Source organism: Lichenostomus cassidix, chromosome 2 (assembly GCF_008360975.1).
Source record: "Lichenostomus cassidix isolate B80296 chromosome 2, HeHo_3.0, whole genome shotgun sequence".
Taxonomy (NCBI): domain Eukaryota; kingdom Metazoa; phylum Chordata; class Aves; order Passeriformes; family Meliphagidae; genus Lichenostomus; species Lichenostomus cassidix.
In genome coordinates this window covers 43,795,382-43,863,403 of record NC_139482.1, presented here as the reverse complement: position 1 = coordinate 43,863,403, position 68,022 = coordinate 43,795,382, and the positions used below count along the sequence as shown (strand labels likewise).

Below are 68,022 nucleotides of genomic sequence, written 5' to 3'. Positions count from 1 at the left end.
AGTAACCTGGCTGGAATTGCAATCAGAGGCACTGATCTCACTGACTGCAAATATCTTCCTCATAGAGTACAGTGAATTGCACCCACAGCCTCTCCTAAATAGACCATCTGAGGACTTATTGAACCTCTAAAACAGCTGCTTGAAATTAAGTAGCATAATGTCCTCTTTTTACCCAAGGAAAGGAAAATAGGTATGTTAAAAGAGAGATTTACTGCAAACACAGTGCAGTTTTCTCTGTGAATAAAAGGAAGCTTCTTGGTCAGGCCCAGCAGAGGGTATGACCCCAAGTTTTGCTCTGTTTCTGCAAAATCTTTCCAACACCTGGTCAGCACATCAAGATAAGTACTTCTCTGCCATTAATATGTGCAATAAATGAGGAGCTTTAAAAATTACCCCAAATTATGCTTAATATTAAGCACCCTGGAGGGAAGAAATGCTGGTGGTTTTAATTTTCTTGCTTTAAACAAAAACAAACAAACAAACAAACAAAAAACCCGAAACCAAAAACAACCTCAAAAAAGTGTTTCACTAGCAAGTTCTCTTGATGATCATGAAAGCAATATTTTTCTAAGGGAAACAGACATGCTTAGTTTTGTATTGATATGAACTGAGGGGAGATCACAAGTTATCTCATAATGCATGCTGGTGTTGCAAGAACTGACTGCATTGTCTCTGGTTTTCCTTGAAAGGAATTAACTGTGCATGGCATTGAGTGACAATGCAAATAAGGAACCAGTTTGGCAGAAATTTGGTAAGAGGACTAATGTTCACACTGTTCTGCTTCTGTTCCCACTCTCGGGGGCAAAAAAACTGCTGTTGTCAGCAACATTCACTTAACAAATGGCATGTGGCAGAAGAATAATGAACAGGATGAGCAGCTGCCTGTATTCTGGTCCGAAGGTTTATCTACCCTGGAGACTTTTAGTACAGTGAGGCTGGCTGTGCAAAGTGGTGGGTTAAATTATACTTATTACTTTGCTTCCAGGGAGAATTAAACTAAGTCTGATTAAAGTCACATGAATCCTGAATATGAGGGCTCAGATTCATGAAGGAGAGACCAATGGGTGTGGAAATCCTTTGCATCAGAGGCTTTGCCTATGGTCATGGCTTTACCCTGGTGCAGTTAATGCATCTCCTGACGCTGAATCACCTTGCATTATACCACGGGCCAAACTAGCTTGTTTTAAGGATAATTACCATGGATCCACAGTACGAAAGCCATTTGCAAGATGAGAGTAACTGATCCCTGAGCCCAGAGACTACTCCTGTGCTTTCACACCTGTGCTTTCCTCAGCAGGAGCCCTGGGGTTTGGCTGAGAGCTGCTCCACCACTTCTGTTTCCCTGGTGGAGGGCCTAGGAGATGAGAGAGGCCAGGTGCCACACAGTGATATCAGCATACAAACTTATGCCTGTTTCAGGAAGAGTTTCAGGAAGGATGACAACTAGTTATTAAAGCTATGCAGACACCGTAGGGGAGATTTTGCAGTGGAGTGTGGAGCATCCTGGGCTCCTTCCTCTTGGAAGGAGATGTCATGCTGCTAACATGAGCATGGTGCCAAGTAACAGCAGAGCCCAACCCAAAACCTAGCCAGAATCATTGTTTTCTCCATAACTGGAGCTGAGCCTGAACTGCTATTCGGAAATTTCCTTGAAGTATGAGTTGAACAAGCTTCAGTCAGGGCTGAACACCATCATTAAAGAAAAACCCCTTGGTGTTCAGACTTCCTGCAGAGAGGGGAACTTAAATCAGCATAATTTGCATGGCAGCTTACCAGAAAGAAGACATAAAATGTGCAAATTCATCCATTTATTAACCACTTCTCACTGCCTTTCTTTTCGAGGTCTTTCCTGTCACACTCTTCTGGATGGTTGTCACATGAAGATGTGCCACCGGTAAGGACTTCATGTGACTGCCTGCAGTCCTGCCCTGGAAATCCCTCCTTTCTGCAGCAGGAATAGCCTGGCCTTTCCTCTTGAATGCAGCATACTTTTGTTTTGCTCCATTTTGCTGTTGCTGCAAAGCAGCTGGTGTTACAGGGCATGACACAGACCCTGAGATCCTTGCTTCTGCCTGCTGGCAGCCTTGGCAGGCAGCAGTGGGAAGCTGTGCCTGTGGGTCAACCTGGAGCAGGCAGGACTAAACCTGGCTCCTCATTCCTGTCCCAGCCTCCCAGGAAGACACTGGTGGCTGCCCAGAGGCACCCAGTTCTTGTTCAAGGATGTTGTTTTCCCCAGTGGAAATGTTTTGCAGCGGGACACAGCCTAGGAGCATCCTCTGATTCTCCCTGTGCTAGATGATGCACATGAGCAGAAAAATGGTGGTATGAGACATTGCCCCTTTGCTATCAAAAGAGCTTAACCAGGAAAAAAGAAAACCAACCCAAAATAAATTAAAAATAAGGAGAAGATTGTCACCTGTGTTTGAGCCACCTAAAACATGAAAACCACAGAGTAAACAGTCTATGACAGGTCTAATCAAACTGGGGCTCTGGCAGCATACACACACCTTAGTCTATAAAAAGCTCAAAGGTGAATTGCCAGTGTAAAGAGCAAACATCACATGCAGAGTGTGACTGCTGAGTGCCACATCCAGGCTGGCCCCACTGCAGCAACTGTTGTGATGAGTCCCCCCACTCCTTCACTATTCATGTCACTCTCTCCCACAAGCAGCCTCCATGGAAAGGAAATTACAGATCACCTTTTTTTTTTCCCCACCAAACTGTCCCAGTTACAATGATAATGTTGTTTGCAATTTAAAGGTAGGTCTGAGAGCTAGAAGAAAATAACATTAGAAGTGCCCTGGGGATGCACAGCTCTGCACCCTTCAGCAGATGCTGCAATGACATGCTAGAAGTGGGTTCTGGGGAGAAATAAATCAGGAGCTCACTGACTGCCTGCTGCCAGCTACAGACACAGGTGCTTTCCGTCAGCCCACAACGAGCAGCCAGGGGGAAGTCAGAGCATGAACATGAACCATTTCCCCATGGAGGCCATTTGGCTCAGTCCAGCTTCTGCTGTGGTGAGAGGCTTGGCTCTGCAAGGTGACCTCTTGGTTATGTGACCTGCTTTGACGGCGTCTGGAGGGAAGATCTGTGCTACTTGAAGCTTCCCAGTGGCACTGACCCACCTTGTGTTGTCACTGGGCTTCATTCCCAGGCACTGTCACAGACATGCTGGTGCAGAACATGTTGAATACTTAGATGCATTTGTCTTGCATCAAGACAAATCAAGCCTCAGCTACCTGTTGTGATGGTGGACTGACTAGAAAAGCAATCTGCAGCAGAAAAAAACAATATTTTCTTGTTTACCGGGGCATAATGGTCAGCTTTGCACACCAACAGCAGTGAGCACTGTGCCTAAACTCACAGATAAATAGAACTCACAGGCAGAGATTGATCACTTGCTGCAGAGGATGCAAATATTTAAGACTGCAAACTACTACTGAAGCCAGGTACTTTTCCTTCTTAGTTGCTAGATAATTTAAGAGACACATTTCATTTTTTTCTCATTAATCTTTTGGAGGTTACAGTGCTTTTAGATTACTTTTTACATGAGCACGCTGGGGAGTCTACAGTTTGTTAAAAATGAGATTGCACTGACTGTATTATATCAAAGGGCTTAATCAGCCCAGTGCCACAGAGAAGCTGAAGATCTAGTGTAGACTAAATGTAAATTTGTCAAATGGAAATAGCTAAATAATTCAAATCAGCGACATCAATTTCTGTGTGGTTTGTTCCTTCCGGCCAGAGTTTTTCGAAGAGTTGAGGTTTTTATTAAAGGTAGAAGAAGAAGTACAAGGAAAGGAGTCACAGTTCTGCTTCAGAGTTGTTTCAAATCAGTTGTTTTCCCCCATCTTTCTTCTCCAGGCTACAGAGCTTCCTTCAGGACTGAGGAGCGATCTGGCTGAAGATGGCAGCTGCAAGCATAGTGAGTATACAGCTATATCACTGTTCATCTCCTTTTCCTTCCCCCACTCTTTGCCTCTATGAGTTTTTTGCCTCTTTTGAGCCACTGGTAGCATCCCAACATAGCAGTAACACAAAGACTTCTTCTCCACCTCTTTCCAAGTTGGGTATTTTGCCTTTTGTTATGTATTTGAGGCCAAGCAAACCATTTTTTGAGTGATCTGACAGAGATAATGCTTTCACCACCTACCATTTTAATAACTGAAGTTGGCTAGATGTTGTGAACTGCTCTTTTGTAAAGACTTTCTTAATGAATGGGTCATTTTTATAAGTCTCTGCTGTGCTGCACACTTTGAACAACCTGAAACGCAGTGTTTCACTGGCAGTCTTTGCACCTTCTCGTTGAAATGGAATATGTTAAGCATCTTCAACTGCATCTGGTGGAGAGGGGAAAATGTATTCTTTACTGACGCCCTCAACACAAATTTACTAGATGTCCTATTGCAGGTCACACATCCTGGCAACAGTAGCCTGGATTACTACAGGAATGATAGCATGGTGCTGTCCCTGTGTGAAAGCCCAGCAAACAGCACAGACTTCATGTGCGACAAGAGGCAGGCCAGGCAGTTTGCTCAAGCCTTCCTGCCAGTGTTTTTCTGGCTCATCTTTGCTGTGGGCACAGCGGGGAACACGTTGGTCGTGCTTGTCTATTGCAAGTACTTCAGGAGGAGCATGATGGATCTGTACCTGCTGCACCTGGCCATTGCCGACCTCCTGCTCCTATTCACCTTCCCCTTCTGGGCCACAGCTGCTTCTGATGGATGGATCTTCAAGGACTTCATGTGCAAAGTTGTCAACAGCATGTATAAGATCAACTTCTATGGCTGCAGCTTGCTTCTAACCTGCATCAGCTTTGACAGGTACATCACTATCGTGCAAGCGATGAAAGCTAAAACTTGTAAGCGAAGGTGGCTCCTGCGCAGCAGGCTGATGTGCCTGGCTGTGTGGCTGACATCTGTGAGCCTGTGCATCCCAGAAATCATTTACAGCCAGAGCACACAGGTGGGGGACATAACAGTTTGCAAAATTACGTACCCGCCAAACGTGAGCGTGAGCTTCAGAGTTACAGTCCTGGCCTTGAAAGTCATCATAGGATTCTTCCTCCCACTCCTTGTCATGGTTGTTTGTTATGCCCTTATCATCAACACTCTCCTACAAGCCAAAAGATCCCAAAAGCAGAAGTCACTGAAGATCATCACCATGATCATCACAGCTTTCCTTCTGTCTCAGTTCCCGTACAATATTGTTTTGCTGGTTAAAGCCATCAACACCTACACTGGGGTAGTGCACAATTGTCAGGCTGCCAACCAGCTGGACATCGGGCTGCAGGTCACCCAGGGCATTGCCTTCCTCCACAGCTGCCTCAACCCCTTCCTCTACGTCTTTGCTGGCGAGCGGTTCAGGATGGCACTGGGCAGGATGATTCAAAGCTGTGGCTGCTGCCAGAGCAGGGGTCAGGAGCACTCCTCTGCCTGTGACAGCCAGGAGCACAGTTCAAACTGGTCCTTTGCCAAGATGGGGAGGCGGAAGGTGAGGAACTCCCTGATCCTCAACACTCATTTGACCTCCTCTGTCATGTCCCCCCCTTGCAAAGTCCTCTTGTAAGTTAGTCCTTACCATCTCCTCTCCAGAGAATCACTAAATTCTTTGGAACCCACCTGTATACTCCAAAGATTATCCCAGAGGAGCAGGAAGGGTTGGGGGCCTGTCCTTGATGTGTGGGACCCAACTGAAGGTTGCTGGCTTAGAGGACAAAGCAAAGGGCAGGAAAATGTACCCCTTTGGCAAAGGGCAGGAAAATGGAACCATACTTGCTATAAACAGAACTGACAGAAGTAAAAAGCGATCTCTGTGACAGCAGTAAATAGCTGGCCCACCTGCAGCTCAGACCACAACCTGAAATAACAAGTCTCACAGGGAAGTGATAAACCCAGCTACAGCAGCAAGAGGCAGATGGAGCAGGATGAACTCTCATCCTGTCCATAGGAAGCAGCAGGAGGGGGTTCAGCTTTTGTTTGCTGTCAAACCTGATACCAGGTTCCCCCATGGAGTGACCTGACTTGTGAGCCCTGACAGATTCCTACACCATATCCTTGTAAAGGATCTCCTCCTGTAAAGGAGAATGGCCTATAGCTCCAACCTTTGCTTGTTGCAGTGAGAAAATGCTGCTCTCTGTGCCTGGGCAAATGCAACTCTGGCTGCATGGGTGGTTTTTCTTGCAAAGAAAAGCCAGTTGTTCATGTACATGAAGTGGCCATTGCAGAATATGATCTGTCTTTCTCCTATATTTTAGCTTTGTGGTGTCATGTGCAATGGCTCCTATTTTGATACTGGAAACAAATCACCCCTCACAACAAAAATTTAAGGGCTTCAGAGACATTGAGTTGTCTGTCCCAGGGATATTGCCTGTATGGTGCAAAGCTTTCTTAAACCACAACACAAAAAGCAAACCCATGGTTCAACTGGCCACCAGTTATGCACTGATATCTTTGGAAAATATATTTAGCCTAGGGCCAGTAAGACAGAGAGTAATTAAGCATCAAGCCTAATGAAATTTGGAATGAGATGTCAGGTTGGCAGAGACTGCAGTTCCCAAAAGTGGTGTGCTGTAATGCACCCCACAGCCTGAGCCCTCAGGACATCATTTATCTGTTCCCCCTTGCTCATCCCCTCGAAGGGACATGGCATTGCCTGTCCTGCCTGCCTGCAGCCTGCACTTCCTAGCCTTCAATTGCAGGTTGTAGAGCCAGGAGGCTTTGTTTTAAATAATGTCATTTAACCTGGTTTGCCTTCTGCTAATTAGCTCTTTCAGGGAAAAAGGGTTTTCATTGTGCATTTATCATTAAAGCATGTTGATAAACAAGAGCTTTCTGCAAAGTTTGATGCTGCTTTTCTAGCTAATAGGGAACACATGGGCAAATGGGTTCAAGTTTCATATACATTTATTAGGATTTGTCTTTTTTTTTACCTTTTCCTCAGGAAAAAAAATAGTCAAAGATGTACATATTTTTTACTGTATGTGTAAGAAGGTTTTGGGGCGTTTCTGTGAATTGTGCTCAGCAAACAAAAGCTGAAATTCTGTTAAATAAAGGCACTGCCACGTACACCAAGGTGATGAACTGGTTGTTTCTTGCCCAGTTTGGATCCATACCCATAACCTGTTTGCAATCACAGCACTTAGTCCTCTGAAAAGAGGCCAAAAGGAAGCTTTGCTAAGGGTTTATTTCGCATATGTAACCCTTGGGGTGTGGAAGCTGCAGCTGAGAACCCTGCAGGCACCAGAGGGGGTTTAAGCTCCTGAGGCAGGAGGGGGTGCAGTCTGGGTAGGCAGGGCAGGTTTCTGACCACAGGAGAGGAGAGAACACACTGGGGGCAGATGCTTCACCACAGCAACTCAGCTCCACTACCCCTTCCTGAGGCTGGAGGTGACAGTGCTCCTACTCAGAGGGTTCTCCTGGCCCCCAAAGAGCCCTCAAGTTGTGCAAACAAGTAAGTGTGCAAACCTTAGCTGCTGCAAGCTCCTCTTCTCTGCACAGCATCTCACCAGCCCCAGGAACTCAAACTTTGTGGCCATCTCACAGAAAGTAAAGATTCTTCAGTCTCCAAAACACAGTAGGAAATATTCATGCTCAATCAGCGGGTGAAACTGCCGAGAGTGGTGAAACGGCAATGAACTTGCACCAGTTTGGGGTGACAGGGTTGTCCCTGGGTCATGCACATCCTGCTCTGAGTCAGGCTGCTCCCATCCCTTTGCTGGGTGCCCAGCCTCCCTGGGGGCAGCTTTCTCTCTTGGGGTTTGTTCCACCACAGCTGCCTGAGGTCCAGCAGCTGCTGGTGGCTCCCCAGGCCCCTCTCACCACAAACTCGGGGGGAAGATGCCTCCCTGTGCCCCTCTGGCTGCAGCCTCATCATCAACACTTGTTGCTCAGCACACAGCAAGGACTCAGTCATGGAAGTGTTTTCTGCCATTACTCTCTCTTCCATCTCCTGGGGGCTTCCATCTGCTAGCAGCACAGCTTGTTGTGGTCAAACCCTTCTCGGGCTTCTCTGTCCCTCTGTCCTGATGTTTTGTTTGGATTTATCCTACCAAAATCTCTCTTGTACTCTGCCAGGGTGTCTCCAGCCTTCATCTGATGCTCTCTTCTGGGATGGGAGATTTCCTCACAGGCAAAGGGTGTTGCCTCCCCTGCCCCATGGTCCCTCACACATCCCATGGGACTCTGCTTATGCCATGCCCACAGCTCTAGCAGGATGGTCACTGAGCAATTGCTGGAAATCCTGGGCAAGGCCTGAGATCTTCCATAGCTTGGCTCTCCTCCCCTCTCTTGAAGGCCATTATTTCCTAGATGTTCCCAGTTTTGGGCTGTAGTCTCCTATGCTATTGCTCTTCTTTGAAAGGGCAGCTGGACTTGTCTCTGCTCCAAGTGCTGCATTGTCACTGTGGTGCAGGTGGTCACGTAGCACAGCACCAGCCTGCTTGTGGTACAAGGGGAGAAAGCTGGGAGAGCTCATGAGAAACTTTCACTCTCTGTAGGCAAACCTGCCTACCTCATGCCTGATCTGCCTGGAACAGAGACATCTTTATAGAAGCACCTCTTCCAGAGAGCAGGGAAGTGATGGAAGTGTGTGAGAGTCAGGAATTATTATTATATTTGGACTTCAAAGCATCCCTGTGACACTTCAAGGACTAAGACAGAGGATAGCACTGTCTTGTGGCAGCTTCACACGGTCCCCACAGCAAAATGTTATCCTGTGTGTGCCAAGGCCTGTTCTTGGGGCACAGACTGAGAAATATAAAGCAGAAGTAGGGTTGGGAGAGCCTTCTCCCTAGAACCAAGGGAGAAGGTATTACCCAGTATGGACAAAAATGCATGACTGGAGATGGACACAAAGACTTGCAAGGGCTACAGGCTATCCTGCAGAGCTGAGGTACAGCAAGGTGTACCTTGTACTCACACATGTATTGGGTATATGTAAAACTCACTCTTTGCAGGTGCCTTATACTCCAGATTGGGCTTTGCTGGAGACTCTCCTAGAGGAAAGCTTCTGACTGTGCACCCAGGACTCCAGCTGCCTCTGGAAGTGCTCTGAAACTTTTGTTGGTAATTGTAGCTTTGAAATAAGGGGATGGCACAATATGAAGATAACCTTGAATTTCATAAAAACCCCAAGTAGACAATACAAGCATCAGATTTATCTTCCACACAAAGCTATCTCAACACGGCAAAAAAGAGACACACATTTGCAATGATAAAGAATTTTATTTTTAAATTCCTGAGGTTAAAAAAGGAAAAAAAAAGCATCAAGAAACATTCCAACACACAACCGTTTACATCTCTGTAACTATACAGACACTGGTGTACATGATTTTTCCCATATCTGGAGCAGGAAGTTTGATGTGAACAGGGTTTGCAATTCTTCAGCAGTTAGGACCAAAAGATGCTTCTGAACAAGTTACAACCTCAGTGATTGAGCATAATTAAAACTATAGTGCAATTTCAATTTTAGGAAAGGAGAAAAGTCAGGCTTTTGTAGCTTTGCTATTTTGTAACATGGTACACTCTCGTGCAATACATCTTTCGTTTTTCATAAAGAAACATTGAGTAATGTTGAGTAAAGGAACACTGTCATTTTCTTGAAGAAACTATATTCTTTCCTTCACGTAAACCTCTTCATAATAAAAAAATCTTACCCACTATATCTCCTTACCCTTTCCAGCACCCAGGAAAAACATCTAATTGCTTATGCTGACCACAAGGTATAATCTCTTTGTTTTATGAATGTGACATCTCCTTCAGTTAATTTCATGATCAATTTCAAATATTTCTTTTCTCTTAATTGCATTCCTGCAATTAAGATAATAAAAATCCCAATTCAACAAATCACCTGAGCAATTATAAATAAACAAATTTTTCATCATTGCTGGCATATGAACAAGCATTTTATGAATGGAGGAATGAGGTGTTTTGTGGCTAGCACAGGTTTTTCCCATGAGAATTTTTCTTGTGTTTTATAAATAAAGATAAAGTTTGGATGTTATTGGAACAGTGTCCCAGAACTTGGGCAGTGCAGGCCTGGCCAATCAGGCCTGGGGGAAGGCTTCTGACTGACCAATCTGGGTGACTTTTGAGAACTCTGTATATGTGATGAAATCAAAACAATAAAGGTCATTCCTTCTTGCCACTGAGAACTGGTGCCTTCATTACTCTGCTGGCTGCTCAACAGCGACAGTGTTTGAATGCAGTGATCTCTTGCACAATGAAATAATCTCTTACACAAACCCACACTTGTGCAAAGTCCTTTATGGGGTTTCCTTGGCTCCAGTAATAAACTGTCTGGGACATTCAAACAAAAGATCTGTATTAATGTCAGGTTCTTAACTTGCACAGTCTCTTCCAGCTGTTAAGAGGGGATTACTGGTCCTGAGCAGCTTCTTTGAACAGCTGCACTCCTGTCAACTTCTACCTTACCAGCCTAATATTTCATAATTTGAAACTTTTTCTCCTTAAGTACTGTCTGTGGTCAGAAGCAAACATTCTCTTTTCATCTTTACACTACAGGTTCTGACTCCCACTCTTAGTCCTCTTTCAGAGAGGAGAAAAAAAAAAAAAAAGTAATAAAATTACTCTCAGTGGGCAGGAAAAACTGAAGAAAAGGGACCATAAAGACTCAAATGCTAAATTAAAACAATCCAGTGGACTTACTCCCCTTCTACCAAACACAGGCTTTAGCCAGTGTCGGGACTGTCTACATGAGAGACCTCCAGGGAAACATCTGGCTTACTACATGGAGACAATTATTTTAAGAGCTACATGAACAGGGGCTTAAAAATATTTGCCACAGGATGAAAAAAATGTCAAGAACTGGATGTGGAGAGGAAATCAGAAAGCAAGGCTGTCAAATAATTTTGAATAGAGAGACTTCAAATACTGTTGAACAGAGATGTCATATTTTGGCCGATGATACTTGACAGTGTCCCTTTACCATACATTTGGCATTTTAAGAAAGATATCCTGGTAAGATTAGTATTCTAAGTAAACAACAGCAAAATGCTTTAAAAAAACCACACCTAAAAGCTTAAAAGAAAACTGCAGCAGACTTCAGTAACAGCTCAGTGAAATTGCATAGCGTATGGTACACAGTACTCCATTTTTAAGCAATAAATAGTCTCTTCTTGACTAATTAAATATAAAACATAGCTCCATGACTGAAATATGCTGTAGTTCATGAACCAATCCATGTGCCACTTATTGCTGTTTATTGCCCACATCAGTCCCTCATCCATCTCATTTTCGTGCACACAGCAAGGTAAGGGCTTAACTGCACTGCAGCCCTCAGGAGCTGGCACTTCCACTGGCCCCACTGCCTGGCAGAGGGTTGGAAGCACACCTCCACCATGGGGAAGAAGGCAGCTGAAGGAAAGGGAATGCTATCAATGAGACAGAGACCTAAGTTCTACGTGCTCCATAAGTCATTCTTCCACAATCTTTTTCAGCATCACTGTATTTATATCATGTTAACAGCTGGACAAATGAGGAGCATTTATTTTAGCTTTATTTGCAATTACTTTCTTTTCTATGATCAGAAATTTCCCTCTGCCTCAGCTGCTACTATATAAGTGTCCAACATTTGTTTTGTAATCTCCACTTTTAAACAACCAGTCTTTTGGTGTGGGAGATCCTTTATGGGCATTAGATTGGACCAGCAATACATAAACACCAGCTGGCCTCTCCTGACCACCTTCCCTGGTTGATCTCATTCCTCCAATTCCCTGTCCTTGCTTTTACATTCACAAGTTTGCCTTTCTCCTCCCCAAGCCATTTGCTTCAGCTCATGCTTGCCCTTTTTTCTTCCTTCCTCTTATGCTTTATTTTCTGTCTCCCATCATGACCTCTGTATGCCAGCTACAGCTGCCACCAAGTCTCTACAGGGTTCCTCACAGGCTGTGCTGCTCTTCTACCAACTGCTGCACTAAAACTGTCCAGGTCTAAGTTTCCTTGGGATAATAGTAACATGACAATCCAGACACACCTCAATTACGAGGAGGGCTGGCTGGGAGAAAGAAGAAAAGCTCTTTCTCCTGCCAAATGTTTTGCCATTCCATTAGAAGACAGGGTTTTTATACAGAAAAATCTGCTTTCAGGTATTTTGACAAAACACTGTAATTCTATATAGAAAGCAGATGGTTTGCTTAGAAATTTTGTATAAATGAGAACCCAGTCTTCCCTTAAAAAGGTGGTGTTAACAGCCCCCAAGTCTGCGATGGAAAGTTAGAAGTTGGACAGGGCAACTGCAATGGCTAGGAAAAGGAGAGAATACAATAACACCACTGGGTGGAGAGCTCACCAGGCCTGGATATGCATTCCATTTTGGATGGACGTTTCAAGACTGGTTCAAACATTATTGCTGCTTTCCACATGGTCTAGAGAGAGAGACACTGATCTCCTCAGAAACTGTGCTTTCCTGTGAATGCTGATGACTAAGGTGCTAAGGCAGGGAAAAGGAATGCCCCTCTTCCCAAAATCACCCAGTGAGCAGTACTTTATTCCACAGGGGATACTCCTCATTCTGCCACTGGTGCTCACTATAAGAGCTGGGTTCCATGGGCCAACATACAGAGTATGGTGAGCCAAAGTGAAAGGAGTTGCTGCTTCATGTTTATTGTTTTGTAACTGGTATTCAGTGCCAAAGCATTTATAAAAGCCAGTTAAGACTTACCAAATCTTAGCCCAAAATGTATAAAACTCCTGTGGTTTGCTGCTTATAAAACTTGGAAAAGATAAAAAATTCTAGATGGATGACAATATTTGCCTATGAAGACTGAAGTATTGCATAATTGCTGCTCTGACTTTAAGAGCAGTACAGCACAACAGAGATGGTTATGCTTACAGCTCAGTGAAGGGGTCAAAAATAGGCATTTTTCTTTAGATTTCCTTTTGAAGGATATTTTTGGAAGAAAAATAGCTCAATTTTCAGCAGAGAATTTCAGTTTGCATTTAGACACCCCCACACTTATTTTTCTCTCCACTGAAAACCAATTGGTTATTATTGACCTGTTAAACCAAACAACATGGCTTTTCAGCAATCTGTACACAGTACAGAACCATTAGTGTTCCTGAAAAGGCTTCTGTTTTTTAGTGTGCACATCTCCTCTTAAGTGCATTAGAACTATTGCATAGTTTCAAAGTCTTCAAAACACAGTGGTAATCAGAATGCTTACATGTACATAAATAATAGCATATCTTAAAAATTTAATTAAAAATACACAGTATAGTAAAGGCTATGGAAAATCACTTCCATCATAGATGACAGGTCGCTCAACAGCCAAGTGATAAAACACTCTTTTTGAGATAAACCTGTCAAGGAAAAAGGAAAGGAAAAAGATCACGTTAGCTGAAGCCAACAAAAGAGGAAGCCTTAAAAGTGTATTCAGTCCTTCAGTTTATAGTTGGTCAAAAAGATCTCTGTTGACAAAAATAAGTATGCCTGTGCAAGAGCCGTCAGGTTTGGTGTTAATAAGATGACAATCCTGACAAACTGTCTTGGAAGGAGTCACAAATGAATTGCTTACTTCTGTTAACCCTCCCAGAGGTTCAGAAAGAAGAATGGAATTCTGCTGTGGGGGTAGGGAAAAAAAAAAAAAAAATGAACAAGAATCAAAATTCAGTCTGAAGGGTCTCTGGGCAAGTGAGGAAAAATTTCTTATACTTACTTCTCTCTCAATGGCAGAATAATGGTACATCTGATCAGTTCCACAGTCTGTAAAACCAATCTTATTTCACCTTTTACACCTGACTAGGACCTACCTAGAGAATGTATTGTCAAATATCAGCGTGTAGATTCCAGAGTTTCTGACTTTCACCTGTCCTCTGATAGTTTCCTTGTGAGAGTTGCAGCGAGTCATAGGGATAAGAACCTGGAATTCAATACAAATCAAAATGAAGTTTGCTATTTGTCCTACAAATTGACATTTTCTTTCAGAAAACCTTGATTTCAGCCACCTTGAAATTCCCAAAGTACATATATGCCTGCAAAACTAATTACTTTAATGGATTAGCATTAAAAACTCACCTAAACTAAAATCTCACAGTGAGATATCTCTTTTCCTTTGGTTATATCTTTACAGCACTAACATATGGCTATTCATCTCTGCTTTAGAGATAAAATCAAATCCTGAACTTTTAAATGTTAATCTAAGAAACTTTAGTAACATTGGCAAGTGCTACATTAAATCCACATATCCAAGAGCAAGATTTAGCTAAATATAACTTTTAATATATGCTTTTATATTCCCTGTGTTACAAAACAAGCTTTTCCAGCAAATCTTAATTGTTTCTCTGAGCTTCCAGCAAAAGTGTGTGTATATGTGGTTCTGTGTGTAAAGCCCTAGCACAGCTGTCAGAAGAGCAGCTGACATAGATTAAGGATGACCCTATAAAACACAATGTTTTACCAAAGAAACATATCAAGACAAAAGCAGCATTCACACTTCGTTCAGCTATCAGATTAGGAAAAAGAGTTATTTTACATGGCATTAGTAACCATGCAGTGAATTAACACATACTATATAAATGTCTTATTCCTTCAGTAAATCACAGCCAGAGTTCACCCTACTATGGTGGATTAAACCAACAGCTGCCTTGTTTTCAGTAAAACTGTGCAATAGTTCACTTAATCCAAAATCCTCATGAAATATTGACAGTGAATATATAAACAGGCACCTTGGGCACTGGCAAAATTTTGCACCCCATCAAGGTACTTAAGTACATGCTTCATTGTAAGGAATGTAGGCAAACCAAGCAATTTATCTGTTTCCCTGTGGGTTCTGCTCAAGAGCCTGCCAAAATCAGCCTTAAAGAGTTTACAAACTAAGTGAAACTGAGAAAAAAACAATTTTACAGTCTTGGACTTTTATTTTTGCTTAATAATAGTGGGTCAATTTCTGATGCAACCAATAGAAGCTACAGTGCTTTTCAACTCAACTTTTGCAGGCAACATTAAATAATTAAAGATGTAGCTTGGCCTTTAGCAGAACTGCAGCTTAACTGGAGAAACAAATCCTTAATGCAGTAGCAACTGGAATTCTGGTGAAGATCTCCTAGCAATACTTATCAATTCCTGTATGCTGGTTGAGTGTAGAGTACTACAGCCTCTAAGGTAGTGAGGAAGCAAGGGCCTTACTTTGCACTGATCCAGAGGTGTATCTTCGGATTCTTGGTAGACAACGCTGAAGGAAATGCTTTTGGGGTCTGATGAGAAGATCCAGCTAATTGTTAGTCCCATCTCTGTAACAGTGATGGGAATGATACTGTAGGTGCTGGATTTAATGAACAGCTCTCTGTTGCTTTCTCCAAAATTCATGATCTCTTCCACCGTAAGGGGTAATTTGATCCTGTGAGGGAGAAAAATACAATTATTTGAAGATATCCAATTCACTTAGACAAAACCACTAATAATTTTTTTTTAATTTTATTTTCTATCTATTTCAGGTAGTCTCCACAGCATATTTGGGACAGGTCCACAAGATGAATGAAAATTCCGCCTTAGATGAAGGCAAAAACTACAAAAAAGCTGACTGATATTACGAACCTTCACTGTTCTGGCAAACGTGGATTCTGTTCACTTATTTATTTCATTTCAACTAAAGAAAAACAGTGCTGGAATAAAGCTTTTTAGAGTCATTATGATTAAAAAGGCATGCTGCCCTCTACTGTTCTTTTTAAACAAAAAATGAGTTACCTAGTTAATTCACTTTTCTAGATGAATATAAAAATTTGTACAGAAAATAGCAGGGATCAGAAGTACAGAGGGGGCGGGTGAATGGAATGTGAACAGCAGCTGTGTCTAGATCCTCCAAAGCAATTAATGCTAGATCTTGGTCTGTTTTACCCAACCAAGCTGCAAAAAAAGCTGACTCAAAATACTTCCAGCTAAAAAGAAAGTTCTTAGCAACTAAATGATGCTAAGTCCTACAGCATTATATGAGCTGACTTCATTCTGGTATCTATTTCAGACTGCAAATACTGAGTCCCTTAAGCAGGAGAGTGCTGGTTACTTTCTTGAGGAGAATCCTGTAAGTTCTAAGAGCTGTGGATCTCACCTGCATCACCCTCATTAATCAATTCTAATCTAGAACTAATCTAATCTGTCACACTTTAGGCCAAATAAATTGTTTGCAAATCAATGAGATCAGAGTAAACCACGGCCCTGTGGTGTCTCAGGTGATCTTTGATTTTAATAAACTAACCATTATTCTTGGTTTTGCCTTACAGCCCAGCTACGATTTTAGTTACTACTTCATTTACCTGGATCTCTGAAGAGCAACAACAGGGTTGAATCATGAGCTAATTTATCTCCTTGCAGTCAAAAGTTTAAAACCTTTCCCATAACTAAGGCAAAATTTCAAAGCTAGGCTTAAGGGGACAGTGAGCAAAGGTGTGTTTTTGTAAGTCATCTGCATTTTCATATATTGGATTTCGTTCTTGGCTATGCAAATGACATGCTCTATCAATAACTGCATGTAACTTAATTTCAGAGCAGGACACAAGCAGAGAACTGTGCACATACAGGACACACAGAGCCTGAGCTGAGGCTTAGATGAACATTTTATGCTACGGCATGTATCAGCCAGAGCAGGCAGGACAGATTCTGGGAAGCCACCAGTAAACAAGAGATACATGCTCCAAAAGGCCATGAATTCCTGTTGACAGCAACTCCTGCAATAAAACTGGGAAATGTTTTCTCATGTGATGTAGACCTACATCTTTCCTTCATGTTCCCCAATTGCACTGGTTTTCTAGGACTGAAGTGAGAGGACCTGGCTCATTGCTGCTGCTCTGTGTGGTTGAGTTACACCCTCTCGTCCTCCTCAGAACACATTCTACTGTGGGACACAAGTGATCAGCTCTTCCAGGAACCTGCAAGTCTTGTGCTTACATAGCTGGTACCTGAGCTCAGCCTTTATGCTTTCACCTATAGCAATGAAACTGTTCTGCTTACATGATTTCTCCTGACTTCAACAAGCATATCTCAGCATCTTGAGCAACTTGCCACTCTTCGGATTCATCAATGGTTGAAGAATTACACGTGCTGTTTCTAGAACAAGGAGAAGAAGGAAAATCATGATTCTGAGTAGTATGTGGTCAAATACCATCTGCATGTTGATGCCTTCCTAAAATAGAAATGTTTTGATAGTACTGATACCAAATTTTAGGATTCTTATTTTGCACATTCAAGTGACAAAAATGTGCAAAACTGCAGCCCCATTCTGCTTACCACTATGCACAAATGTAAAACTGTTCCTATCCTGGTTTCATGAGCTGAGAGGAATATATATATACATTCAGAACATCTCTTCTGCAATCATAAAAATAAATTGCTTATTCAGATGCTGACAGGTTCTAAAGATTCTCTGGCAGGTGGGAACTTGATGGAGGGCAGACATAAGCAAAACAGTCTGCACTTGTCCCTTAAACAAAGCTTGCAAAAGGATAAGACATCTCCCAGGATTTGATCTGGGAGGTGTTTTAGAGATACTATCCAGTTCCTTCCTCTGACAATTGTAAAAAACATATTTTGTTGCTGTGGAACTGCTACCATGTGTCTTCTTTTCATACAAGAAATCCTGTATGATTTGAACACAAATACACCAAAGACGCCTTTACAAGATGACAAAGCAGGATGTTTCCTCCACACCATAATGTGTCCCAGACAGGAGTGAAGCAGATGCAACAGCAGTGAAGCAGATGGAAGAATCTGCTATTCACTCCTTACTTCAAAAAAGGTTTATGCTCTGGGTGAACTCTGGAATAACACTAGTTATGAATTACAGGTCTGGACACAGAGAGAAGGATGAGTTTGAGAGCCAGGAAATAAATGCTGAGTACTTACTGACTTACTTCCAAGTAAGTCAGATTTTCTCTGACTCTTGTTTTGCTTCCCTGTATTTCAGCAAGTTGGTAAGCTGTCATTCCCAGAAAAAGTACCAAGAATTCTTATTTACAGGTAACCTGGTTGGTTCATTTTAAAAACCAGTGGAATCTAATAAAATGTAATACCGTATGTGCGTCTGAACCATCAAGTGCAATAATGCCCCAAAAGGCATCCACTTGCTATAGACCAATTCTCAAAAGCAATGCAGAGTTTAGCATTTTCTTTTAAATCCAGTGGAACATTGCTCTGCAAGCAGCACTGTGGAGTAGAAGAGAAGGAGAAAATATCTCCTTCAGGTGGTCATGAGCAGGATCTGAATATAACGTGTCAGCATATGCAATCATGTTGAATCTTAGTGTAGCGACTCTATTGGTTGGAAACAGGAAGAATTTACTGCTGTAAGTGCAAATTAAATTGTACCCACTGTCTACACATTTCATCAGCTGAATTCATATTCTGACATTCCTGTTCTCTTACTCCTGCAGCCTCTTGGGTAACTCTTGACTTCTTCATGCCATTACTGTTAATATCCTAAATAGACAGTTGGTATGTTCACAGGAGACTCAAAGCTGCAATTAAATGCCAAAACCTGAGCTGTAACCAGACACTAGGAATGTAGGAATTAAATACTTACTATGGGTTGGTCCATAAAGTACTAACGTACAACATCTATGCAAATACTTACCAAGACAAATAATTTCATTGTTAACTACCTTTATAAAACTAGATTAAAAAAATGATTCTGAAAAAAAAACCCAAACAAACTGGAAAATTAAACTATAGTTTGTAAACCAATACATTTTTTTTGCACAGTGGGAACAGCAACAGATTTTGTGCTGTGATTCACACCAGTCTCCCATCCCACCAGGTTAGCTACACAGCTTTAATTTCACAGCCTTGAATTCATGCAGACCAAGACAACTACACAACTACATGCTTCCTAGAAGTGTCAAACTCCATGATTTACCATACAATGTCATTAGAATTCTTTATTTAATCCATTAATTTCACCATTCATTTGGAACCTTGAAATGTAAATTAAATCCCAAGATCAATGTGTTCCATGTTCTCCTCTAACACATGATTTTCCTTATTCCTGCTGCTGCAACCCAGTACATGGTTAGGTGATTAGCTTGTCACTTGACTGCTCCAACTAAGACATTGATCACACATCTAAGGCTAAGGGAATGCTAAATCTCCTACTTTGTGTATTAAACCAAAGTGCCTTATAATCACAAAAAAAAATCCTCCTTCTCTTTACGATATCTCACTGAGTCTAACAGTCTAAACTGAGGTCTGGTAGCCCATAATGTACAAAACAGTCTCATGATTTAACTGGAGCATTTTTCTCCTGACAGGAGAATTTATTCTTGCATGACCCATTTACCCTTTGTGTCAGCATTAAAGATGTTCCTGCAGCTTGCCAGGTCCCCAGATTAGGAATGTGCACCCTCTAGTGTATTTATTTAAACAGGCTGGATTGTTTTCCTTCTTTTTCTTTTTAAAAGTGAAATGAAGTGGGGCTAAAGAGCAGGAAGAACTGAAGCATGGAAAAGACACTCCAGCAATAAGAGAACAGCTCTGATTCAGCAAATCATCAAGACACATATTGTTGGAAGCTTAGATAGAGCATTCTGAAGAATTATTACCTCTTGCTTGTCCTGTTCTTACGCACTTCCTCAGATACCTGTTGTTGCTCACTGTCCTCAGGTGGATAGTCTAATCCAGTGTGCCTGTTCTTATACATGGAAAGCATTTCTTAAAATTATACTAAAAATACTGTGGCCAACATCATAAATGGCATTAGGAGTTAGAAGTAAGAAGTTCCTGTCAGAATTAAAGCCTGAAGAAAGCTGGTTCAACTCTGGACTCAGCAATTTTCCATCTTTGTAAACACCTGAGCTCTGACAGCTACATGTCTGAGGTGTCAGCTTCATGTGGCTGAGCAATGAAGTCCCAGAAGCCATCTGCCTGTCAGCAGTGCAATGATTTCTGGAGAGAACTTCTGTCATCCAGGTGAGAATCTTACCGAATTGTGGGAAAGCCAGAAACCTGAAACGGAGACTGGAGGCTGTACAGAGCCCCTAACAGCTGCTTAGCCCAGCAAACACATCTGAAAATGCAAAGAAATAATCAAAGGCATTATGCTGAAGTGCACCCATGATTCCCTGGGCCTGCTGTTATCTGGCAGGTCAGACCCACCCCAGGCACCCTAACTTAGTTATTAGCCTTTCTATCCAACCCAACAAAGAGCAGGAAAAAAAGGAAGAGGACAGTAAAGGATCAGAAGAAAGGATGCCACAGACAGCCCTTGACATGGGCAAGAAAAGAGGCATGATTTGGGATGCAGCATGGGGGATACAGAGCTCACTGAGTTTTTAACAGGGAGCAAGACAGTGTCTTGCATGAAGGTGTATGGGTGGGAAAGCGATGGAAGTGTTAAGGGCAAACTCTGGCATATGTTGAGATGGGAAAGCATCACACAGACAACAAATGAAAAAGAATAGATGGACATGGCTATCCATCACTGTGTGCTATGGGTGACCTGCTTAGTGGTATATAGGAAATCCCAGCTATTTATAAAAAAGGAAAGAAAAAAAAAAAGAAAAGGGAAGGGAAGAGGAGGGGAGGGGAGAAAAGAAAAGAAAGCTTTACCTATTCCCTACAGTTTTCATCCTGTATGAAACAAGGAAAAAAACCAAAACTCCAAAAGGAGTCCCCTCCCTTAAAACTGGTCACACACTATCTGCAAGACCAGAGACAACTCAGAGAAAGTAAGCTAGGGAAACAATCGTGACAAAGGGGTATTTCTTTGCACCAGGGGACAACATGCAAAATCGTCTCTTTTTTTTTTTTTTTGTTTTGTACTGTGATGGGGAAGAGGTTTGGCAAGGGCTCCGAGATGAAAACAGCTTTCAAATGCTGCATTTGCAAAACGTTCAGAATAAGCACTTGGGGATTATCAGGGCGCTTTTAAGTCCCCTTCCCAGCAGGAGGCAGCAAACAGATGACTGTAGAAATCAGCAATAGAAATACAGACAAGCTGCTGCCCACATACTCCAAATACTGCAGTCTGTAGGTCACCAAGGCTATAGCCACTTCTGTGGGTAACACTAGGTTAGATACCTCTGAATTTTCTCTTTGCACAATTCTTTAGAGGCTACTACAGGGAAATTGAGGAAGAATTATAGGAGAGGTAGGGCAGAAACAGTTTCTGGCTTGGGTTTACACCAGTATCCATCAGGAGCCCCAGGTCCTTTCAGCAGAGCTGCTACCCAGCCCTTCCTGCCCAGTCTGTACCTCCACAGAGGCTGCTTCATCCCAGAGTCTGCAGGTTCCCTCCAGCCCAGGGTGGCTTCTGCACACAGGGTCCTTCACAGCTACACAATCAAACGTTCTTCAGACTGACCCACCAGGAGTAACAGCTATTTTCTCAGCCTCCTCCCCAAGATAAACTCACAGAACCAATATGTTACCACACATCTTAGCCACTGCTGTATCACTCTCACACCCTATTCTGCACCTGAAAATAACTTAAAAAAGCAGGTGGTTGTCACAACCTATTGCTCCTCTTTTTGACAGAAACAGTTTGTGAATATTTAGCACCTTGCTCCAAGTTTATTTCTCAGAGGCAGAGAAATTGCTATCACATGCAATGAAGCACAAGAGAGAGCTCAATTTTAAGGAGCATTACACAGCCTTACATTTCTTGTGTCAGTAGTCCTCTTTCAGTAAATGATGCTGCAGAAATAAGTCAAATTTGGTGCTGTTTTTCTTTATACACATTTGCAGGTACAAAACTCAAGTACTCAGAGGTACAAGCATACTGCTCTACAAGTCAGAGTCCCAGAAGCACCCCAGCTATGGTACCACAGGCTGCTGCAAACACCTACCTGCAGGGTTAGTTTCTCTGAAAACTGTTTTCCTGTCTTGCAGAATCAAGAGACACTCAAACAGCTGTACATTAGAACTCACCAGGTGAGGCCTTTCAGCCAATCTTAAGGATTCAGAGGTGAATTCTGCTAATCTTATGCTGAGTAATATCTTGTAGTAGGATTAGTCTCACAGAAGCACATTTTTTTGTAGCTCAAGAGAAAGGGCATTTAGCTTTTGGGCTAAATCTTTAAAAAACCCATAAGCCTATCTCACAAAAGACTTAATTTACCAGGTAAACACCTTGCAAAGATGGTCATTAGTGTTAGGGCTGCTACTTTTATGTACTGGCTTGACTGCAGGGCTGTTAAGCCTCTCTTTAACTTGGAAAGCTAACATTGCAAAAGCTCTCGAGAGGGAGTGTGAAGGGACTGACAGAGAATTGGTCAATCCTCCCTCTGAGAGTAATACAAATGTAGTACATTCATGAAACTTCTCCATGTTTCCAGAAAGTTGAGATGGGGAAAGGATGTGACTAACATTTAAAAAACAAGATGAGGCTGAACTGAACCATAAATTCCAAAGTACCCACTGAGACTCAAACTCTGCCTTTTGGGACATGTCCAACCCAAGCTCGGATGCTCAGAGTCTGCAACCTGAGCCTAAATGCTAGATTTGGCAAAACTAATTCTATTTCTTTCATGGCTTTCCCCAGAAACCCTCAATCCATACATGAAATCAAAAACTTAATCCTTATATACCATTTTCAGAAGCCTCTTTATAATTGTCTTTTGAGTATGCTTTTGAGTCCCCATCAGTATAAATCTGGTAACAGATGATGTATTTAAATACACCAGCTGTTGTGTTTGGATCCTGACTGCCAAGACAATCCTCTTCAGCAAATAAATAGATTTGTGTTTGTCTGTCATGGATGCTTTACTACAAGTCTTATCTGTTAGCACTAGGATTTTGTCTGTCTCCTGGATGCATTAGGATTTAATTATTTGCTGAGTAAAAAAAAAAAAAAAAAATCTCAGTGTCTCCTTCTAGGCTGCCTTTAAAGTGAAGGCAACATGGCCTTCATGTTAACTACAGATACTGCTAATTTTTATTAAAACTTCTCCATCACTGATCCCAATGGAAACAGAAATGATAGTTTTCATATTTATGAGTCTTCCTGCCCTGTATGTATTCAGTTATCTTCATCCTTGGCCTAGCAGGAAATGCACTGGTCTTTGTCAAACTAGTTTTCTACCTGAAAATTAAGATGCTGACAGAAAAACTCTTGCTGAACTTGGCTATAGCTGACTGGGTTTTCCTTTGGATGCTGTCTCTCTTGGCACACTCTATATGATGTGGCACATCATATTACATGGGGCTTGTATACACTCCAATGTTAACTGTAATGTCTATCCCCTTTGACCAGCTTATTGCTGTTACTTTTGCCACCAAGGCACATGTGTCAAACCAAATGAATGCCATGGAGTAAATTAGTCTCTATCTGGGTGATTTCATTAGCATTTGCTGCGCCATGCTTTGTTTTTAGTGAGATATTTAGTTTTGATAAGGCTGTATGTCAGGAAAAATACCCAAACCATTGCACAGAACTTGCTCTTGAAGTGATCTGAGTGACCCTTGTTTATTTTATTCCTGCACTAGCCACGATCATCTGCTACTCACTAATCCTTACTACACAATCTCTTTTTTCTACCACAGTGTAATATCCTTAAAACCAAAACTAGGAAAGAATGTGCTGTGATTTCATGTGTAAAGATGCTATCTCAACACACAACTGCAATGCAGGGTTTGCCAGCAGAATGTGTCAAGAGGTGCTCCTGTCCTTGTTCTTTTCCTGGCTGGTTCTGCACTGAGCAAGGAATGCTTCGGACCACATTCAGTTCCCCCTTTTGGCTACACCACACTCTGCCTGGCCACATGAGATGTAATTAGGTCAGCAAAGAGTATTATGAGTCATTAAGAAAAAAAAAACAAAAAAGAATCCAAACCAAAGCAACCACACTGCAGACAGGCTGAGATGTTCTTTCTACCACTACCAAGGTGTAAATAAACTCTTTGTTCCTGCACCAGGGTAGTAGCAAGTTTGGGTTTGGTTTTTTTTTCCACTCCTCTGCTATCTATGATCTTGATTTTGCTTCTGCAACATTTATTGCAGGCATGTTATACCTACAACACGTAAAAAGGGAAACACACTTTATCCTGGGGCCCTTTATTTTAGAACACAATCTGCAAATGTGATTGCTTTTGAAATAAAGAGTTTAAAAACATAGCACTTCAAAAGAAAACCCATGAGCCTTGAAATAGCAGGATGTACCACAATTGCACAATTAATCTTCGCTTTTCACTTTTAAGATTTTGATCAGGTTGCTCCAAACACACATAAAAGATCTGAAAGGATGAAGCAACTGCTGCTTAATCATAACCTTTAGGAAAGAGCTGCTTCAAAGTCAGCCAGAGTTATGCTGGTATATCATCTCTCTTATCTTGCCACACACCTCTGCAATTCATGACCAAGGTGAGTTTTAATTGATTCTCAACCAACCTGTAACAATAAAGGCAGTCTCTCAAAATTTGCTGTTATGAAACAATTTTGTTGTAATTGTTTCATGTCACTTCAAGGAAAGAACTACAGTAGCAAGGCTAAGCGAAGAGAACAAGTGAAAAACAGATTAACAGTACAGTAGGTACCAAAAGGGGGACAATCCTTTAAGATAATTCACTGTTTTGAGGACCAACTGGCATTTTCAGTGCAACAAGGACACACATAGAATGAGTATGGTCAATATGCAAATCTCTGCTATCAGCCTGAGTAAGTTCATAAGAAACTATATCAATAGAACATCTCAGTTGCAGATCTTCTATTTGGATAGCAAGCCTCCCTTCTCCTTCATCTCTTGGCTGTTCATCTCCCTCATTTTTAGAACCTCACCATATAGTTCAAATCTCTGGCAGAAACTAAATAGTCTGGATTATTTTCAGCAGATCTCAATAAAGAAGTCTAGCCTGAAAACTTACTTATTTGTATGCATTTGTCAGACCTGCATCTGGCAAGCACCATCTTGGATCCTTTGTGTGTTCCCTAGGCACAATATCAAAGCAAATTCAACTCCAAATATTCAATTTCATTGAAAGATAACACTGTTGGAATGCCAGTGGAGACTATGTGAAGTTTCCATATAGAAATCAGGCCACATTTAGCTGGACACTTTAGAAAGAAAAAAAATAAAGATCATAGGTCTACAGGAAATTCAAGGTGGTCAGTCCAGTAGAGCCAAGAAATCTGTAACAATGAAACCAGTAGCTCAGAAAGTCACTGAACGGCAGATCCTTGAAATGTGGGAGAAAACACAGGGGAAAATTTTCAGTATATCTCTCATTTGCTGCTGTCAAAACCAGGACAGAGGGTTGGCAGAACCTTTGCTTGTACTCAATACAGTGGCTCTGGTACATTTACTCTCAAACAACCTAAGTATTTCATGCTGCATTATCTGTTTGTGTGCTAAGTGACACTCAAGCCTTGGGTACACATCTACTCCTCACCACAGAAACAAGTGAGAAAACTGGTGTGTTGTTACAATCAGCACTCTGCCCTGCTATTTTTCTTCAACAAGTACCACAGGCACCACACCAGCATCTGACTCATGTATCAATTTCTAGATCTCTCCCATAAAACAAAAAACCACAATCAACACGAGATGCTCAAGTCATCTGCAATGCAAGAAGGCCGTTCTCCTCTCCAGTGCTCAGGTTAATGAGTCCTTCCAAACATTACCGGTATCATGGGAAAGGGCAGGTGGTGTTTGTGTTCTCTGCAAAGAATGTCTCAAGTTCAATGTACGACCATAGTAGGACTCTCCCACCGACTCATAAAACTGATAACAAAAAGCAAACAGAGGATAAAGTACTATTTCCTGGCTCTCCTGCCTATACTCCGACAACAAGGGAAGATGAACAAGCTTTAAAAGTTTACATGGTGCAAGTAAGTTTTTCCATGGGTACTCTTCAAGAACAGTATTCCCTTGTTAGTGGCAATCCTTCTTTCCAGCCTGAATACTTTGTCAGACAAGATAAATCTAGACCAATCTCAAATTGAAACAAATAGTGACCTACACTTTTTTCTTTTCTCCTGGTTGTTTTCTCCAGAGCTAACTCACCTGTAATATACCTGCTGCAGAGAGCATGAATTAAAAGAAGTAGTACATTTCACTTTTTTCTTTATAAAAAAAACCAAACAAAAATTCCCCACCACAAATTATCCTTTTGAAAAACAAAGGCAATACTAAATTCATAAGGGAACTGTGACGCTCAGCTCATTCATGTCTGCCCAGCACATCATAAGCAGGAATACACTGTCAGTGTTTACAGTGTACAAAGTAGGCAAAATACATATAAGAAGAAGAAACAAATATATATAATTTAGAAAAGATTTTTTCCAAATAAACAAGTCAGTACTGTCTGCTTCAACCCAAACTGCAAGTCACTGTGGTTTGTACCGGAAACAGGTCTGCTGAGTGCAAGAGAGTCTAGGTTTGCTTTCTCAGCAGCAGACTATTTACTCTGTGACTATTTTCAGTTCAGCATTTAGATATGTCTTTTTTCTTCTGCTCAGAAGCAAAGCAAGTACATAATTTGGGTGAAATTGCTCTTTTCGTTTTTTCTTCTCAAAAGACAGAATTTTACAGAACAGAATTTTTGTAAAACGTTTGAAAATATCTGAACAATAGTAAAACAATATATTGCTTAAAAATGGATCCACATTAAACTATAATACTATAACGTAATTTGCAATCCAAGTATACAGATTTTCAGATGGCTTTAGATCCTTTTCATTGGGAATTTATGTAGAAATAGATGTAAAAAAAATTACTGAGATCTGCACTCACTCTCATTTCTTAAGAAAAAAAGAACAAACTAGTGCCAGATGTGGTTACACAATTGTTCTTTTTCTTTTCTCTCAGCTGTCTTCTTTAAGGTAGTGTCTTCTATGGACACAGACAGGTTATTTCACATTTAGTTCAATGAAGCCTGTCATACAACATGCCCATCTTTCCTTAGCTTTTAGAACCTCCTTGTTCTGCTGATATTAAGTAATGGTGAGTCTGGCAGTATCGTTTAGCTCTTATTATAAGTCATGTGACCAGTGATAAAGCATGGCCAGTGTGCTCACTTTAGTGGTAACAGCTGGACTGATGACAGCACAGAGCTGGGACTACCCCCCTGTGCTGTGGTGAAGCAGGTGGAAGAAGAGGATGGAGTGATTTAGATTTACTAGATTGAGCACTGACTGTGCAAATAGACCAAAATTATCTTGTGTTGGTCTACTGAACATGTGGCCTGCAAACAGAAGTCACATCTCTTTATGCAGAGGTTGACTACTCCCACTGAATGAGGAAAAAAAAGAACATTCTAAAGAAAATCCCAGAGTCCCCTCTTTGAGAAGCAGTGTTTACTCACAGATCTGTCACACTTTGATCCAGAGAGTCTCTTTCCATCTGACTTTCATTGTGGAGTGAGTCTGATTCCTGTACTTGGCACAGCTCCTCATCAGTGATTATATCAAATGCTGCATCATCTGGTGGTTTAGAGGCTTCACCTGCAACAGTGCCAAAAAAAAAAAAAGATAAGAAACATTAACAATATTAGCTGGTTATCTGGCAAATAAACAAACAGAACCTTTAAGAGGGAAGCCTGGGCCATTTCTCTACATTTACAGAAACTATTAGAACTAATGGAAAATCTTGGGCTGACTGACACTCATTTAATAAACATGCACATTTCTGTCAGTACTAATAAAATTCAAAGATAGTATCAGTCCCATCCTGAAAACACTCCATGACCTCCTGCAGGTGCTTGGAGCAGGAGGTGACCACATGGCTTCTTGGAGACTGTCAAAGACCCCTCCTTATTTCTCCACAGCAGGTAAACAATAAACTAACCAAAAGCCCTCTCAGATGGTGAGGCAGGTGATTCCAATGAAGCTGGTGATCCTTCCTGATTGGCACTGGATCCAGAGTCATCTGCACTGTCCACAATGACTCTAGGCTTATTAAAGCAAGCTCTGCAGCAACGCTCCTTTTTTCCACCAGGTTTTGTCACCATGTAGTTGTTGCAGCAGTAGTAGCAGAAAATGCGACCACACATTCTAGAAATGATTCAAAACCAAAGGTGTTAGAAAAGTACCACATACAGCTGGAACATATCTACGTGACACAGTCTGGGGCTCTGTCATAATGGTCTTGTTTTCTGCAAAAGCATGAAAGCTACACCCATTGGGAGAACTCATGACCACTGTGCTCCTTTCTGAAGTGAAGCAAGTCTTCTTGACAAGCACAGCCCAGAAATTCACATTCACACTTTACTACCTTAATAAACAAGGAATATGGAAAAAACTAAAAATACTTAAAAATATATACATCTAAATATAAAGACATAAGACAATCAAATGCCCACAAATATGCAATACAAATAAATAATATTTACATTAAGTACATGGGAAGGAAGTGTACTTAATAATATTAAAGAGAAAAAATCTCATAGACAGGTAAAACAAAACTTGATGTGATTGTAAGAACACATGTATATTTCTCTGCTTTGCAATGATCCCTCTCCCCTTCAGGAAAGAAAAAACAGTATTGGACACACACATTTGCATTCATCCTTCCTGCCCTCTTCACTCGGAGTCTCTCGGTATTAAACCTGTCAACTACTTTTTAATGAGCATGTTGAGATTTTCATGAAGAAAAGCACCCAGCAGGGATGACTGCGACTCATAAAATTTTAATGGGTTTTTTTTTCATAATCATTTAAATCATTATTGGGTGAAGACACAAGCAGCTTTTAGAGACCTTAGAAGAAATGAGTAATTTGGAAGTTGTTACCCAAAATGACTTCACCATTCACTAATCCCTATAGAATGTTGTTTACATTCATGTGAAATGGAACAGTTCCAGTGCTTCCTTCCTTACATGACGAATCAAGTCATGAGGATAAGGAACAGTAAAGAGCCAAACCAAACATATCACTAGGACCCTGAAATGTATCCATTTAAATACATTTTCATAAATCTAGATTGGATAACTAATATTAACTGTAGGTGAAATAATTTAATATCCACTTTAAAAAAAATTACTCTGCAATAGTTAATTATCTCTGAACATACCCAGTGTAAGTAAACAAATTTATAATTGCACAGCATGTTGAAATTTGTTCTGGAATACTTCCATCACAGCAGCAGAGCCATCCTAGTGAATATTGTTTAGAGCATGCACAGAGCAGTACACAGTCCTTTAAAGAAACACACTGTGCAGGGTGTGACTATCTTTGTTTCCAGAAACAAGAAACTAACAGACTCCCCAAGTCAGAGGTGCATCCAGATCTTTGCCTTAATACATGTCAAGGGATCTTTCCATTAATGTCTTACCCCTTTGTAAGCTCGTGTGTTTTTTCAGCTTTTATGATGTCATGTATCAATGATTTTGATAACTGAACTGCAAACATAAAGAAATATTTCCTCCAAGTAGACAATCCTACTGATTTTCACTTCTGAACAGTGCAATAGAGTTCAACAAACTGACCTGCAGTGGTGTCGGCGCACCATCCATGAGAACTCTCTCTGGCAGTCCAGACAGTGATTAACTTCAGTGTCCCCCTGCCACCTCTGCTCTGCACTAAGCTTCTGCTGGAACTCCAGAGCATCGGATTTTTGCCACAAAGCGTCCTTATCTCTGCAGTGACACAGTTAAAAGAAAGCAAAACACATAGAAGTTGTCAGTGCTGGTTTACTGTTAACCAACCTTAATGAAAATACTGCTGAAAGCTTCACAGTAAAAATTCCTTTGCTCTAAACTTCTGAGGAGTTTTCAGAAATAAAGACAGATCAAAAAACCTACTGAAGCTTCTGCAAATACAGGGAGAAAAACACATGCCATGCAAAGAACAACATATTTTTTCAAAACAGACAGCAAATTAAGGAGATAATATTGGGTGTTACATTTTTTTTCTGTATTATGGAAATGCAAAATTTCAACTGCTAATGAATTTGGCCATTACTTGTATCTTCAATTCGGGTATAAGCCTGGATGACCTAAGCAGTATCCCTGAACATCCTAAGCAAGGATTTTAATTTCTGCTTGCTGTTTATTTTGATGCCAACCTGATAAGTTCTATCAAACGTTCTTCAAGGAACTGCTTTGTTCTTGTCAGGTCATCCAGTTCAGCAAACAACTTCTGATCACTGCTATCTTTGTCTGCTGCCACCTTGCTGAGCTTCTGAGTGTAATCCAGGATCTTCTCTTTTGCTTCATCAGCTTCTTTTTGGATCCTGATCAAATACAAAGGCAATTATGAATCATTTTTAGCTCATGTGTATTCAAGTTTTCCCTGTGGGAGGAAGGGCTTGTCCACCCTGATAAACAGGTGGGTTCAGTGAAATTTTTCTCAGTGTGCACATTTTTTAGAGCTAGACAGAATCTTCCCAGTTTTCTGCATCACTGAAAATGCACATAGATCCATTATCTACTGAACACAGCCAGCAACCAGCAATTTCTCGGATGCCCTGCTTATAGTAAAGCTTATGATGGCTATCACACTGAGAATAAACCAGATTATATCAGCATAAATATATAAAAATACATAGGCTTTGGTTAACCTTTTAGACTCTGTGTGAGCCCACGCCTCATGAAGATTAACTTCTGACTGCCAGATTATCCCCACCACACAGGCCCATGCTACAGACCTTGAAAACACATCCTGAGTTAGATTATTAAAGCTGATATGAAGCCTGACAAAGACATGCAGGATGTGGTTCCATTCAGATAATTCTTACTGATTCCTGAAACTTCATGAAGAGGAGAGAAAAAATAAACTGTCCAAAAGCACAAATTTTCCATTCCTTACAAAAAAAACCCCAAAACAAAATTATTTTAAATTTAAAATAAAATTATTTTAAATTTGTGCTTAACCTATAAGGTAAAAGGAGGTACAAAAATGTCTTTCATGAATTTATGTCATCAGCTAAATTAACAATACAGTAAAAACTAAACTGTGCATTCATGTGTGCTGATCATTTCCATATTTCTCATCTGAAGTGTCAATCTGATATTCCCTGTCAGTGCCCATGCACTATTTGTTCTATATAAACCCTGTGACAGATGGTACTTCGTGAACCATGGCGATTTTCAATGCATTCTGATTATTGTCCCCTTGCTTGGCCTCAAATGAACAGCCTGTGTAAAGAACCCAAACCCTCACCTTTCCAAGAGTTCTCTAAGAGATGTCACCTCCTCTTCCTTCTGCAGCCGAGCAGATTCTGATTCAGACAGCTGCTCTCTTGCTTCATCCAGCTTTCTACATAAACTCGTGTTTGCAGCCTAGTGAAATAAATTACTGTATTTCCTTACATATAAAAACAACACTTTACCATGCATAGGACAATTACCAAGACAGCTAACGTTTTAAAGGAATCAGTTACAGCCAAACGACCAATTAAGATATTATTGTATAAGCAGGCAGTAATTAGTTGTGTACTAGTGACTGATTACTTCTGTCACACTGAATAAGAGATACACTCTATAAAGTAAGACAGTATTAAGCCTCTAATTCTTGTTAGTCAAGAACAAGAATTCAACTTCTTTCACAGCTAGCCTCTCCAGAGAAGTCTGCCAAACTTGGACTCCTCAGGCAACACATCTAACCATATCTAAAGGTATGTATTTCTCCTAGCAGGCAAGGAAGGCCGCCTCCAGTAATCTTAACTTCTTTCTGGATTCCTTACAACTCAGTATGGCCCTTCTAATTCAACTGTTTAATAAACTTATTGCAAAAATTCCAATTTTTTTCTGGCTGGGTTATTTCTCAGCCACAATAATTCTCTAATTTAGTGCCCTTTGCAGCCTGCAAACAGATGGATCTACAGCTGTGGCTGTGTGGGCATGCAGGGCCTAAGAAAGACACATTTTAAACCTGCACTCCCATTTAAGAAGAGAACACATAGCCAAATAAAACCTGACAAGCCTTCAAAGCAGGGCAAATCCTAAATGACACTGTGCTTTTCATAATCTCTGCCTTGGTAGCTAACTGTCAGCTGCCCAGTATTTTTTCTGCACCACCTGTATTGATACAAAGGCATGCTCAGTCTCACAGCCAGTCATCAGAAATGCTGCTTGCCTTCTCAGTTGTAACACTAATGCCTGCTGACACAAACACCTCTGGTTTTAAATCAGATCAAGCACCTACCTGTAACTCTGTAATCTCTTCCTCCGCAGCATGCTGTTGTCGCTTCTGCTCCTCAAGCTGCTCTCTTACTTTCCCACACTCCTCACTGACAGCCTGGCAGAGAGATTGAGCCAGTAGTTAACAATCCTCCAGCGGCCACCCCTTCACTTACAAAATTCCTAGCTGGGAATTATGAGTGCTCTTACAGCCATGCATGGGATAAATGCAGCACCACTGTCTCATGAAAGACAGCTAAAAAGACACTCAACCCTTGGAATTAAGCAAACTCCCTTTATGGTGGCACATTAACTGTATTTTACTGTTACTTTGCATAGGCTATTGCAATTCTCAAGAAAAAGGTCAAACTCATGCAGTGGTGTAAGACTCAAAGCAACCAATCTTAGACATTTAATCAGAATGACAAAACAAATACAACTAAATCTTCAGCCTTTAGGTGTGCTGTTTCATGCTGACTCATGCTTTTCTGGAAGCAAAACTTTGATCTTCTCAGCTGCCACCTTGAGCAGCTGAATGCAAAAATACATGAGGGAGTTAAATGCAAAAGCATCTGGTTTCAGTCTAAGTTTCCTTTCATCAAAATCAGTTCTTGGGAGAAGCAGTGTTACAGGTGTGAGGAACAGGTCTTGCAATGTTCCTACCAAAAAAGAATAATAACCACAGCTGTGACCAGAGGGACAGCAGTTGCCACCTTCAGTGCCAACATGAGAAATCATCACCCTCTTGAGTACTGACTTGCTTTTCTGTATCACATGGCCTCCCCACTATACATGTCAATAAAACTCTGAAGAGTTGTTTTACCTCAGATAGGCCTAGGTCATGAGCATAGAGATATTTTCAGATTCCCAGGCTAAAGCTAGTTGCATGTTAGTCTCAGAGCATGACCCACACAAACCTTACGATTTCATGCAGTAAATGCTGTAGCAGATGGTAAAGCAGCTCCCTCAGCTATAATAATTACAGTAATTTACCTTGAATTTTGTCTGATAATTTAGAATCTCTGTGCTCATTTGAAATTTTATTGCAGACAGCTCTTCTTGGCTGGTGTCTTGGAAACTCTGTGCCTGTTTCTTTACTGCCTCCAGCTGCAATTGCAGACTTGGGACAGCTGCGGCACACATTTGAGCCTCCTCTAATTTCTCTTGCAGGCTCTTGTTCTCCTCTCTGAGATTAGAGATGTCAAGCTTCAGCTTCTCCTGTTGCTCTGTTGCCTGCTCTTCCAGTTCTTTGACCCTTTCTGTGGCTTGAGCCAACTGCTCTTCTGCATCCACCTTTTCAGAGGTCAAGGCACAAATCTGAATACCAAGTTCAGCCATATCAGTGTTGGTCCTGTGGAGGAGATCTTTATTTTCTTCATTTTCCACTCTAGCATTTTCCAAGTACCGCTTAACCTTAGAGAGCTCTTCCTTTAGGTTCATGAAACTGTTTTCCAGCTCAGCTTTTTGATGGGCTGTTACTTCCTGCTCTTTTTTCAGCACTTCTTCCCTTTCTTTACATTGCACCAGTTCTTGCACATGGTTTCTGTTTAGAGACTCACTCTGCTCTTTCAGCTGCTGGACAAGCATCTTCTGCTCACTCAAGACAGTCTCAGTGACTGCCAGCTCACCTCTCATCCTCTCTCTCTCATCAGTGGCCTGCTGAAGCTTGACTCGCAGGTCGAGGACTTCTGCTTGCAGCCTGGACACTTCCCCTCTGTTCACCTCCAACTGCTCTTCGCTCATGGTCAGTCTGAAGGCCAGCTCTTTTGCCTCCTTCTCCAGGGACACCGCCTGCTGTAGCTGCTGTTTTTCCACTGATTCCTTTTCTGATGTGAGAGATTCTATAAGTTTTGTCTGATGAAGGCATGTTTTTTCCACACTGAGCTTTTCTGTCTCAAGAGTCTCTGCTTTCTTCCTATATCTTTCAGCTTCTGCTCTTAGCTGCTCACATTGGCTCTCCATGCCCTGCAGTTCTACTTCCTTCTCTGTGAGCTGTGACTGGAGACATTCTTTGCTTTCCTTCAAGGTGTCCAAGCTTTTTTCCATTTGTAAACTATGCTGTTTGGCACTCTTCAGCTGTGCTTCAAGCGAGGCATAAGACTCCTTGGAGGTCTCTTCTCTTTGCTTTAGTTCTTCATATTCTGAGTGCAGAGCCTCCAGCTTCTCCTCTAGAATTTGGCTTTGCCTCCTGGCATTCTGCAAGTCTTCATCCAGCTGTTTGTTCTCATCCCGGAGCTTCTTCTCTTTTTCATCAACTGACACCAGGGCATCATCTATCTCACTCTGAAGTTGTTTCTCAGAGGCTCTCAACCTGGATACGTCGGCTTCTAGGGAAGTTTTAGAGGCTTCCAGATTTTTCAGCTTCTCTTCCATCTTCTTCTTGGACTGCTGCAAATTCTCATTCTCTGCTTTCAGTTTCCTGCTCTCCTCATGCAATTCGCTCACTGCAGAGTTTTGCTGCTCCATCTGCTCCTCCAGCTCCTTGACTTTCTGCCCGAGATGCTCCTTCTCAGACATGAGTTTCCGGTTTTGCTCCTGAAGACTACACACAGTCTGACTCACCTTTGTTAAGCGACCCTCCTGTAGTTCAAGTTGCTCTGCTTGCGATTGGGCTTCCTGCTTCAGTGCTCCTTCCCTCCTACCATACTCCTCCTCAAGTTTCTCTTTTTCCTTCCTGGCTTCCTCAAGACTTTTTTCCAGTGAACCCACCTGAGCCAGCGACCCCATTACCTGGGTCTGAAGCTCAGCCATCTCCTTTCCTTTCAGAGTCAGGGCCTTCTGAAGTGCATCCTTTTCCTTTGCCATGGTCTCCAGGCTCCCATTTAGCTTTTCACTCTCTTCTTTGGAGTTAGCAGTGAGGCGACTGTATTTGGATTCCAGTTCCTTCTGTGCCTGTTCCTTCAGCAGCAGCTCCTCCCTTGCTGCTTTCAGCTGAGAAGCATGTTCATCATTGAGTCTTTGCATATCTGCCTTTTCCTTTTCCATCTCCTGAAGCTTCTCTAACAGTGCCTGAATTTGTAGGGCAGAGTCATACTGGGCTGTGGCTTGTTGTCCCTTTTCGTCCAAGGCAGCATCAACTTTTGCAAGGAGGTTGAGGTTCTTCTGTTCTGTGGAACTCAGCTTGGCTTTGAGCTCATCAATGCAAAGATCCTTCACAGCAATCAAAGCCCTAGAGGTCTCTAGCTCCTGATTTGAAATCTGCAATTCTGAGGCACAATCTTCCTTGCTGGTCAACAGCTGCTCCACCTTTGTTGAGTGTTCCTTCTGCTGCTCCACTGCATTCAGTTCCAGTGACTGTAGGCACTTCTGCAGGTCATGGACAGTGCTCTGAGTGGAGTGTGAGACCTCACACTGCTTCCGTAACTCTGTGATCATCTTTGTCAGCCGGGAGTTCTCCTCACTGTAGTTATTGCTCTTCTCCTTTTCCACTTGTACTTGTTCTTTTTGAAGGCTGACAGCTGCCTGGAGCTCCTGGTTTTCAATTTCTAGCTGGTGAATACGATCTTGAAGTTCCCTCTGCCTCAGCTCAGCCTGGTCAAGTTCTAAACGCATCTCTTCATAGCCCTCAAGGTGTTCAGCATTTAGTGAGCTATTTACGTCAGGGCTGGAAGGAAACTCCTGTGCCTAAATGAAAAGAAGGGGAAAATCAGAAAGTTTAAATAGTATTAAACATGCATTTAAATGGTGTGCTCAAATGAGAGCAAGTTCAGGTTCTTAATCTACGGTGACATTGTGTGTTGCCTTCACAGCACTACAAGATATCAGCTTGTTTGAAATGGAGCTTGTTTTCCCAAAAGATAAATGAAAACATACCTATCTGCAAGTAATCTTCTGAACGTATTTTTTTATTTTACAGGATTTGCATATTAAGTTGAAGTAGCTGACAGCCAATTGCCTTTTAATTAAGGATGCTTTTTGCAGTTTAGCATCATAAGACTCAACCATCACAAAACTACTAAGTTTCCTGGAACCATGACAACCAAAGACCTACCATGACATACAAACATTTATTTGTAATTTGCTTACCTGCAAATAATTGCTCACTAAACTGCTCATGCTGGAACTGCGACTTGGGGGCTTCCATAAATATGCTGAAGATCCAAGCGAGGACAGAGTCCTCCTGTTGATCACAGAGAAACAACATATAAGGTAAGTCTCAGCACATATATATGTGTCTTTCTACTTGTAGATGTAAGATTTATCTAGTGGTAACTACCACATAAAAAAGGACAGAACTGCACCTGCTGTCTCGGCCAACAATCACTGAATTTGATGAAAAATACGATTAGGATATCAAAGGCACCTGTAAAAGATTATGGGGCTGGTAGCTGACACTTCCCACATCCAAAAGAACAAACATAGCCTTGCTCTAGGGAATTGTATTGCTGTGTGGTGGCAGCTCAACCGGATGGTGGCAGCAAAGGGCCCTAGAAAACTCCCATTGATACAAATGGATCTGGACCAGACCCGGGAGCTTTTGTTATCCCTCACTTCTAAGTGGGATCACCATCGCTGCAAGTGAAGCAAACTGCTTGGGTGTGCAGTCACATGTCTCATTTCTTGACACAGAGAAAGCTAAGAGGATTTTTTCATGTGCCTGTATAGATGAGAATAGCTTGGGATTTGGGCCTAAACTGCAGTCACTGCAAGTGCTATATTATAGAGCATCAACTCTGATTGCTGGTTCACAGTATAGTGAAGGAGAAACAGGTCAATTTGGTCATGGAATAAATACATGGGAAAGTTTTATATCTGCTCAAATACAAGTATTCCTACCTTCAAAAGCAGAAGCTTTAACAGATTCTTTAGCAAGCAGGTGTTTTATGTCCTTGTTAATAGAAAATAAAAATGTGGCTCCATCTCACCTGGCAAATGATGGCCAAGCTGCATCTAAATCATAGCCTCTTGATGCCAAGTCAAACTGAACATCAGTGAGCTCATAGAGTTGACCCACAATATCAGAACTCATTTTGGAATTCAGAAATGGACTTCTTGCATAGTACCAGTCACTTGAAAACAAACAAACAAAAAAGAAGTAATATTCATTCATAAGCAAAAGAGAAGTAGAAGTTTCTCTTACAAAAGAACACAGCATCATTATTCACTCCACCTCAGAAAAATGATAGTACAGTATTCTAAACACAAATGAAAACAATCAGATCCACCACACAATATCCCATCCCTTCAATGTCAATGAAATTAAACAACTCTAATTAATTCCACATAAATATCTTTAGAGGAGTCCCTTCAAAAAATATTTTTTCTCTCGTGCTCAGGCAAATCACTGACAATACAAAATATTTGCTACATGCTGGATAATCACACAGTAAACACCTAAAGCACACATTTAATACATCAGAAATGAGGAACAGAAAGCAGCATCCAGAATTAAACACATTGTGAAAATGGCTGGCTTTTTCTTAAAGCCCTAGCAGTGCCCCTCCAACCAAATACAAACTATCTTTGGAGTTTCTTGGTCAGGGGCAAGTTGTTCCTCTGTGTGACCATCCAGAGATAAATGCAAATGCTTTCTGGGGCTTTGTGCAACACATCCAAATTAATCCTCTCTCATGATGAATAGCCCATCAAACCCAAAATCTTCAATACTTATAAATACATCACCTTTGAAGCTGACATACAGAAGCATCAGTACAACCTACTCCACACATATTTAGCTGTAAAAACTTTCAATCTTTACAAGCCCAAGATAGGTATGAACCAGTGACCCAGGGCAAAAGGTCTATTATCCTTCATATCCTATTACCAGCTCTCTAAGCCAAACATTTGGAAGCATTTCAATTTCTTTCAATAGCTACTAGGTGATGTTGCTTGATCTCACTGAGCAAACACCCACTAGTTAAAACAGTACTTTGCTATTCACCTGGTCACTTTGGTGTTCATAAAACATTGCTGCAAGGTGTCTGCTAGCCTTTGGTGAACCAGGGAGTAACGAAGAAATGCTCTTCCTTTGCCAAGAGAGGTTCGCAGCTGGAAGGGAGAAACCACAAGAAAAGAAAAGTCTAAATACCATTTGTAATCATGTAGACACACGGCCAGAACAGCCTGCATAGTGACACAATATACTCACAACAAGCCACTGTAAAGGAAGAAGTTGTAAAGGAAACCAGTAAGAACTGCCACTGAGAAACACCTTTTCCTAAGTCTGTCATTGGGTGGAATATTTTCTGAATTTGATGAATTTATTTCTACAGCTGGCTGTTGTCTACTTTATAATAATATAAAAGGCACCACAGGACCAATGAATCATTTAATGTATTGAGTACTTGAGCACAGACTATGCTAAGAACAATTCACAATATAAGGCAAATCTCAATGTGCCCAGCAAAGGCAGAAGCAAATGTTTAAGTTACTTAGGATGTATATGGCTACAGCTGGAAGAGCTTTAGGACAGATTTAGTCACAGAACAAAGATGTACACATATACAAATATACATCCCCATGGACACAGTAACCCCAGACAATGCAAAAAGCCCCTCTTAATACTTAGCAGTTAAGTTGACTAAAATCTAATTCTTTCTGCAGACCAAGAGCAGCTGCATGACAAAAATTAATGGATCTTTTTATGAAGACAGCTGTTAAATCAACATAAGGGTGATCACAAAGCTCAGCACTGAATTTTGTTATAGTTATTGACTTGGGGAACTCATGTTTTATTTTTACATCTGAACCATTTTCTGTCCTGCAAAATAGTGAAATGCTGTGTTTCATTTCTTCTTTCCATCAAAGTCAGTAACCAATTTAGAAATGGAAAAGGAGCATGATGAAAGAATTTCTCACCTAACTGCTCCAATTAAAAAAAGCAAATACATTTATGATTTAAAAGAGAACACGAGACAAATACTAGAGAGGCTGAGGCACAAGTTCATTGGTCACTGTAAACTTTGCTTGAAAAGTTAAAGAAGGCTTAAAGGCCACACAAGCTTTCTCTCCTGATGATCAGCATCCCACTGTAGTGAAATGAGAGCAACACCTTAAACACCCATCTTCCATGTTTTTGTTGTTACTGAGCTTCTGCTCTGAAGTAACACAGGTTCTTCATTTAACTCAGTAACCCACTACATACAAAAATGTTTCTTATAAATGGAATCTGAATGGAATGTGAAACAAAGAAAGCAACACTTATTGCTGATTTTTGGTTTGAATTCTATAGGATACAAAGTGCAAAATTCCATGGTACCCAAACACTAAGTATCCAAGAAAAAGCAAATTTAACTTACCAACTGGTTTGCACCCTCATTCACCCTGCATATATCTGAACATTTCTTCAGGGATTTATTACAGGAGTGTTAAAAGTGGTTTTTCCTAACTAGGCATATTTAATGAGTATCTTAAGAACTGTCAAAAAAAAAAAATCCACAAAAGGAAACCCACAAAAAACCCCAAACCCTGGAAGCCACAGAATTAATCCTATCCTTACTCCCGTTGATTTTTCACTTTACATTGCAATGCCTTCTTTAAGCAATATGGAGAGAACAGAAAAAATGTACATGATGAAAAGCAGAGGAAAATATTTACATATATGCAGCTACAAGTAGCTAGAGACTATTTTACTAGGAAGAAAAACCATGTCACCTCCTGCTGGAGCCCTGCTAGAAATTAGGGAGGCAGAGTATCTGCTATTGACAGTGTTTCCATGTTGACAGCAAGCACTGTAGCTAAGGTGCAATGTATGGCTGTAAAGATTTGGAAAGATATGTGTTCAGTGTAATCACCTTTTGAAAGGGAAAGGGGAATGACCAGAACTCACTGCTCACCTACAACCCTCAAGAATAAGGCCCTCTGCTTAATGAGCAGATAACAGTTTCCAGGGTACTCTTACTTGCTTCCTTGCTTCACCTCTCTCACATATCGTGCACCCTAATATTAGAAGTACTGCAGGCAGAGCAGAAGAGGAGGCATTATGCTGTGGAATGTTTGACCATTCTTAAAATTAACTGCTATTATTATTTCCTTTTTGTTCACTTTCACATTTGAAAGTCAACTAGTATTGTACAGTGAGCAAATAAAGGACATTTGTAAACCTTTATGTTCTATCCAGCCAGGTTCAAAAACTGGCAGCTGATTTCTACCTCTAATGAAGAGGAAAAACACATATTTTTGAGTCATGTACCATTTAATACTGGGGCCTGAGTCTGTCAGCTCAGTTACCTGAAACAGTTCACTGATTCTTTTTTAAAGAGTTCACATTCCTAAACCACAAGTTAATAAAAATTAAAGAAGCCTTCCACAAGTTAATTTCTATGGCTGCATATAAATTGAGGTAGAAAACATCCTGCTTCCAAACCATAATTTCTGATATTGCGCAGACAATTAAACAGCCAGAGGTGCTGAAGAAGAAGGAAAAAGCAGTGTAGTCTTCACATGTGGTAATATGCAGGTGATCCCACAGGCAACAGAGTATTGAGAACTACAGCACAGCCACCTTCGCAGAGAAATCAAAGTGGCTACTGCTTCTGAAAATTTAGGGGCCACTATCTAAAGTCAGAGGATTTTTTCCTGCAGCAGCAGTTATTCTCTTTACTTCTCCAGTCATCCTGTAGTGGGAAATTCAAAACAAATTTCTGTGCCTCTCTTTTCCCTCCCATGGGTAAAACAAACTGGAGCCCTTCCTTGGATTGTTCACCTTGGAACAGCAAAATTCTATACTGGTGAAGTTGCAAAGAGAAGAAAGGCAGGGAACACAGAACCTGCTTCTGTCATGGCTCTCTTTCAGGTGGATCAAAACAACATTATCCAGAGCTGCTGTGGAGAAATTCCTAAGAGAACGGGAAAATCTACTGTAAATAGTAACTTGCCAATGCAAGTTAGCACTGCTCACAGATCATGGAAGTGAGTATGACCATGCCACTGCCTCTACTACCCACAAGGAAAATCTTCTTCAAACGATTTTGAAGACTCAGAAAGGATCAACACAGAAAGGTTCTCACAGCATTTATTTCACCAATGCATTGAGCTGAAGACATAATATGGTTTTTACAAGATCAAGCTTTCATTACTATCTAAATCTAACAGGAACAAAGCTTTTTATTCTGTTCCTGACAAAGCAATAATGACAACCACCCCGAGTAATTTCATCGTGCTATTTCACACAGAGGAACAAAGCTGAGACAGAAGATGAAACTGCTGCTCTCAGTCAGAGCTCCTCAACTCCATGGACCAACTGAAAAAGTCTTAGGAAATGTCAAATATGGTGAAACTTTCATCTTACACTTACCAGCTGTGCTGAAAAGGGCATGTGCTACTCTTGACTTAATTTTTCATTTCTTTTTAGAGAAAATGGCACTAACTTTATGAAAAGGCATGGCACAACCAGAGACAAACAGGTCCATTCACATGTGTAAGTGGTCTTTGAACTAGGCTATCTAATCCAACATAATTTAGTACCCTAGCAAAAATGTGATCTTGCATTTTTAAACTTTATGTGAGAATCAAAAAAAAATCCCAAGTTTCTTTTTTCTATATGTTAAAAGCAGTGTATTTTTTTTGGTTTGTTGCTACTGCTCTCTGAAAAGACATAGCAAAACATATGCTTAACTGATATACTTACTTCTGTAATAGACTTGACAAAGCGGATTCCATCATTAGCTCCTTTGATTTTTGCCAGACAGTCGCAGAAGTAATCCCAGTAGTCTTTTCTGTTCCCCAGCAATGTGCTTTTTTCTTTCTGGTCAAACTTAAACCAGGAAAACAAAATGCAATGAGCAAAACTTAAACAGAAATATATTTTCTACGATTTTTAAACAGAAATATACTTTCACACACATACATCTACTTGGAATTCTGTTTATCTCCCAGCAGCTTGTGTTTTAATGACTTCTCTTAACTTTAGCCCCAATGTATGGACAAAGGAAAGAGACACTGCATTGTACTGATGCAATCTAGCAGTTACAAAAGCTACTTTACTGACAGTAAGAGATAATAATGATCTGGGTCTCTTTAAAATACAGAAGTCCATTCAAAACTGCTGAAAGAAAGATTTGCAGCAGATTCAGGAGCTGTTCAAGAGCAATGAACTAACAGCCAGTTGCTGAGAGACCTGCAATTAAGTGTGGCAGTAGCCCACATGTATGGACCAGAAAAACCTGCTCTAGCTAAATCATATTCAGAGCAGCAATGCAGCAAGGGTATGGACTGCAGCTTGGACCATTCAAATATCAAAGGATTTTTCAGTTTGTGCTGAAACCTCTGCAACCCAATTAAAACTCCCTTGCCTAGATTAAGGCTAGATTAGCATGTCTTTTTTGCAATCAGTGACATGATTACAATATATGTGGACACCAACACCACACTATGCAAACTGAATTTCAGCTTGCCAGGCAGCATCCTCTTTTACTTAAACTTTAAGGGTGGACAAAAAGCAGCCTTTTGCATCAAGCCTTTCATACAATAAAAAAATAAAATAAAATTCCAAAGTGAAATTTCTGAAAATTCTATAAATTTGTCACACTATTATATTTGCACCATTAACAGCATACCAGTATTTATTTTGCATTAAAATGTCAAGATCTCATTACCATAGTTTTTTCAGCAAGTAAGTAAGAAAGATATATCCTTAAAATTAAGCTCAGATATTTCAGATCAATAACAAAATGCCTTACATTCCTCAGTCAAACCGGCAGCACTGCCTTTGGATCACATTTATTTATTTTCACTTGAAATAAATATAATAGGTAGCACATATTTCAGTCCACTTATCACACACACACAAAAAAAGACTCAACTCAACTGGATATTTATGATTGAGTTAAACTCCACATACTGAAGAGGCAGTGAGAGAAAACAAGGCTAAGCTTTGCCTGTGGATTACAAATGACACAAATCACTTTTTACCTGTAGAAGGTACTCAAGCTTGTAGGAGAATTTTTGCAAGTTGACACTGTCATCTGTGATTGGTTCACCTCCTTCTTTAAATTCTTTACTTAATTCAGTCACTGCATCTTTAAAACAAGACACCAAAATAGTTAACTAACACAAAGGAATACCACTCAATCCATAAACAACTAAATAAATGCCTTCTTCATGAACATTATGTATGTGGACTCATTTTGTTTTAGCTGAAATGTCTTGATGACAGTACAAAAAGATGACTGATATGCTTGCAATTTGAGACCACCTGTAAGAAAATCCAAGCTCAAGCTGTGTCAATCTGTTCTATGGACTAATTCCTCTTAAAAACACACTTAGCACTTCTGACACTTAGCAATTATCTGTTAGCAGGTTTTCCTAACTGCTACCTCAGCAGAGGGAAGAGAAATAACTTTTTGCTGTCTCATGTGCACATTAAGGTATTGCTACAGGACAAACAGAATTCTGATTAGAAAGGACAAAGCATGTAATCTGCTAAACGGGATCAGTAACACGAGAACAGTCATTCAGTCAGCACATTTATCTTCTCCATGCTTTATTCAGGAAGGTTCAGCTTGTGCTGGTTACAAGCACAAATGGAAAAATAATTTACACAAAAAATAAGCATACAGTAACTTCTCTTCCATAAAACATACACCCATAGTGGGTGAGAAATCTCAAGTTAAAACACGCTCTATTGCACCCCTGGACACTCTAGCCCCAGAAGGATGTATTTCTCAGCATCAGAAATTAGTAATTTTGAGATTGCTTTCCCCTTGGTTTTATACTTATTTCAGGTGACTAAGTGAGCTTTAGCTCCCAGTCCCATTCAATAAGCCTTTGCAAATTAAAAATTATTCTTGTCAGCAAGCACATAGATCTCCTTTTTTATGTTACAGGAAGACCTAGATTCTCAGCTTTGGTGCATATACCTTATATTTATTAAAAATTAAAAGGAAAAATATCTGAATCTTAGTATAGGCAGCTGATTAGGACAGAAACAGAGCAGGAAAACCGTTACGAATCTGATGGAAATTTTGTCTGCAACGGAACTGTTGAAAATGAGGTTGGCTACTTCTAGTGGAAGAAAAGTTAGGTTTCACTGCAGCAAGAACAGCAAGTGTAATTCTTCAGCACTCTTCCTCTAGGTCTCCTTTCCCAGCTTGGTTTGGTCTCCAGGATTTTTGCCTTCCCACATTAGCAGCAACTTCACACCAGCTTCCCATCAAGGAAGGGCCTAAAAATCTGGCTTTCTCCTTACTTCACATGAAGTCATTTCAGCATAGCTCTGTGCATGCCAACAAAGTCCTAGCTCACAATGCAAACCACACAGCCACCTTCCTTTAAATTGTAACACTTACTTGTTATCTTGTATGTTTAAATTTGCAGGATTTAAGAATTCAGGGTCCTGCAGAAGGTACAACACTGGTCTCACAAAAAACCATCAGTCACACTGCACACCTTGAATTATGTTACTATAATTGCTGCAGGAAAGAGTTACACAACTGAAAACACAACTCCTACTCTGTTATCTAAACACCCTGGAGATCACAGTCCAGCCTCCAGAGCATATCCGTCAGCATAGCACTCACTGTACCTTGCAAGTCTCTGATAATCCGCTGCAGCTGGCTTTCACCACTAGTTGCTGCCATCTTGGAAACAAAAGGAACTCCCCTTCTGGGCTGTTAACCTTTTCATCCATCTAGATAAAAACAGCAGAGTTCATATCCTTGATGATCATTGGGTTGACGCTGATTATTATTCTCTGTGACACCTGCAATTGTAAAAGTCAAAAATAAAATGAGTCTTTATCAACTCAAATGAGTAGCAGAGAGGTGCTTTTGCATTGTAGATCCTGTTGACTAATGTATTTCAAGGCCAACTCTTTTCCAGCAATCTCCGTTATATTTTCCTCTAGATTTCACTTTCCATTTCAGTTATTTCTTCAATTCTATCTTTCAAAACTACTAAGCAAACCTCAGAGAGCAATTTTCTCTGGCTGGAGTTACAACACAGCTAATTGTACAGCTCAGCTCAGGCTGGCATTTCATGCAATCCGTCTTGTGACCCTGAGGGAGGTTCCAATGACACATGTTTTTCCCTCCCCAAACCCTCTGCCAGATCTTCCCTGCAGGCTGAAGAGTAAAAAGATAAGACAACTTTTCCATTTCAGAGAGACTTTCAAGACAGAGACTAGACATGGGCCAAGGAGTCAAAAATGATGCATGCTTGACTATCTGCCCCTGAAGTGTTTTTTCAGTGTGTAAGAGCTACTAAAAGCTTTAGTACTGGAGTGTGATTTTAGGACATAAGGAATACCTCTCAACCCCTTCTCAGAACCCACTGTTCCCAACACATGGAAGACGACACCACGTTATTTTAAGCTCTGTTACAGCATCCCTGGCTGAATAAACATACCTTGCACCACCTTCCTGGCTTAGGACAACTACAAGTGAGTTGGCAGGCACAGAAAATCTTTCCTTAAGTAAAATTAATTAAAAGCTTCAAAAACGTTACTAAAACAACCACGCCTGGGGATACAATCTTTTCAAAGCTAATCTGAGAACAATCATTCAAAGACAAAAGCCACATAGAAACTACATAGGGATCTTACTAAGCATCCTATTCAAAGGTTGTTCAGAATTCTGTCTGCAGAGGTACAGCCAAAGTTTCAAGCAAACACAACACCCAAAGTACTGAATCTTCGGAAAATTTAGTGTTACTCATCAGTGCTTTTGTTATAATTCAAGCTGAACTACAATGAAATTAAGTTGTAATTAAAATCTTTAAAAGAGTTGAAATCCAATGTGATTAAGTCACATTATTATATCTCCTTTCTCTGTCCTTTCTTTTACTCCCAAAAGAGTTAAATTGGCATGGCTGAAGTAGGCTGAATTAATCAAATGGGCCATCCTTCCTACTCCATGTATTTAGGTATATTAGGAAGCAATCACATATTCTTTTCCGTTTGAAAAAAAGCAAATATTAACAAAGCCATAGAGACAGAAACACATTAAGTATAAAAAAAAGGCTGAAACTAGACTTACAGGTGTGCTTCTCTGCATACCTGTGCTTTGTTACCTGCTAGTTTCCACTTCCATATTTTGATGGCAGTTGTTATGCTATGACACAAGTGTCATGTGGACTATGTGCTATCTGGGGAAGGGCCTTGGCCAGCAAAATCCCCACCACAACTGGTGGCTTCAGGAACAGGACAGAACAGCACAGACTACCTAACCTGTGGTGCCAAACACGATTTTTTACCTTAAATCAGAGATCTGACAAACCCAAGATTCCTATCTCTATTCTACCGAGTGGTGATACAAAGTGTTACACTTCTTGGCAACTTGCTGAGTTTGGACTTTAATGAAAAACAAACAAGAGTAACAAATCAGTGAGTCAATGTTTCCTTTTCTAAGCAGGCACAGTACTATCAGCCATATCTGTTCAGTTTGGCGACTGTTACAGAAAGAAGTTTAAGTGAGAAGATTGTGCTATGTGGGCAGTGGAAGTCAAAAAGTGTGGCCAAACCAACTGCTATTCCTCACACAGGGAAGGAAAAGAGCAAGGACCAACACGGGGATCCTCCTGTCTGTGTTTCCCAAAGGCCAGAACAAGCTCCCATTCAAGGCTGCTGAGGCACAAAAGCTATGTAAGAGGCATGCCAGGAAAATAGTGACCAGGCCAACTGCAGGCATGTACAGAGATCCTGGAAGAGCAGGCAGTTGGGAACTGAGCCTTTATTTTGCAATACCCAGCAGAGAGTGGGACACGGCATCCTGTGCCAGCCAGGCACAGCACGGGACCTTGTCAAGTGCTAATTCCCAGCAGGATGCACATTCACTGGAGGAGGACTAAGGCAGTCCTAAGGACTAGTTTCCCTAGGCCCATTAGCACTGCTTAAGTCAGTGTATTTGCCCAGAAGTCACACATAAATGGCTACTGGGTGCACAACAACTCAGTGACACACAGCAAGAGAAGACTGTGTGTTCTCAGTGGGTTGATCCTGTTGTGCCAAAGCACCCCAAGATATACATCTTTATTCCTGTTTGGATCTTCTAGGTACAATGTGAGAACCCTGAAAAGAAACCACAACTCAGCTGGAGGCATGCAGCTGCACAGCCCACACCTCTGGCTACTCCTTGTCACCTCTTTTCTCAATACCTGGAGCCAGGTCTCACAGCTTCCCCTTCCTTCCATCAGCTCCAGGGCATTTATCCCCTTCTCTTCCCAAAGGTGAAGGGAATCTTTGACCTGGGCTATTTCATATGGCAAACGTGCTGAAACTTTTTCTATTTGCCTTCTCCTCTACAAAATAGGGAGAAAGGTACTTCTCCCCTCCATGATTCTTCCAGAGGTGCTCTTAGAGAACACAGTCCATCCCACAGAAAGGAGCAGAGCTCTCACTTCCTATGGCAAAGAAAGCTGATAATGTACCTTAACTTGTTTCCCAAGGATTCAAAATAGGAAGAGCTTCTGTAAACACCTCATCTAGTTCTTCCTGATCACAGAACATTTTGCCCAGAATTCTTTAGAGCACATCCCTGCTCCTCCAGCATTTCCTATCCAACTGTGCACACCTGTAAATATTTGCTTTGTGAAAACAGGATGATACATTCCTCAGGCACGAGTGACCTGCTGCGGGTCAGAAGTCTTTTAGATGATGCATTGTTACCTTTTATATAACAGCACTGGACTAAGGCTGATGGCATTAACTTGCCCAGAACTGCAGAGCTGCAATGACATCAGCGCAGCTACGCTAAGGACCTGGCACAGAGGAGGCAATACAGGACATGTCACCAGTCCCTCCTTGCACTCTTGGGCCATGCCTGCTGATCTCTGAAGGTGGCTCCTGCCTTCCCTGCCTGCATAAGTACTTGTGTGGGGGTGACAATCTTCTTTACAGAGGAGGATATCCTGGAGATTAAAGAAAGAAGCAGAAAGGAAATAGCCCACATACAGGAAAAGATTTACCTGAAGGGGAGTGAGACACATATAAAACAGGCAACAAAATGTAATGACCGTAATTAAACTGGTTAGTGAAGTAACTACAATGACCTACTTTTAATCTGATTCTATAACCTTTATCTTCATTTTCTACACCATGTCTGCATCTCCAGCAGCTACTCTTTTTTTTTTTTAAATGCATTGGTCAATTTTGGCCAACGTTGACAGAAGGTAATCATCTTCAAAATATTACACTTCTCCATGTGCAAATAAAACAGGAAGCAGGGAGGATGTCCATGAGCATAGTGTCTCTTCACCGTCAAAAAGGCTACAGCGAGACCTCCACTATAGCCTGATATCAGAGAATCCACTCCCCCCACACGGGTGCATTTTCAGTGTGCAATAAGAGCGGAGCTCACACTGCAGACTTGGTGTAATTCAGCTATACAATAAACCAGATCTGCAAGAAATATTCATTGGAAACCGAGATCCACTACCTTCTAGTGCTTGTGGAAATATTTCCTGTTGATATGACTACACTGGTCTAGTCATTTCAAACAAGGGCATTTCATCACATGACCCCAGATAGTATCACAAGACCTTTAATTATTTGGTGCCTGCAATCCTATGCCTTTTCTAACATACTATATGAAACAAACCAGGCAAGCGAGGGCACTGAGGCAAATCCTCTATTTGTGAGTCGCAATAACTTTAACTGTTTTATTCCCTAGTGTAGTGTGAACTTGATTTGTCCTATAAATGCAGATACTGACTAATAACTGCAAGGCACACTGTGTAAAAAGAAACCCCAAACAACCTACCTGTTCATACAGCTGGCTGCAAGACACACTGACAAAAGAACACTGAATGCAAACCTCACAGCAAAGAGGAAGGAAGAACTGGGAAAAGAACGTCCCTAACTCTCAGGACCGTAACACCACTGATTTCGCTAGATAGTTTCATTCCAATTGTCTAGAAAAACTACTTTGCACTTTGTTGTTGCAGCAAACATAGAGTCCCAGTAGAATTCATGGCAGCTGTGCTGCAGCTTTTCTCATTTTACATCACACAGACCAATAAAAGATGCACATCCTCAAAACTGAAGAATTATTTCCTGGAAGTGAGGGTCTGTGGTACAAAAAGACAGCGTGATTCTTCTGTCATGCACACATATGTGCTTTTTGCTGGGCAACTCAACCCTTTGTGCTTTAACACTGCATACAAAGATATGTGACTGATAAAAAGACACACTGGATCACATTAAATAGGAGGATTAAAAGCAAAAAGCAGGCACAGCCTGAATGACAGCTAGGGCTTCCATTCCGAGAATTGAAATCTTCTTGTTAAAATAATCTTCACTGTTCATTTTCTACACCAATAAACCTTCACATGTCAGTGACAAAAATATGGTTTGGGAATATAAACAATTAGCAATAAAAGACATCTCACAGAAAATGTGTGTCCCGAAAAACAAATTGTCAGAGTATCATAACATAGCAGAAGAGAGTAAGTAGATGAAATGCCAAAAAAACATTCACATATTTTGCAAATGCTTGGCAGAGAAGGAGCATTTTTACAGTTAAGAACTCCCTACAGTAAAGCCTTTTTGTGGGAAGGCTCTTGTGCTCTAGGAATATTTGTATTTTACAGTATAAGAACAGAAACTAACAACCTTTGTAAAATACTGCTTGTACCCCAACCTGACAGAAGAGACTGACACAAAAAAATCAGTAAAGTTCTATAAATTTTTAGTGCAATCTTCTCTATTCTATGGACAACTGACATGTATTCCACACCTATTCCTTGTATTTGCAACCTCTTTTTAGAAAAAGATCAAAACTAGGCAACAGACAAGAGTATACAGTGGCACGATAAGAACTCCATGAGACAGAGTTAATTTTTAATCTTGGGTGGACAAAGGTGGCAACCCTAACAATTTTTTAATGCTGCACCTACTGAATTGGATCTCCACTTTAACATCTGACCTAAAAACCTTTAGAATCTTACACTGTACTTTGCCAAACAGGATAGATGCATCAAAACAGTGACACAGATTCCTGACTCAGAATAGTGTTTTTCTCTGATACTCCTTCACATCAGTAACTGTTGAACAGCATGAACTCAAATAACCACTTTCTGCAAACAACACCACAGGGATGAGCTAGTACATATCTCACAAAGACAACCTTGTCTCAGCCCTATCTCATGACAGAACTTCCCTGTTTGAGGAAGCAGTCAATTTTCAAAGAGAAGAGTGCTTTTCTGATAACACAAATTGCACCAGTATCGCTTTTAACAAACCTGTCTGCCCTTTTCCCCTAGGACTCGCCAGACCTCACCCCATGTCAGGAATGCTATATCTTGCTTACTAACATCTCTCAATTAACCTGACTGTAACTCTCCCAGAGACTTGCTTCTCCACAGCTACTCCCATCCTATTTCACTCCCCCTGGGAGAAGGTACCCCTATTGTCCCAATGCTTATATGGTGAGCTGAAAATAGAGAATTTATTCAAAAGTGCAAAGGTATTTTGCCCCTTCACACTGTAATTCTCCTAAACCATTCTGTGGTATGTCCCTCTGTATCCTCTCTGCCACAAAATCCCTCTTTCTCTCCATAGCTCACGCAACTATTTAAATGTTTTGCACATTCTTCAAGCCAGGCACATGATGCTCAGGTGCTACGCTGAGGAGCACCACACAGACACAGAAATAGAAACACCAGACAACTTCCAGCTGCCAAGGAGCATTTGGCGACTCATGCCACTCAAACTGCTCATCGTACAAGCTTGGACTTCAAAAAATCTCATATTTTTCAGGTCTCCAAAACTGGTCTCTGAGCCTTATTAATTTCCTCAGCAAGCTTGGCCTGACTAAAATATCTCAGCCACCTCTGAGACTTTGGGATAGTTAAAAGCAACAACCATTACATCCTGGCTCTGAATGGGACCTTTTCTTAGCAGCATATTTTACCTCTGTATCTACTGTTGCACACTGTCCCTCCAAGCTGAGGTTTCAGAAGTGCTTGAAAAGTCTTCCTCCAGCTAATGGTTTTGGGAAGTCTGGCAGGTGGGTGTTGAGTCTCGCTCACCTGTAGCATCTCATGTGTCCTTCAGCCAGCCAGCAGCTCCTTAGGACAACTCCTGGGCTATATGCAGTTCCCAGTGAAATACCAACAAGCAACACTGAAAATTACAGGTTTTGACCACACACATGTAGACCAAATATAGGGCGAGGCAAGCAAAAACCACGCTGAGACAACCCAAACTGACAGGCCACCGAGTGAGTCATGCTGCCTCAGAGTCAACAGAAAGAATTCTTGTTTTCCTTCCTGTGTAGAAGGAAGTACGGAGTATTTCCTCTGTCCCTCTTTTCTTGTGAATTTTCCAGTGAAGGTCACAATTTTGGGGGGAAGAGGAAGTTTCAGAGTTACAATTCCCAAAGATTTAGAACTATTTGGAGGAGAGGCGTGTATGAGACTGTCATGCTGGGTGGCTGGGAACAGAGAGGTTCACAGATGACGCAGGCTTGGCATGAGCCCAGTTATTCGGGATACCCTGATCCAACCGGTTCCCTTTCGAAACCTAGACTGGCTTGTTGCAGTAGCAAGACCTTTCCTGTCCTCATCCTTCTTCCCAGCAGGATTCATTCAGGGGTTAACAGTTAATATCTGCTGAGGTCACTATACTACCAAACAACACAGAATATTGTGATGGACAAAAATATTAAACCAAAGGAAGGACTTACAAGTCAAGGTCCCATGCAGCAACAGCTTCCCAGTGCTGTTCCAAGCACTGAGATCCAGGGACTTTGCATAAAAAGTTCTGTTCCTTCTACCAGTGTTACAAACTGTAAAACTTTCTTCAGAATACATTTGGGCAAAGGATTTTAAATTAATACTATGATAGAATTTTTGGACAAAAAGGGCCACCACTCCATGGACAAACAGGAATTAGTACACCAAAATATGAACTAAATTACATACAAGCTGCCTACAGTTTACTTGCATTGGCAAAACCAAACAAATAAATGCATAGTAATACAAATAAATAAAACCAATAACGTGTAACAATAAAAACATATTCTCAAAAACATGTAAAGAATACTAGAAGGGTTCAGTGTTTACTTGATAAACAGACAATTTTTAAATGTGATCAACTAAGAAAAACAACAATCTGAGTTTAAAAAAAATTCAGCACTACTTTTCCTTAGTTCTACCACATAATTTCTGCAATTTTACATACTTTTCTTTACAACTTGACTAGTTTTCTCTCCCTGGTTGTTTCTTTAGGTCTTGATCACCCATCAAACAAGTTGTAAGAGGAGCCCTACCCTCCAGGATATTAGGACAAATTCCTATTCCTTTTATGTAACGCTCTAGCAGTGGAGAGAGAGACTGCAAACATAATACACTCTTTCACTGTTATAAAATGGTCTACATAAGAGACTCCTTTGCACATGAAAATCAGGCTCCATAACTAACAGCCTCTTGAGAAGAAGTAGTGAAACCCCGTTTACAACAAATGCTGTCAAATATATATACTACAACTATATGTGTATATATACTACAACAAGCAGAGAAAAATGACTATCACTTGCTCTGTACCACAGTATCTTAGATGCAACTTTTTAACTGCTGTGCAGTCTTCTAAATGTGAATGTTGGGAAACACTATTTGGAACGTCTAGAATATTTTTTTAAATTCAAGCACTCCCACGAGGACTGTTGGAAGACTCCAAGAAACTGCCTTGCACACCATAAAACCGAGAAAACATAAACCATGCTACTGCATGGCAGCAAGAGAGAACATGTTGCCATGTTACTGGCAAGACAGAGAACGTGTTTTACCCTGAAAGTTTCATCCGAGTTTGCCTTCATGAGTGCACAAAGTCAGAGCTGGATAAAATCACCCACTTTCATTTTTCAACATTACAGAGACAAAAAAGGCCTGGTATTTCTCCCTCGGTTTCAACTTGAAACTTAGAACGCAAAACTCGGTTTCAAGTGAGAGGCAGAACCAGGAGCGTGACGTCTACAGCTGACCAGCTCTGTGTGCCAAACCAACCTTGCAAAAATCAGCCGGAGGCTGGATGCGGTGACCCGGGCAGACAACAGGGCCCTGTGCCGGGGCAGCTGCAGCAGCAAGGAATTCCCCAGTTTCCAAAGCACGGCACAGCCCCTCCACCGCCCCACTCACCACCGCAGGACCTCTGCCCGACGGGAATCCAGCCCCCAAAGGCGACAGACAACCATTTCACTAAAACCTTGGGTTTTCTCCTTCTCCTTGCTCACTCTGGATTACCAGGATCAGCGTAAGCCGGAGGAGGAGGGCCGGCTGCAAACCCGGCATCTGCCCTGGAGACAGCCCCAGCCACCCGTGTGCCAGCAAAACTCTCCCTATCCATCCGCCGGAGATTTGCCGACACAAGGGCAAAGCGGGATTAGGGCCGCGGAAAATATTTGCCTGTCAGCACTTTATAGCGGGGTGAGGGCACGGACACGGGCGGGTGTTTGCTTTCCAGCACGGTGACTCCGCTCCTCCTGGAGCTGCAGGAGAGGAGAAAACAGAGGGCAGTGCTGCTGTCGGCCTAAAGTCAGCGCTCCCCGGGGGTTTCTGACACTTCAGGGGACTGGGACGGGATGGTGGCCAATGTTCGCCCAGGCGCTAGCCCTGAGGGACGGCGACCCCCCGTTCGGGGTGCTCCCAGGCGATGACAGCCAGCGTCCAGCCCATCCCGGGCGATGTGCCCCTGCCATGCCCTCGCTCAGCCCGCCACTCAGCCGACCCGGGCACCCCCTAAGGCGGCCGGCAGCTGTTTCCCCGCCGGGACTCCTCCCCTCGAAGCCGAGCTTGGCGCCGCAACAAGTGGAAGCCGCCGAAGTTACTTCCCCCTCTCCCCGCCAGCTCCCTCCGCCCCCGGCCCCGCCGCGCTCCCTCAGGGCTGCTCGGGAGGGGTCGCTCAGTACCTGCGCGGCCGCCGCCGCCATGTCGCGGAGAGGCGGCCCGGGGTGAGCTCCGGCGCTCCCCGCCCGACTACAGCTCCCATGAGGCCGCGGCGGGGCCGCCCAGCTCCCGGGCGTGTCCGGGCGTAGCGCCAGGGGAGGCGGGGGGACCGGGCGCCGCGGGGAAAGCTGAGGGGTTTGACGGGACTTTGGGGGAAATCGCCGCTTTCGGCTACAGCTGCAGGGTTGGGGTGCTTTGCTCTCGGGGGCAGCTGGTGTTCCTGGTGCCCTCACGCAAGGTCGCTTTTTACAGAATCACAGAGTTGTTCGGGTTGGACTGAACTTTGGTGACATCTGTCCAACCCCTCCTGCCAAGGCAGGGTCACCTCGAGCAGGTGACCCAGGAGCATATCCAGGAGGGTTTGGAATGTCTCCAGAGACAGAGACTCCACGGCCTCCCTGGGCAGCCAGCTCCAGTGCTCTGCCACCCTCAATGGAAAGAAGTTCTTCCTCACGCTGAGGTGAAACTTCCCTGTGTTTCAGTTTATGGTCATTGCTCCTTGGCCTGTAGCTGGGCACCACTGAAAAAAAAAATTAATACATTTTTGTTTTTTTGTTTTAATACGGTAACTTTTTGGTATAGTACCGACTGTTGCTTTTAGGACTATTTTATATGGGGATTTTCCTTTTTCTTTTTTCCTCATTTACACATCAGTTCGTCAAGCTCTTTGCACAGACAAGTGAAGCAAATGTAAGAGTCAGGCATGATAAATCTGCTGTGCAGCAGATGTCTGCTCTCTGCTCTCGCCAGTTGATGAAAGGAAAATCCTCATCCCTAAGCTGAAGGGATGTGAGGACATAGTCTCAAACTGTGCCAGGGGAGGTTTAGGTTGGACGGCAGGAGGAGTTTCTTCACAGATCAGGTGATTACACATTGGAATGGGCTACCTAGGGAGGTGGTGGAGTCACCATCCTTGGAGATGTTAAAGGAAAGACTGGACTTGGCACTCAGTGCCATGGTCTGGTTGACATGGTAGTGTTTGGTCATGGTTGGACTCCATGATCTCTGAGGTCTTTTCCAAACAAATTGATTCTGTAGTTCTGTGAAAGACATGGGCAGGGATTAATGTGTTCACATAAAGTAAGAGACTGGAAGAAAGCAGGTGTGAAAGTGGAACAAGAGGTTGCTTCCTGAGACAGGGTGTGGGGGGGTACAGGGACATGGGGTTCCTAACGCTCACAGCACCAGGCTCCTTCTACAAGCAGTCTGTTTCCTCTTTTCAGATTTCAACCCTCCCATAATGCATATGATTCTCTGAAAGGACATTTCTTTCCCAGCACCTGAAATAGGCTATGCTTGTTTTGCACTTGAATTGCAAACTTGAAAAACTTCCTTTGCTTTTTTTTCCTCATTGCTTTGGTAAATAAATGATTTTAAATTAAACTTGTGAGGAAGCAGTTTGGCATCAGTCCTTGCCACAATGCTTGTGACTTTATTAGCATCATAAACATCAGCTTAGGCTGAAGATCAAAGCATCAAATTTTCAAGACTCTTGAGGAAATATACATACTACATAGTCACTGACATGTCTCCATCATCCTCCACGTATAAGAATGACTAAGTGACCTTGAGTTTTGGTGATTAATCTAGATCTAATGTATGTTTTTTTAAAAGCTCGAAAGCATTTTAGTGTCCTCAGAAATGCAGGTTATAGGCTATGGATGTTGAAAGCACATGACTTGTGAATGCAGTGGGATGTCTTACATAGTTTGGAAGCAACCTTCAGGCTCACTTTCCTTGGCACACTATGCTGAATCATGCAGCAGTGCCAGGAGCATCTGCTTAAAATGAATGTTTGTTTTCCATTGATCTCTAGGCAACTGGGTGTCTTCCAAAAGTAATCTCAGGGTCATCAAACACAAATAATGGTAAATCAAATCCCAAATAATTTCACTGCAATGAATTTTATTTTACATATTTTCAAAAAGTTTGTGTGAAATTCTACTTTTCACTCAAAAATAATCAATTAGAATGGATTGTTCCTCCTTTTAATTATGTAGTGACAAGCAGCTTTCAGAAATATTTAATTATTGATGTTAATTATTGAATTATTGCCCGTTTATGTACACATCAATTTCTTCAGAGGAAAACATGCTGTTTCCAACTAGGTCCATAGCTGACCAACACTTCTTTAGAATTTTCAGTATTTCCTTGTTTCTTAGCAATAAAAGATGTTAGAGATTTTTTTGGTTTTGGAAGCTGCACTAGGAAAAAAAAAAAAAGTGTTACCTTCTCCATGTGTTCCTTTCCTGTATTTTCACTCTGATAAAATGTGTAGATTTACTTCTTTATAAACTATGATGAGCTGTATGGGAATTATTATCAATTTTACTAACTCTAGAAAGGCAATATCATCCCAGCAGAAGGAAAGCCTTTGTTGGGAAAAGTCTTTTCATTGTGTGAGGGAATGTAGTAGAGGTAGCCAACTCTATCAACTAAAACAACTAAATTGCTCCTTAATGGTCTCCTGTGGATAGTAGATGAGGATCTCAGATAGTCTCTGAGTATGTGTCCACCGAATGTCTTCTTCCCATCTGTCTGACATTATTGTTATACATGCTACATATTTTCTTTAAATTTTTTTCAAGTTAATTGATGTTATATAATGACTGGAAGGGCTTTGCTTCCCCTAGGCACTTGAGGTATTTTATGAGAGTTGCTAACTCCCAGTTTCCCTGGTCACCCTCAGTGGATTAACATACCATTGTAGCTAGACTGAACAACAGGCTGCTGTTCATCATCAGAACCCTTCTGTGACTGTGGGGAGAAAGCTTTGGAAGCACTTTTTGCATTTGTTGGCATTCTGTTTTGAATAGGTGGACAAATAATTGTCAGTAGGTATAAAGCTGGGGGTAGGCAACATGAAAAGAACCAGCAAAGCTCTGGAAAACCTCTAGAAGCAAATACGGCATTTTAGACAAGGTGGCTGAGGAGCTTGGAAGAATATTCTGCTAAATACCAGGTCAGCTGAGACTGACTTCCACTGGAGCACATCAGATTTAGGAGCTATCACTGCTCAGAGCTGGCTGCATTTCACTCCTGTGTGGACAAAGTAGTTACCAAGATTCCGATCTGGTTTGGTGCTGTTTCAACTGCACCAGCAATGATGTGGGACAGCCAAGACATAGACTCTGTACTGTGCAGCTTAAATGAAACAGAGTCCTTTATACACATATATATGAGTGGCACATGGATAAAGAGCATATTCTCTTTGTCTCTCTTTGCTGGAAAAAAGCAGCATTGTTAAGAGGAATGAAACAAACTCAAAAATATTTTGATTTTTTCACCTGAGTAGTTCCTGAATATGGAAAGAGTACTCTACTCCTCACATTTTTTTTTGCTCTTCTCGATTTTTTGCTTCACTGGGCAAGCAAGGGCATTTTCAACTGCAGAGTGACCATAAGTAAAAGATAGAATTTTGTTTATGATTTCAATAAACTCAGTGTTTCAAAATATTGAGAATATTAAGGTATCCTGACTCCCAGTAAAAACACTTCTGGCAGTAAAGAAGTACATGCTGTGCTTTGCCAAAATTGCATGCATTTATGAATCTGATTCTTGCCCTGATTATGATCAGAAGCAAAATTATCATTGATTTTAGTAGAAACAGGATGCTTTCTTAAACATGTGGTTAGAGGTTAGCTTTGAAGGAAAAGATCTTGGATTTCAAGTGGATGAAAAGTTGAACACAATACAGTCACATGCCCTTGCAGCAGTGAAGACTAACTGTGATCCAGTGGAGGATCACCAAGATGAACAGGGAGTTGGAGCACATGACATATGAGGAGATGAAATTGTCTGACATATGTTTAACCCCATCAAATCCAAGGCTTAGGGGAGATCTGATGGCTCTTTTCTATTAGCTAATGTGAAGACATGGAGAAGGCAAGGAAGGAGCAACATCACCAGGTTGCAGCAAAAGAAATTTTGTTCATGTAGAAGCAAAAACATCCACCATAAGAGTTGTTAAGCATTGCAACAAGGACTCAGAAGAGTTATGGAATTCCCATTCTTGCAGATGATCAGTTTGACCAGATAAGGCTCTGAGTGACCTTGTCTGACCAGAAAGATAGAACTTCTGTGAGCAGCATGGAGGAGTGGGTCACCTGCAGAAGTCTCTTCCACACTATATTAACCTATGAAAATTCACAATTACTTCTTTAACTGAAAATACCTTAACTTTATTAGGTTGTTATCAAAGGCTGAGAACAAAAATCACAATATAGTATTCCACTGAATTTCTGAATGTTTATTAGTACTACTTCATTATATCAGGAGGCAAAATATCTACATTCTGAATTACTTTGGTTATGGCAGCAGTACAGTTGGGTAATATTAATAATTCCATTTACATGCTCAGATACACCGTAACAAAATATGCTCAAGCTACAAACAGATTTAAATAATTTGCTAAACACTGGGCAGAATAGGTTAATTTCAGTCTTCCTGCTTCTGTTACACTTCTCAATTTTTTAAGACAAATGTAAAATATATTAACAGAAAAGATTTCACAGTCGTGTGGCTCTAGGTCAATGAGTTGAATGACAACTTGTTGAAATTATGTAGGTGCACAAGACCTTTTTGTACTCATGCTCACAGTATTTTCATTGTGGAGCTTTACTGGTGCCCATGAAGTGGTCCTGGCTTACCAGAATAGAAAAAAATTGGACTCATGTGTCCTTCAATAAGTTGTCTCTTTAAAAACTGAAGAGACAGCTTATAGAAGGACAGTCTCCAGCCCAAAGTCTTTTGAAGCCACATTAATTTCAAATGTTTCTTATCAGTAGGTAATAGCCAAAGGCTGGTCTCCACCAAAACCAGAAAATATGACCACTTCTACCTTTCTATGGTTTGTTTGAACACAAGCAAGTTCCCCTGTGGGATTAATGAGTCTATGTCACATATGTTTGCCCCATTCTTATGCTTTTCCTTAGGTGTTCCTGATTCTGGATATAAGCAGAAATAGGATATTGTACCATGGGCCCATCTAAGTTTCTGCTTTTTGCAAACCATACAGCAGCTGTGAAGAATCTGTTGTCTGCTCCAGATAATCTTTAGAGACCAATTGAAATAGTGTGGAAACAGCACAAGACATTTCAAGACAGATGCCCAAAAAGCCAAATTGTTGCTTAGAATCATTGCCAAACCATTGCTTGGTGGCACTGCAAAACTACTTTGGCTTTCTATACAAATGCCAGGAATTTATATATTCTGCTTTCCTGAGACTTTGTTATTCAGCTACGCTGGAATATGCAGTATATGTTACACTGCCTGGGAAAAAGCCCGATTGAGCTAGAATGAAGAAGAATATCAGTTCCTCTTAAAAAAAACCCAACCAAACCAAAAAACCAAAAAACCCAAACCAACAAAAAACCAAAAAAAACCCCAAAACCAACCAACCAAACAACAAAACCCAAGAAGGCCAAACATTAATTTTACAAATAAAGCAAGTTATTTTTATTCTGCTTTTTAAAAAGCCATTTGTTCTTGTGCTATCATCTATTTAGAAGTTTAGCTCTTCTCAGCACCATGGCAAAGGGAGAAAAGGAGGGAAAGAGCATTTGGAAGCAAATATGCTCCCGCCCTGCTTGGGAGATTGGCTGTTGATCTACTGCAATAATCTGAAGTGATATTCAAAGGGTGGAAGAATCTTGTGGCAAAGAGCAGTAACAGGAGGAAAACTGATATCCTAGTGAAGTATCTGTTTAACAGCTTGTGCTCCTTCTAGGGCTCTCCCAAAGTTTCCATTTCAGACTCGAAAGACTTACTTTTACACTAAGTTAGTTTCAGTGTATATCTGTCTACCAAAAGATAAAAGAACATTAGCCCTGAGACCTTCAGAAACTCTGAGGTCTTGTGGCTTTTGTCAGGACAGTTAATTCTGAGAACACCCCTGCCCCCCCCTGCCCCCCATGCAAAAAAAGACCAATAAACTGATAAACACTGAAAAAAGATTAAATACCTACGTGTCCATTGCTATATACAATCAAAGTATTTTAAATCAGGTAAGAAAGAGATATGCAACAACTTTTATGTTAAAACCTGATGTTTTAGTGCCCAAAGGAAAAAACACTTTTTCTTTTCAAAAGAGAGTATAAATGAGAGAAAATCCATCTCACTGCACAAAAAAGTGTAAACTGAAGGCACACAGGCCACTGAAGCAATTTCTTGTCATTCTCAACTCTCCATCACACTGCAAATACATTTTGTTATTTTCCATACAGAGAATGTCTGCAAAGAGCAAATTTGTGTGTCTTTCTCAGGGAAGTGCCTCAGAGAATTAGAAGCTATCCATGGCATGCAAAATCTGAAAGTTCATCCAGGATTAGTCCTATTAGTTAGGTCTTACTTCAGTAGATGGACGCCCCTTCATGCTGGAATTTGCCTTCATAGCAGGTCCTGGGGTTGGAGACTTGACCATTGCTGCAGTGTGAACACAGACTGCACAACTGTGCCAAGTGGCTCTTGAACTTGACTCCAACAAATACATAGAGCACAGGGTTGAGGCAGCAGTGAGAGAATGCAATTTTACGGCTGATGTGAAAGGCAAGGTTGGAATCTTTTGCATACTGACAGGTAGATGGTGGAAGAGTAGTCAGAAAGCTGAGGATGTTGTAGGGTGCCCAGCACAGGAAAAAAGCCACCACAATAATGAGGATGAGTTTCACAGTTCTGTGCTTTCTGCGAGATCTTGCTCTAAGCAGGATTATGAGTATCTTGCAGTAACAGAATACGATGACTCCAAAGGAAAGCAGGAAGAGTACATTTCTCACATAAATGTCCACCTTTTTCCATTTCCCATCAGCATAATCACAGAACTTGTGCGCTTCCAAGTCTTCTTGCACTGTGGTGTGGATTACCTCAGGAACCACAATTAATATGCTAACAGTCCAAACAACCAAGGACACCAGACCACCACAGCACTGCGTCTGGGATCTCAGCGTTGAAAGGGGGTTCACTACAAACAAGTACCTCAGGATAGTCATGAGAGTCAAAAAGAAAACACCGCTGTAGTAGCCAATGGAGAAAACAGCATTTGATGCTTTGCAAAGGAACTCACCAAAAATCCATCCAAAGGACTGATCCAGTACCCAAAAAGGCAGCATGCAGGAGAAGACTAAATCAGAGATACAGAGATTCATGATGAAGATGTTTGTTAAAGATGTAAGGTTTTCATATTTGAATAAGATCCATAACACCAAAGTGTTTCCTAGCAGACTGAGCAAAAATACCAGAGTGTAGAGGACAGCAGTGAGATAGATGTTAAATGTGAAATAGTCACCCATTTCACAGATGTTGGTTTCATTAGGGTATTCATATGAGTAATTATAATCGAAATCAAATTCATATGAGTAATTATAATCTATACCTATATCCATTTGTCTATGCAAATCTTGTGCTGTTCTCCAGCAGCTACTTCAAAGGACTGCAGCAAATCAAATGAAATCTTTTGTGAAAATCAACCCAATAACTAAACTCCCACTGTGGAGGCTTCTGTTTTTAGAAAAAGAAGCAGTGAAACTAGTAATTTTTACTGGCTTGGGGAGACAAAGGACTCATTTCTTCTTATGACTAGAGCATGAACAGGTAAATACCAAAGACTTACTCCAAAGCGCTCAAATCTTAAAAACTTAAGTCAGAAACTAAGTTGTTTCTGAACAAAAATGGTTGGTGACAACTGCCAACTACTAAGTTTCTGCTATATGAAGGTACATTGTTTTTTGGTGTAAATATCTCAGGTGCCAAGATTTTCAAGTATGCTACTGTGTTTTTCAGTTGTCTGGAATGGTATCCAACTCCTAAGCACTTCATTGTATATATGATGTTTTGTCATTGAAGTTCAGCACTGCACAAACCTAAAAAGCTGAGCAGTACCAGTAGCAACAATTGTAAGCACTAAGAACATGAAAAGCCATACTTCTTACAGATTTTTGTCTTGAGGTTTGTTGATATCTAAACATCTCAAAGCTGTGGCAGAAGTGTCATCATGCTGGGTGCTCTGTGCATCTCTGTGGCCTGATGATTCTCAGGAATGCAGAGATCACATCACAGTCCTTTCAGGGAGTGCTGCCTTTCTGTCTATATGCAGGCAAGAATTTAAACCCAGTTGGATGGTTAGTTGAAATTGGCCAGCAGGATCAAAAGTTACCGGGACTGAGAAGATGGCATACAATCAGTCCACAGTAGCCTCATTTCCTTAAGAGATTTGGCTAAACAATAGGTATAGAAAAATCAGTAATGACACTAACCAGTGGTTTAAAGTCTAAATTCACTTTATCCCCGAAGAAAGCTTATTTGTAGCACCATGGTTGGACCCTGATTTGACTGAAGTCAGTGAGAGCCCTGCCCCTGAGTTCCTTCAAAGTACAGTTGTAAGAAAGAAACTCCACAGCTCGGGACAAAATTGTGCTAGTGACATTTTCCTTTTTGGACTGATGAAGGCTGAATCTGCCTGCTACAGCCAGGAAAAGACCTGCTGCCTTTGGAGGACAGAAGAGTTATGTCTACACCAGGAAAACATGTCAGGGAGAAATTCTGGCTGCCGGAATTTAATGCCATCCATGGGGGTAGATATTTTAGGTAAGCCAGAACATGACACAGGCAGCACAGGACAGGGACCATCTATCCAGTGGGATGTGGTCACCAAGTTTTGGAGAAAAAAGATGCGTAGCATTCAGTACTATGACCACAAGTGGCCCTGGAACGTTTACCACCAGAGTCACAGCTGTAACTGGAAAGATGCTTGTGGCCCTCAGTCTGTACCGTGCTGCAGTTTTCAGGCATACAGGGTAAGTCCTTGCTAAGACAGTCATCTTCTTTGTTTTTACTTTATAGTGTAGATGACACTTTTATAGTCTTATAGTTTTATATAGTCTTAGACACTTATATAACAGTAAGTAGTTTAGATTAAGGTCCTGACCATCATTGTGTCCTGTTTCAGTTCATGCTGGGGATATGCTGCTGCTTAGCAGCTGTCCTAAGGGAGCAGAGAAGCCTCTTGGCAAATAATCAGTGTTCTCAGGGATGAGAAGACAGTACTAACCAGTGTCTTCACCACTTAGTCTTTCCTTCTGTGCTGACCATTCAGTGACAGCAAGCCCCAGGGCAGGACTGCCCACAAGCCAGGAGCTACACAGCTAGCAGGGTTGCTCCTGATCTCTGCCATAGTTGTTGCTGGCCCCTGACACAGACACCTGTTCACAAAGACCTCAACCATGATCCCTGCCTCTGCCTAGCAAGTATTCTGACCCACACATGTCTTGTCCCTCATCACATCATGCTATTCTGCTCTTCACACCCCTGCTGCAGAGTAGGCAGTGGTTAGAGAGCAGGTATCTGCTGGGGAGCTTTGCTCACCCTCCTGCTCGCTGTCAGGAGCTGAGCAACACTTGCAAGGCAGAAAGCACCATTTTACAAAGGTATTTTGAGATTATGTCAGATAACAGCTAAGTGCCAAAATAAAAAAAGCGTATCAACATATCTATTTTCTCCACAGTTCAGATTATAGGGTATGGTAGATAGTTTCTACAGTCCAAACACTCTCCATTTTTCTGTGTCTATCTTCCCCAAGAACACTGATGCTGAGTGTGCAGACACGACACATGCTGGCAGATAGTTGTGATTGGAAACCCTGTTAGGAGCTCTTGCTATTTCCATCTCCAAATTTCTACGTGCTTTGGCATCTTACCCACCTGACCCAAAAGGCTCTGTCTTGCACTTTGGGAAGAGCCAGAGGAATGCTTGGTCACATGGAGACAGGTGTCCTCCTCTGATTTTGTGTCCAGCATTTCCAGAGAATGTAGGAAAATGCTTCTGTGAGGTAGCTTGTTCCTGGTTGATTTTTAATGCTGAAAGTTAACTCTTGGATAATGCCACATTTCACAAAACAAGTTCATTCATCATATGCCATGCCATCTTGCCTGATTCAGGCTCCATGGAATTACAGATGGGGGCTCCAGCCTACAAAGCATCAGACCTTGTGGATGATTGATAAAGGTTATATGCTCTGACATTATGTTTGTACCAGCTGGGAAGCCCTCCATCAAGTCAGTGATGGTAACAAGAACCTTTCAGGAATTTAAGGCACTTGGATCTTTTCCTTTTTACCTCAAAACCCCTTAAATCAAAACCTGTGGTTTTGTTCTATTGTATTTTATCTGCCCCTCTTTCAACACTACAAGTAAGAAATGCTGTGCACAGATTTTCAGTTAAGATATATGCAAAGGAGATAAAAAGATTATGTGATTGAATCGAAAGGCTAAGAATATGTCAGTGTCACACACGAAATACAAATCGTGCAATTGTTTTCAATGTAGATGTAATGGCACAAGTGAGAGCAGAAGTTGGCTGAAAAATGGATATTACCTTAATTTCAGTTGTCAGGACAAATAGGAACAGAGGAAAAACACATCATACAGTTTAAAGTCATTCTAGCCCTTCTGAAGAGCACTCAGAAAGGCACTCAATATTCATTTCACTCATTTCCAGAAAAACTGCTTCTCCAGAAGCCTTCATTTTCTAGCAAGGCTGTGCTTTGCCTTGGAACACCATGTTAAAAAGAGGATTCTAATACAGAAAAGGGGAAATGATATTGCTAGTGGTCTCCAGTTCAATTTTCTTTTTCTCTGAAAATTCAGTTAGACTTCTGTCTGCTGAAGATACATATTGATCATCAGTTTATTTCATTTTCAAACTGAGCATTTGAAAGAGTGGTTGGGAGGAGTTGTCTACTCACTTTGCAGTCAGTGGAGGGAGAGAGAGAGTCCCTGGCAGGAGCCACATCAGCCCTCACTGTGTCCTCTACCAGTCTCCTCCCCAGACAGAGGAGCTGAGACAGCCCTCTTTAAGAAGATTCCTGGCATTTACACAGACAAGCTGATGTTAATCTCATCTTAATTGGAAAAGATAAGGGGAGTACAGTAGAGAGAAGCCTCCTACCATAAAACATGCCCTGATGGCATTTTTGACTCACTTTATTCAAAAATCCTCTGGGCTTCAGAGCTTGTTCTCCATGTTTCTCATAGGAAAAAAAATTAGATGTTTTTGCAGGCTTATTTACACAGGCAGCACATGTTGATGCACAAAATAAATTTCTGTTCCCCTAAACTAAATTTATCTGGTAGCTGCTTCCTTAGCCAATCTCTTGTTCCAGATTGAGGTAGAAAGAAAAAGTCCCAAATGTGACCTTTTCTGGCAGGAAGGGCTTTTCGTTTTTCAAACAGATTTATGGACCAGCCATTTAATTTAAGGAAGTTAAAACACATTGAATAGCATTTCTCCTTCCCTAGCTATGACGGGTATCTGTCTTGGAGCACAGCCTTGGAGTCATGTGTAGGAGGTGGACAGGAAAGTCCTGGAAGACATGACTGGCACATAGACTTGGTCCAAAGGCCAAATGTACTCTGGACAGTGTGGTCTGTGCTGGTGGATGAATATTTTGTCTTCCTTAGAGAGGATTTGCACATGGTAACAAACTTCCAGGACATGGATAAAGCTAAAAGTCAAGGTAAAGTCAGTAGGAATTCCCTTGTCCAATTCAGTTTTGCAAAGCCTCAAGATGCCCAGCTCATCAACAAAACTCTTACCCTATTTTTAAAGCAAAACCTGTAGTTGCATTGGGACGATTTTCTGAGACTGATGTTTTAATATCTTTTTAATATCTTTATTGATGATCTGGACGAGGGGATTTGGTCTACCATTAGCAAATTTGCAGTTTTATTTTGCTGGGGCTGGCCAGAAAGGATGTGGTGCCAGCAGCTGGACAGCAGCTGGGCAGCAGCTGTCCAACAGAACACAGGCAGGAGCATCCTTGGCCAAAGAGGCTTGTGTGGAAGTGGAGGTGGTTGGTATCCTGCCTGTGGTTGCCTACAACAGGCTTTGTGCCAGCAGGATTGAAACTCTGGGTATTCTCCATAGTCCTCCAGGGCAAGGGCAGGGAGAAATCCAGCTCCTTAATTTGGCTTGATGGTGCAAAGGAGAGCATCATCCCTGCTTGCAGCCAGGCAGGGTTTGGCCATGGTTTTCCTGATAGCTCATGTAGGGTTGACATGAGTAAGCAATTCTGCAGGATGATAAGTAGTAATTTGTTTATAATTGGCTGTGAGGAAACAGAACACTGGAGCTTTCTGGGATTTCTTGAGTGGAGAAATTGTCAATTTGTTTCTACAGTGTAGACAAGTGAGAGTTTAAATGCATTTCTTGCAAGCAAAGAGCTTGGATCAATCTCTGTGTCTGACATGTAGTTTTGATTTTTCTTAATAGCTGCACTCCTGCAAGGCCCCAAACACCAGCACGTTTCTCTCAGCCAGACAGCAGTGACATGACATATCACTTTACCATCTGCTCCACAGAGAACATAAATGTTCCATTATTTGGCCATGAAAAGAGCATCACTTTGTTTCTTAGTAGCTGGGTTTCTTGGCAGTTGAAACCAAGTAAAACCACTTCTTATTTTTCTTGCCAAAGAGGAATATATCTGCAGGTTTCTGCTGCCAACAAAATGTTGACCCCTCCCTGACTCTGTGTGCAGACGTACACATATCCTCCTGATGATATACTGGAAGATAGGGCTGTCCTTAAGAGATCTCACTAGCCACTGAACTATATTTAAATAGCAATCTTAGAACAGAATAACAAGTCTGTTAAGTAAAATGCAAAAAAGCTGACTAGATTATGTCATAAATGCTTACAGGCAAAAAACAAAGGCAACTTTTAAGACAAAGGAGCACATCACAGTTTTGGAAGAAATAATTGCATGTCTTTCTCTAAAGCTTAGCTTTATTCAAGCCTCCACATAAAATTCATTAACTCATTTTTATGGTTCAGAGACAACGTGAAGAACAGGGCTGTATTTTTCTACAGAATTCCATTCTAGTGCTGTATTTAAGTTATATGCACCCCTTCTTTTTTTCCCCCAAGAGGATTATAAACCATATGTCTAAAGAATTTGTGTACCACATCTTGGGTGGGATTTCCAGTGTTCCTGCTGGGCTCATTGCTGCAGGAATGATGCTGAAACAGATGGAAACTATGCTGACAGCCATTGATGGAACCAGTATGTACAAGAGGGTGCTGCCCTGCTCCTGAGTCTCCTAAATGCAGTGCTGGGATGTGGCCTGGGGGGCAGCCTCAGCCTCTCTGTGCAGGCAGAAAAAGGTGTATTTTTTGGAGAGACAGCTGAGCAGTGTCTCTGCAAGGAGCCCAGATTTGTCACACCCCTTGGCAGTGCAGCCAGCATCTGTTTTTATTGGCTGTGAAATGGGTTCACTCATATCAGACCATTTCCACTCACGAAGCCATTTTGATTCTGAAGTTCCAGAGACTTGCATGGCTTTAGCCAAAGGGAGAAAGAAGAGAAAGAGAGAAAATCCTACCCACTGAGCTATGTTTTCACAAACTGAAACATGGCTGAACATGGGTGTAGTGTAAGGAAGCAAACAACATAGAATCACAGAACGTTAAGGGGTTGGAAAGGACCTTAAAGATCACCTAGTCCCAGCCCTCCTGTATGGGCAGGGACACCTCCCACTAAACTAGGTTGCTCAATGCCCCATCCAACCCAGCTTTGAACACTGCCAGGGTTGGGGCATCACAACCTCCCTGGGCAGCCTGTGCCAGTGTCTCACCCCCCTCAGAGAAAAAAATGTCTTCGTAATATCTAACTTAAGTTTCTCCTTTTTCAATTTGTACCCATTACTCCTTGCCCTATCACTGCAGTTCCTGATGAAAAGTCTCTCTCTGGTTTTCCTGTAGGCCCTCTTCAGATATTGGAAGGTTGCTTTGAGGTCTCCATGCTACCTTCTTTCTCCAGGCTGAACAGCCCCAACTTTCTAAGCCTGTCTTCATAGCAGAGGTGCTCCAGTCCCCTTATCAACTTCATGGCATTCTGGACTTGCTCCAGAATAATTTTTCTTGGCCTGCTAGCCACTCTCCTTTTGATACAGCCCAGGATTTGCTTTGTTTTCTGGGCTGCAAGCACCTACTGTTGGCTAACGTGGAGTTTTTCATCAACCATCACAGAACTGTGTATGTCACTGCTGTCTTCTCAGCACTTTATAACCAGTTTTGTTTCACTTTTCCTTCATCATATCCCTTACGCTTTGTAGAACAGCAGAGAGCTTGAGTTTGCCTTGTTCACCCCACTGGTACTCGCTGGCATCACCTACTGCCTACCCTGATCCAGATGGCTCCTTGGCACCCAGACACAGCT

At 41.5% G+C, this 68,022-nt stretch overlaps 3 protein-coding genes and 1 pseudogene across 6 annotated transcripts; 2 read left to right on the top strand and 2 right to left on the bottom strand.

The window, feature by feature from the left end:
- Positions 1–2,728: 2,728 nt before the first annotated feature.
- CCR9 (C-C motif chemokine receptor 9) lies at positions 2,729–7,076 on the top strand. The gene is made up of 3 exons (XM_085051309.1): positions 2,729–3,452; positions 3,868–3,928; positions 4,414–7,076. Exons 2-3 carry the CDS (start codon positions 3,911–3,913, stop codon positions 5,569–5,571), a joined length of 1,176 nt encoding a protein of 391 aa, XP_084907435.1. The 5' UTR covers positions 2,729–3,452; positions 3,868–3,910; the 3' UTR covers positions 5,572–7,076.
- Positions 7,077–13,197: 6,121 nt separating this feature from the next.
- On the bottom strand, positions 13,198–53,898 carry FYCO1 (FYVE and coiled-coil domain autophagy adaptor 1). Of its 4 annotated transcripts, none has more exons than XM_085051301.1 (19): positions 53,777–53,898; positions 44,461–44,637; positions 42,849–42,955; positions 41,566–41,691; positions 37,879–37,985; positions 36,863–37,006; positions 36,024–36,117; positions 32,991–35,621; positions 32,023–32,115; positions 31,039–31,157; positions 29,942–30,109; positions 29,364–29,513; positions 27,726–27,931; positions 27,244–27,382; positions 19,928–20,011; positions 16,966–17,061; positions 15,148–15,358; positions 13,773–13,882; positions 13,198–13,322 (listed from the first exon to the last, which is right to left on the bottom strand). In XM_085051301.1, the coding sequence occupies exons 2-19, from the start codon at positions 44,513–44,515 to the stop codon at positions 13,247–13,249; spliced, it is 4,716 nt and encodes a 1,571-aa protein (XP_084907427.1). In that variant the 5' UTR covers positions 44,516–44,637; positions 53,777–53,898; the 3' UTR covers positions 13,198–13,246. The 4 variants fall into 4 exon arrangements, with proteins under 4 accessions (XP_084907427.1, XP_084907428.1, XP_084907429.1 ...); XM_085051302.1 differs by lacking the exon at positions 53,777–53,898 and adding an exon at positions 53,007–53,198; XM_085051303.1 differs by lacking the exon at positions 53,777–53,898 and adding an exon at positions 52,875–52,892.
- On the top strand, positions 22,854–23,492 carry LOC146441257 (C-X-C chemokine receptor type 6-like; annotated as a pseudogene).
- Positions 53,899–58,047: 4,149 nt separating the features above from the next.
- XCR1 (X-C motif chemokine receptor 1) lies at positions 58,048–61,260 on the bottom strand. The gene has a single exon (XM_085051300.1). It carries the CDS (start codon positions 61,190–61,192, stop codon positions 60,164–60,166), a length of 1,029 nt encoding a protein of 342 aa, XP_084907426.1. The 5' UTR covers positions 61,193–61,260; the 3' UTR covers positions 58,048–60,163.
- Between the last annotated feature and the right edge of the window lie 6,762 nt (positions 61,261–68,022).

Bases quoted from the DNA above. Each gene is read 5' to 3' on its own strand.
- FYCO1 (XM_085051301.1), bottom strand. From the start codon at position 44,515: ATGGCAGCAACTAGTGGTGAAAGCCAGCTGCAGCGGATTATCAGAGAC. The intron at 17,062-19,927 runs GTAAGATTCTCA...TCCTTGTTCTAG, and splicing joins TCTGGCTTTCCCACAATTCG to AAACAGCACGTGTAATTCTT. The intron at 13,323-13,772 runs GTAGGTCCTAGT...TTTCCTTGACAG, and splicing joins TTTGACAATACATTCTCTAG to GTTTATCTCAAAAAGAGTGT.
- XCR1 (XM_085051300.1), bottom strand. From the start codon at position 61,192: ATGGATATAGGTATAGATTATAATTACTCATATGAATTTGATTTCGAT.